General features: G+C 33.9%; 1 protein-coding gene and 1 non-coding gene across 2 annotated transcripts; one reads left to right on the forward strand and one right to left on the reverse strand.

The window, feature by feature from the left end:
* The first annotated feature begins 33,809 nt into the window (after positions 1-33,809).
* On the forward strand, positions 33,810-35,708 carry LOC120083400 (berberine bridge enzyme-like 18). The gene has a single exon (XM_039039154.1). It carries the CDS (start codon positions 33,843-33,845, stop codon positions 35,472-35,474), a length of 1,632 nt encoding a protein of 543 aa, XP_038895082.1. The 5' UTR covers positions 33,810-33,842; the 3' UTR covers positions 35,475-35,708.
* Positions 35,709-37,887: 2,179 nt separating this feature from the next.
* Positions 37,888-38,010, reverse strand: LOC120084306. The gene has a single exon (XR_005483669.1). It is a non-coding gene; the product is annotated as a small nucleolar RNA snoR77 (small nucleolar RNA).
* Between the last annotated feature and the right edge of the window lie 34,079 nt (positions 38,011-72,089).

The following is a 72,089-nucleotide window of genomic DNA, read 5'->3' on the forward strand; positions in this document are numbered from 1 at the left end:
AGTATGCTAGCGTCCATCCTATTTCTTTTATGTACTTTTTCAGGATGCTCAGCAGCCCATTTTCTTGATCTTCTTGAAGTGCAGAGGAAATTATTACTGGTAGCGTTTCATTTTGCCAAAGAAAAGCATACTTCAGGTGATTTAGTAAGGTTTTCTACTCTAAGGTTGGTGGTTGTTCCAAGGATAGTTTTTTTGTTTTTCTTTCTTCATTCATTGTAAGCTTTTCTTCTTTGGTTGTTGTTTCTTCGAACACATTGCAGGTTTCTATGCATGCGGTCGCATCCTCTCTTTCATCTTCATCTTCAGACTTTTCTTCTTCATATAAACTGGGTTCATCATTGGACTCAGTGAGGTCTTCTTCTTCCAGATACTTCATGGCTCTAATAATATCAAATCTGATCGTCTTTCCGTTCACGCTCAGTGTGATCTCTCCCTTGTACACATCAATCTGAGTGCGACCAGTGGATAAAAATGGTCGTCTCAGAATGATGGGTACATGATGTGTTATTTTATGTGATAAAATAATGGAATGAAATGCGGTGATGGAAATGCATTGAGTAACAAGTTTTCTAAGTGGAATCCAAGTATAAACCCCACTGAGTTTCCTGGTAAGTCTAGGGTCGAACTCAGGGACTACGGAAATTGGTATGCGGTGGTAATTTTCGAGAAGACTTTGTGGTAACCAATAAATCAAATAGTTGTTTTGGGTTATTGTTTGCGGTATAAAATAAATGTATACGGCGGATTCGAGAAAAGTTTGATTATGCGGTAGATACACTGAGTATAAGAAGGAATGGGTTGAGAAAGTCTTTAGCCAGTGTTGCCCGGAAATGCGTCAAACTATGCGATCATGCTACACTCATGCCACAGCAAATCATTTTCCAATGCAAATGTGGTGCTCCTAGTTCTAGGACGCATGTGTTGAATGGAATAATGTCCATAGAGCTTATTCCTAAGTCTCTACTCTTTTTCTATGCGATGATGCAAGATGCACTCAAAGACAAGGTGACCCACACAATCATATCCTATCTCTAGGATGCATGCGACGCATTAATAGCAAACAGTGCTTATTCCTATGCTCCTATCTCTTGATTATGCATTTTAATCTGACTCTCTCGAGCCTAGATTCTAACCTGACTTTTTCAAGCCTAGATTCTGTCCTTAGACTACCCTCTCGAGTATCTCTAATGGATGAATGATGCATATATAATACAAGATAATCGCATAGAGTGAAGATCCCCAGTTATGCTAGCTAAGTGCTTCTCAACCCATTTGACAGATTTAGCTACTTATGCGTAATCAACATAGAGTGAAAAGATATAAAGAAGTAAATTTCATTTCTATAGATAAGTTTAAGTACAAAATGACAATGGAAGATAAGGATAGAGAGCCTGGTAGCAATCCTTTGCTTCCCAAGGCTTTTACACTGTCAACTTTATTCTGTTCAAAAGATATTCCTGCTTCCGCAGGAGCTAGCCCTCTCTCTGGTCTCGACGCTTCCGGCACTCTTTCAAGTTTACCAGAACGATCTCTTGGCACGAGCTCACTTCTCTCGCTTCCGCCTTAAAATAAAAGAAAAACTAAGAACAAGACTATTCTAACTATGGAGAAAATTATCCAACTATCCGAACTCCTTTACTGAAGGTTGCCTTCAGTCTTTATAGAGCTTTGGGGTGAAAAACGTCTTCTCTCTTATGATTGCACCGATGGAATGACATTAATTCTCTGTCTGATGCGGCAAATATTTGTCATCGAAAAGCTGAGTGTACTTGCTATAGTAGACCGTTAGCGGCTTGTCAACTTAATTCGGACTCGACCATCATCAGCTTTTTGTCTCATCGTGATTACTTATGCTTTTCACCTAGATGCTTTTCATCAGCTTTCTGCCATTTCTGAATTTCAAGATTGCGGATACACGTCGCTTGATTTTGGAGTACTATTTCATTCTTTTCAATATACTACTTCAGTAAGATCTCCAGAGATGAAGATTGCGGCACCTGCGAACTACTAGCTTGATTTTGTGTTTGATCGTTTGTTCGTGGGAAAAATCCTAGTGGCCCTTCTTTTTGCGCCATCGTTTGAAAATTTTGTTGTTGATTTTTCCACGCGAAGTTAGGGTGGTTTCTCTACCTAGGGTCGTAAGTATTGGAAAAATGATTATTCTTCACGAAATAAATAGATTGTGGGGTCCTCAGACAGTCTTCCATTGGATGGCCTTCTCCATAAGTGGCACAACTTGCACTCGTTTGGTCGATTGCGTTGACCTACCCCATATGCATTCCTGGGCTGCTAATTGTGATTCTTTTTATTAAATTTATCATCGCATTCATTTGGTTTTGTATGGATGCGATGGCCCCATTACTTGCGTCACTGTCCTTAATTCTCAGTCCTTGATCGCTTTCTCTCTAGTCTTCATGATTTTTCAAAATGCGATCAAGTATGTTCTTAGCCTCGTCATATGTCTTGTAAGGCAGACCTTCAGCTGCTGTCGCATTGGCAACCGTCTACGATGGAGAGTTCAAGCCGTGGTAAAAAATTTCCATTTTTTAAACAATCTGGTAAGCCATTGTGCATACAATCTTGCACCAGTTACTTAAACCTCGCCCAGGCGTCACTGAGCTATTTGTCGATATCTTGTTCAAAATTAGTAATCAACTTCCTCCTTCTGCCGTTCTCTGTCGGAGGGGAGTACTTCTTCATGAACTTTTCCACTACCTGTTCCCATGATGTAATCTCCCCTAGTTCGAGAGAATAAGCCCATTTTCGTGCTTGTTACACAATGAAAATGGGAACAACGTTAGTCGAACCTCCTCAGCGGAGATGTTTGGTAACACAAACATATTACAGATGTCAATAAACTCCGAAGGTTAGCATGCGGATCCTCGCCACGCCTACTGCCAAACTGTCTGACAGTTTCAATCAGGTGCAACATCACCGACTTCATCTCGAACCTCGATCCGTCCAAGGTTAGCCTCATGATTCCTGGTGAGAAATCATAAAGGTTGGGCAAGGCATAGTCCCGGATGGGCCTATCGCGGTTGTTTGCTAAGAGGATGGGTTTAGACATGACATTATTTGCATTCGGTGCTCTGTCTTCCGATTGCTCCGCCATGTTGGGATTTTTCGCTTATTGTTATTGACAGTTATTTCTTCTTCTTCCTCGGAAAGTTCTCTCAATCTCTAGGTCATAATTTGGCTCAGGAATTTGTCCTTCGGTCATACGACACCTGTTTTTTCCCATACCAAAGGAGAGGCAGTGCACAGAGATGGAAAGTCTGCAAAGAAAATAAAAAAGTTACCGTCAACATAATATGTACTATCGTAGCCCTTGGCAACGGTGCCAAAAACTTGATGCATTGTGGATATGATGAAATAATGGTGTATATTGTGATGGTGGTGTATGCGTTGTGCATGCAAGTTTTCCTAGCAAAATTCAAGTATAAATCCTACTAGATTGCCTAGTAAGCCTAGGATCGAACACAAGGACTATGGATACATTATGTGACGGTGATTTTAGATTTCTTTGCGGTGACAAATAAAGCAATGAGTTGGTAAGTATGTTTGGTTAAAATATAAATCCTATGCGGCGGAATTGAGAAAAGAGTTAATATAGCGAAAGTTACAATCAGTATACGGGGAATAAAAAGGGATTTAACTAGCGCTTCCTGAGATTGCGTTCAAGCTATGTGATCATGCTACACACACACAACAGAAATTCATCTTCCAATGCAAATCCCATAGCTCCTATTTCTACGATATATACGATGATGTCGATAGGACTTATTCCTAAGTATCTATTCTTTTCTATGCGATGATAAATGATGCACACATATACAAGGTGACCGTATACTATCATATCTTATCTCTACGGTGCATGCGATATGTTAATAGCAAACAGAACTTATTCCTAAGTTTCTATCTCTTGCTTATACGGTTCTAATCTGACTCTCCCAAGCCTAGATTCTAATCTGACTTTTCCAAACCTAGATTCTATCCTTAGACCACCCTCCTGAGCATCTCTAAAGGACGAATGACGCATACATAATACAAGATGATCGCATAAAATGAAGATCTCAGGTTATGCTAGCTAAGTTTTTCTCAACCCATTCAACAGTTTAGTTACTCATGCGTAATGTAAAGAGAGTGAATATATGTAGAGATGCAAATTCTATTTTATAAATAAGATCATAATACAAAATGACAATGGAAAATAGGGATAGAGAGCCTGGTAGCAATGTCTTTCTTCCCACGGCTTTTTACTGAGTTTTTGTCTACTCTGCCCAAAAGAATGTTCTTCCTTCCACAAGAGTCGGCCCTCTCTCTGTTCTCAACGCTTCCCAGCACTCTTCCGAGCTAACCAAGATGATCTTTCAGCATCTTCTCTCTTCACTTGCCTCCGCCTTCTAAGTATATAAAATTATAGACTACGGCTATCTATGTATATTGCGAAGAAGAACTCCAAAATTCTGAACACCTGAACCCCTTTAACGAAGGTTAACTTTGGTATTTATAGAGCTTCATGGTGAAGAGCTTTTCTCTCAAATGATTGCACTGATGGGATGTCATTAATTCTCTGTCTGATGCGCTGATTAATTGTCAACGAAAAGTTGAGGTACTTGCTACAGTGTTGTCGTTAATGGCTTATCAACCTAATTCAGAATCGACCGTCATCAACTTTCTGTCGCATCGTGATTTATTAAGCTTCCACCTTGATGCGCCATCTCTTTGTGACCACCTTCTTGGCCTTGCGGTCGCAATCTTTTAATGCGTTCGGACGTTGAATTCCTTTTATCACAATTCTGCCTTGTGCCAATGCATTTTCCTTCACAAAATACGTAAATTAGCTGCTTTAATGCAATGGACGCATGCGATCACAATGTTCTCAACTTAATGCTTTTATACACGATTTTATAAGATAAGCACGCCGCCCGCCTGCTGGCCGGGCGAATCGAAGCCGACTTTCGTCCCTGCTCAACGGCATATTTTTACCATCGCAATCCTACATTGTTTTATATCTTTCTGTTGTAATAACATGCATTTCTGCCCATTATCAAAGCACAAAAGCTTCATTGCTGGCCCAATGTTTTAATTTTGTGTTTTGAAATCTGCAGTAATCTTTTAAACTCATCAAGATTTTCTGTCAAGGTTTTGGAAGAACTCATTTTAAATGTAAAAAACCTTTCTCTCAAGAAAAGTTTATTAGGCGAATCTTTCATTTCAAAAAGTTCATTTAACTTTGTCCAAAACTTATATGTTGTATCTTGATCAATAAGTTTTCTAAGCACATTGTCAGAGAGGTTTAGGACAAACGTTCCATGAGCAATTAGCTCCATATTTTCCCTTTCTTCTTCTATTGCAGTAGGAGGGAGTCTGGATGGGTCTTCAAGAGCATTGTGAGCTTTCTGTTGCCCCACAATAGCTCTGATTTCAGCCTTTCATAAACTGAAGTTTCCTTTCCCATCAAATTTCTCTATGTCATATCTTGCAACAGCCATCTTTAACCTTCTTGTAATGTTCACTATGCTTCATGATTATCTTTCTTGGTTCTTGACTGATCTTTCTCTCATCCTTGCAGACTCTGATACCACTTTGTTAGACTTGTCAATATCCCATCGAGGACCAAACCATAAACTAAAACAACTCTGGAAAGCTAAGAAAACCACTGGCTTAGAAATCTACTAGCTAAAATCACAATCCACGTGATACTCAGATCTGGCCTTACACGTCAATGGTTGTGATCCCCTTTCCTCTATCAGAATAGTTTCTGAATGACTAACTCTATTTTTCCATTTGCAGATTAGAGAGAGAATGAGAGAGAAAGAAAGAAAGAAAGAAAGAAGAGGAAATGTTGTGCAATTTTATGGAGAAATTCAATGAAGAAGATGAAGTTGGCTCTATGTAAGAAGAGTAAAGAGAAGAAGAGGAGGAAGAACAACCGGATTTTACGTGGTTTGGCAACAGTGGCCTACATCCATGGAGGAGCTGAAAATTCTTTTATTTCTTGTAGAGATTGAAGATTACAACAAATAAATAGCTAGAGATCTCTTTTCTTTTTTAGTGTATTGAGGATTCTAGCTAGGATTCTTTACATAGGACTTTTTACAAAGTAGTTTTAACTGAATGTAAAGTTTATTTCACACATGTTCCTTAACATCTTTTTGCATTCTCTAGTTTGAGAGTTAGAAAAATGATATGAGCAATCTAAAGCTTTGAAAGAGTGATTTTGTCATTGGAGTTGGGAAAATTTTATGTGATTGTAATAATTTTTCACATAGTAGATTTTTTTCTGCTCCGTGATTTTCTTTTCTCTGGTTTGGAGTTTTTTCACGTTAATTTTCTTTTAATTTATTTGTTATTTTTTTGCATACTCCTGTAGTAGTAGGAGGTTTTTCCCAACACTCATTTCCTCATCACAAATGAGAAAGGAAATACAAGCAGAAAATACATCTTTCAAGAACAAATAACAACATTGAGAGGATGTCAAAATTGTAGTAACATGATTAGTATTCTTCTCCTCTCTAAGGATATGACAAGAAAAAGAGATATTTGCAGAGTTTACAACAAAAATCATGTCCTCGATGAGGACTTTGATATTAGCTAAAGAGCTCTTCTTTCTATTGAAAAGATTGATAACTTTTAAAGCATCAAAATTCACCTCTAATGGCAGATTGGTCCCGAACCACTTACACTCGACCACACTTAGAGTTTCTAAAATAGTTTCGATGTCTAGCATATTGACACTTCAATCCTACGTAAAACTCTTGCAATCCCGTAGATTGGCCGATTAACATGATCACAAATAATCTGCCCAAGTTTTCTCGAACCTACCTCTTTAGAAAATATTACATCAGCATTCAACTTCCAATAACCCACCTCCGACAGTGACCGACAAGGACAAAAGTATTTGGAAGGGGAAAAGACTGACCCAACCCTCACTCATAAAATCCTGATTAAGGACTTCAATAGAGCTCTTCAAAACAATAAGATCAGGCATCCCATTTCCAAAGGATATATCATAAAATCCCATTTTGTTCATATTTAGTGAGTTTTGAAGGGTTTTTACTTTTCTTTTTTCTTCAAATCATTTAGTTTCTCATAGTACTTTTGTTTTTGTTCAGTGAATTAGCAAAATTTCAGCAAGTGGTATAAATTGCAACACTTGTCAACTTGTAGGTTGGGAAATTTTTATATAAAAATGTATACTACTCACATTAATTAACTGTGATATCAACATTTTTTTAATAATCACGTGGGTTCAACAACATTAAATAATTGTTTATGAAAAAAAATCTAGTGTGAACAAGTGAGTAGCTACTACGAGATTCCTATAAAATTTTATGTTTTTGATCTATTGGCTTGTTTGGATTGATGTTGAATAATTACTTAAGAAACTATTTTAAGGGCAAAATAGGAACTTTTTATAAACAATTTAAAAGTCAATTCGAACGAATCATGATTTGATGTAAATATTGACAAAGATTTAACGAGTCTATGATTAAAAATTAAAAATATTGACCTAATTTCTATTTTGGGTTTAGCTATCATTTAGATCCCTTTAGTAATTATATTGTTTTGGCTTTTAATATTTAAAAATTAAATATATTTCTTCTCAATTTTTTACAATGTTTTAAAATATTTCTTAAGGAAAGGAGTTAAATTCTTGACCAAATTCCAAAACAAAAATTAATCTTTTACTTTCCAGAACTTCGCTCCGTTTTTGAGACATTGGTAAAAAGTAATAAAAAATGAGGAAATTTAGAGGTGAAAATGTGTTTATAGGTTTATTTTTTGTAAATCAAAAATTAAAAACTAAATGATTACCAAAGGGTACATACTAATTTTTGAATTTTTTGTTTAGATTTTAAAAATACACTTTCAAAATCCATAGATGGAAGTGGTGTTTATAGGCTTAACTTTCAAAATCCAAAAAATAAAAATAACATGTTTATCAAATGGAACCGAAATAATTTAAAGGAACAACTGCAAGAATAGAAAAAGCAAAAAAAGAATATAAAAATTGTAGAATTGCTTTTCGTTTTTAATTATTCTAATTTTACCAGACTCGTTTTCATGCATCAACATGTATATTAGTAGTATATTTGATATATTTTATCTTTGATGTATCTGATATACTTTATATTTAGCAGATTGGTCAGTTATACAATTGATAGACCAAATTTACCATACATTATAACAAATTTACAAGCAATAAATGCTCATGCACTTGTTATTATTCATGGAGTAAATTTGAATCTTTATTCATTTATTTTATAATTTACAATGGTTCAACTCTTCATGTTGTTAACCATTATGAATCTATGTTGATAATCTATTGATACACCAATGTTAAAGTTGAGTTGTATTTTGAACAAGTGATTATCTACTATTGGTATACTATAACAAATATGTTTTTATAAAGTACTAGTTTACTAATGATATGCTGAAACTATAATTGAAATGAATTTTGAATTGAAATTCACATACTATTAATACACCAATGTTCTACATAAAATTTAAGGTAAAATGAAATGTAATTGCCATTTTGTTGATAACCAATGTTTAGACTTCATATGAATTTTTAATGAGTTATGATAAATTACTGATGCACCAATAACATACTTGAAGTGAATTTTTATATAATGACTATTAATAACTTATTGATACACCATTATTAAATGTTTAAATGAATTTTAAATGAGTATTAACAAACTAATGATACACCAATTTAATACTTAGTATTATATTTTGATCGAATTGTAATATACCATTGATACACCAGTAATATACTTGAAATGCATTTTAAATTAATATTGGTATAAAATTAAAATACCTGATATTATACTTGAAAGAGTTAAATAACATGCATCGGAAGTATTAAGGATCCATAAGTATTAAAATTCACTAATTTTGGCAGAAACTAAAGCATGTTTTTCTAAAAAGAAGGTTTTAAGATCATACCTTCGATGAACTCTCCAAAAAACCGAGTGTATAGCAGAAGTCTTCACTTGATATCACCGTGAACTACCTCAAAGCCTTCCCTACTATCCTCCTAGAGCTTTAAACAAAGTCGTGAGACTCAAGAACAGCTTGAAAAAGTGAAGAACACTCATAGCCGGACAAGAAGAACAGTTTTTCTCACATTAATTTTTCTCTAAAAAATTATGCATTCATTCATCTCAAATGACTCCAATCTTTTTATATATTGTAGATGAACCTCCAAAGAAGTGAAGTGCATGGTTTGCAACTCATGCTTGAAGAATCAATGAAGAGAAGATAATGACCTTTCTGTGAGTATGAAGATGAAGGTTAACGGAAAAAATTCAATCTCCATTTTGTGCAACATGCATAAACTGGTTTTTACTTTTCTTTTTAAAACATAAAATGATTTCAAAACCATTTTAATTGAAAAATTATTTTCTTAAATTAATTTAAAGTATTAATTAATTCAATATCAAATATTAAATTAATTTTTGCACAATAATAATCTTCATATACTTAAATCATATTTAAATATATCTATTCTCTTGTTCCCTTTAATTTGAACGTTTCAAATTAATTTCTCAAGCTATCCTAAAGCTTATCCATTTACGAGCTAGTAGGGGAACCTCACGGACCTACAAACCATGGGCTCCAACGATTCAAGATTAATCAGCTAAACTTATTAGTCTGATCTAACCCCCGTTCGTTAACTAATGGGACACTCCACTATAGCCCATAGTTGAAATCCCCTCACTGTAGATATATTATGTCCACTTAATAATCATAATCAATAACTCAGTCCTTCAGAGGTTGTTCGTAATCACAACTAGCTCAAAACTACCGTTTTACCCCTGTGACTACATCTTGTTCCTTAAATTCCCACTGATCCTCTAATGAACAAGTTTGATTCATAATCTTTATGAATTAAATCCTTTCTCTATCATGAGAAGTCGAGGCCCCGATTGTTTAAGATCTGGAGTCAGTACTTAAGAAAACAACCTATCTGCTAACCCTAAATAGGGTAGGAGTGATTTTCATCTTGCAAGGCTATGTCCTCATCTATTCATCCGGTCTTATCCCCAAAATGGTAAGCTTCTTGAGCAGTGCTGTTAGGCTACTCTCACCATTTGCAGATCAAAGGATAATCCCAAACAAACAGGAGTCCATAGCTGGCTCAAGATTAAGATCAAGTTAACCTAGGTTACATATTAAATGAAATAATCAGTTTTAACAGTAAATGGTCGTTATAAAGAAAGTGCCTATTTTCGTGGTCCAGTCTATATGCAAACTCATTGTATAAGATGCCTCCACTCTCATGTCTCAACATGAATGATTTATGGATCACATCGCTTGTAGTAGCTTACAACTTCTTGTAACAACTACAGAGTGGGCCGCATCCAATTTTGTTACCAAGTTGAGATACCCAATATCATCCATATACTTATTAAACCATTTAGGCTATATATACTGTCAACTTGATCCTATTTATGTCATTTCATAAAGTTACAGCATTCAGATTATAGCCAAGGTTTATTAGATTTTCATAATAAGATACAAAATCAACAAGTCATTGTTATTGATAAAATAGAATGTTTAACACGAACTACAAGTTCTAGGACATTCCCAACAATCTCCAACTTGGACTAAAACTTCAATGAGAACAAATATATACAATATAATGTTGAGATACATAATGGGAAAAATACAATAAACTAGGGCATCTATAATACCATAGACATTTTCCCACTTGCCCTAGATTACACTACTCGGAGTTCTAGTCCAACTAGGTGGCCCTCGAAAACTTTAGCTGAGAGGGCCTTGGTAAATGGATCAGCAAGGTTTTCTTCAGAGGCTATCTTTATGACGAGCACATCTCCTCTGTGTACGATCTCCCAGATGAGATGGTACTTTCTTTCAATGTGTTTTCCACGCTTGTGACTCTTGGGTTCCTTTAAGTTAGCAACTGCACCACTGTTGTCACAATACAGTGTGATAGGCAAGTGCATATTTGGAATGACTTCCAAATCAGCTAAGAATTTGTGTAGCCATACTGCTTCCTTAGCAGCTTCGCATGTAGCCATGTATTTTGCTTCCATGTTGGAGTCAGCGATACAACTTTTCTTGATGCTTCTCTAAACTATAGCTCATCCGTTAAGAGTGAAAATTGATCATGAGGTAGATTTTCTAGAATCTACATCAGTCTAAAAATCAGAATCAGTGTATCTCATAAGGATCAAATCCTTAGGTCCATACACAAGCATATAGTCCCTCGTTCTCCTTAGATACTTGAGGATATTTTTTACAGCGGTCCAATGACCGTGTCCAGGATTAGATTAGAACCTGCAGACGATTCTAACTACAAAACATATTTCAGGACGTGTACACAACATAACATACATCAAACTCCCAACTACAGAATCATATGGAATTTTGTTCATCTTCTCAACCTCTTGAGGTGTCTTAGTACATTGTTCCTTTGAAAAATGAATTCCATGCCTGAAAGGTAATAAACCTTTCTTGGAATTTTGTATATTATACCTTGAAAACATCTTGTCAATATAAGATGCCTGAGATAGTGCCAATGTTCTATTCTTTCGGTCTCGAAAGATTTGTATTCCTAGAACATATTGAGCATCACCCAAATTTTTCATTTGGAACTGTGATGATAATCATGTCTTTACGTCAGCAAGAAAACTTGTCTCATTCCTAAGGAGCAAGATATCATCAATGTATAGAACTAAGAATGCAATAGTTTTGTTGACTATCTTCTTGTATACACAAAGTTCGTCAACCTTCTGTTCAAAGCCATAAGATTTTATCGCAGTGTCAAATCTTATATTCCAAGATTTGGACGCTTGTTTCAATCGAAAAATAGATCGATTAAGCTTACAGACTTTCTGTTCCTGTCTTTTTCAAAAAACCCCTTTGGTTGAGACATAAAAATACTTTCATCAAGATAGTCATTCCGAAAAGTTGTTTTGACATCCATTTGCCATATTTCATAGTCATAATATGTGGCAATGGCAAGAAGTATTCTTATTGATTTAATCATGGCAACAAGAGAAAAAGTTTATTCATAATCAACTCTTTCTCTTTAAGTAAAACCCTTTGCCACAAGCCTGGCTTTATAGATCTGTACTTAGCCAGTTTGGTCTCGTTTTATGTTGTAGATCTACTTACAACCTATAGATGTAATACCTTGTGGTTGATCTACAAGTTACTAGACTGAGTTGAAGAACATAGACTCCATTTAATTGTCCATGGCTTTTATCCATTGTTCCTTGTCAACATCTTCCATTGCCTTCTTAAAGGTTAATGGATCCTCTAAACCATCATCTTGTATGATGTTTTGAGTTTCTGTTAAACCCATGTAGCGTTCAGATTGTTGAATAACCCTCTTACTACGACGAGGCATTCCCAACTCTTGGGATAGACGTGATGGGACAACAACCGTTGTTGATGGACCAGCTTGATCAACAACTCTTGTTGATCTTTCTGTAGTATCTTTGGACAGTTACTATAAGGTAGATGATTTTTAATATGATCCTCTTCCAAGAATGTTGCATTTGTCGATACAAACACTTTATCTTCTTGAGGATCATAAAAGTATCCTTCTTTTATTTCCATGGGATATCCTACAAATAGGCATAATTTTGAACTTGTTTCCAATTTCTAGGGATTCTGTACCAAGACGTGTGCTAGATAACCCCAGATACGAAAATGACGTAAACTCGCTTTGCATCCTTACTGTTGGGATTGGTGTCCTAATTCTCTCGGAGTCTCGTTGTTTTGTAAAGATACACATTGTTTAATAAATAAAATAAGTGTTATTTAATTCTGGCATTTACTCAAATCCAATAAACAAAGCTCCTTAATTATCTTATGTGAACTTAAGCATATATATGTGATATACAAGTTCTTGACCAAATACTATTATCTAGAATAACTCATATTCCAATAATTCTTTTGGTTATTGTTTTCGGTCAAGATCTTTACTAACACTTAGTAATTCTTGTAAGTGTGACCCACCATTTTCAGATATTATAGGATGGTATGAATATGCCTCCAAGATAGATGAAAATATCCAAGATGGAACTATAAGACCCTATTCATTTTATTGAAGTCTGGGTTGTTCCGAATCCTATGTTACAACCCCCCGTAGGGATCGCCGCGGTTAACGACTAGCTAGTGCCGCATAAAAACGACAGCAGGCACAACATAGGAATCTCACAGTTCAAACTAATGGAGGAGACATGTTGACACATTTCCTTCACCCACTTACTATGAACCACTTCCCTCATTCACCTTGTTATTGACCCATGCAAACACTTTCTGTATGGAGCAGTCGAGGTAAAATCGACAAGAAGTCGAGCATGAATCTCACAGTGTGAACTCTGGAGGACGTGAGAGCTAATAACTATATATCAAATATATTTGTTAATCTTCCACTTAAGTGTTCTAAATGTTTGGGTAATTTACTTAGGCATGACGGCTAATTTCATACAACCTAAGTCTAAGTAGTTTACCGAAATATGTCTTTATAAATTGATTTAACCTAAAATGTCTAGATGATAAACCATTTTATTACCTCACATCGCTCACGTAAGCTCATAAAATAAGTTAAAAACTCTCAATAGTTTGGTCATAATCCCTATGTAGGAGGTGTTCTGTAAACCAACAACTTAAGTATCCCCAGCCTTAGACAGGTTTATGAACCGATATGAGTTTGTAATCGTATTTTATAAGGTAACAATCTATCTGAGCGTTTAAAATTAGTTGTTAATCTAAGTGAGCATGAAGCATTGTTCTTTGTTATGGATTTTAAACGTCTAACCAATTTTATAACAACTTACTAAATTTAGACATGTTTAACATCCACAACATTCAACAAAGGTATCTAATATAACTATTATATTAAACACAACCCTAACATGCATACTGTATATTATAACAATTATAACATACTTTCAATGCATGTAACGTGCTTCCTACGGTAGGGTTTTAAATCTACATGGCATAGTGTATGCATATACATGAATTATTTAATTATCAAATACATCCCATGCATAAACAATTAAATACTAACTATTATGGTTTTCGTTTTGGCATAAACAAGCAAACAGATGGCTAACTATTAAAACAGTTTCATAAACATCTTTGAATTGCTCGAACCGCTCCAAACGGAACAAAAAAAAATTGAATCCGGGCTGGATGAGTCTGAACCGAACCAACCAAAACCATTTGAGGCTGAATCGGATTAAACCTTGAGAAAACCGGTCGAACTGGCTGCTCTCGATCCAACCTCAAAATGCTGCTAAGGTCAATCGTGTAGCACTGAAGGTAATCGTCTAGTGTGATCGCCTTAGGTTGAGAGGAAGTTCACGATCGCTTAGTGTTTGTTGAAAGCTAAACGATCGTTTAACTCTATCGCATAGAACTAGACGATCGCTTAGTTCCATCACCGTGTAATCGCTTAGCTCCATTGCATAGTACTATGTGATCGCTTAACACCATCACCGAGCACATTCATGTCATCATTTAGTATCCACCGCAGCTAAACAATCGCTTAGCTCCATTGTATAGAACATCATCGCATCGCTTAGCATTTATCTACACAATCGCTTAGCTCCACGATCAAACGATCTCTTAGTGCTATCGCGTAGCACTTCATCGCATCGCTTAATGTGCATCGTAGCTAAACAATCGTATCGTAGCAAATTCAACGTATCGTTTAGTTCCCACGACAAAGATAAACAATCACGTAATGCTATCGGATAGCAAATAAATGCATCGCTTAGCTCCCGTAGGTACACAATCGTTTAGCGTTCAACATCACAACGACCAGCGCATATTGCTAAACGATCATCTAGCTTTTCTTCTCATCGTGTAATGTCTGGAGCTAAACGATCGCTTAGCAACTGGACCTCAGCAACAAATTTGAGTAGAAGCGGAAAATACTGGAACAGTAGCTCGGCCTCCTTCGTTTGTTTCTTCGATTACATCTTAATTTCAACTCTAATTATTCCAAATAAATAACAGACTCTTGCTAACACTCAAAAGCTCATCAAACAAGTGCCAATTACAAATTTTTGAGAAAATAAAGAGAATTAAGATGCCAAAACCCAGAAAAGAATAACAGTGCATCAATTTCGTATATCTCATGAAAAACACCCACCTTGCCAAAATTAGATCGAACTGAAAGCTTAAAAGATGCTCTGATATCAATTGAAAGAGTTAAATAATATGTTGCAGAAGTTTCAAAGATCCATAAGCATTCAAATTCCCTAATTTTGGCAGAAACTAAAGCATACTTTTCTAAAAAGAAGGTTTTAAGATCATACCTTTGATGAACTCTCCAAGAAATCGAGTGTACAACAGCAGTCTGCACTTGATATCACCGTGAACTACCTCAAAGTCTTCCCTACTATCCTCTTAGAGCTTTGTGCAGAGTTGTGGGACTCAAGAACTGAAAAAGTGAAGAACAATGAAGAACATTCACAGCCAGATAAGAAGAACAGTTTCTTCTCACAGAAATTTTTCTCTAAAAAATTCTGCATTCATTCATCTCAAATGACTCTAATTTTCATTATATATTGCAAATGAACATACAAAGAAGTGAAGTGCATGGCTTGCAGCTCATGCTTGGAGAATCAATAAAGAGAAGATAATGACCTTTATGTGAGCATGAAGATGAAAGTTAATGGAATAAATTCAATCTCCATTTTGTGCAACATGCATAAACCGATTTTTACTTTTCTTTTTAAAACATAAAATGATTTCAAAACCATTTTAATTGAAAATTTATTTTCTTAAATTAATTTCATAAATTAATTTAATATCAAATATTAAATTAATTTTTGCACAATAATCATCTTCATATATTTAAAGCTTTGAGTTTGATCCCCCATGGACTTTCCTCCAAAGTTCTCAATTTCTTTTTGGTTTCTTGTATCTCAGAAACCATACTCTTTATATACCTCATAAATTTTAATAAGAAAATACATACATCTATTCTATGTTATTATTATTTTTTTGCATTTCATCTAATTATCTATTTATAATTTGCCATGCGGTAAATTCTTCTTATATTTCCTTATATATATAGATATATATGCATGATTAGAATAGGATAGACAAAAGATAAGTGCATTTTTTATGTATCTCTAAGGATGACTCTTTTAATAATTTAAGCTTAAATACTACTTTGGTCTCATATATTTGGCGTCTTTTGATTATGGTTCTACTTTCTACGTTTATTTATCTTTGTCAATACTTTCAACATGTGTACTTTGGTTTCTATATATATTTTTAAAAATTAACCATTTTCATGGTCCCTTTGCTTTTTATCTTTATCTTATTTTTTTCGATTGAAAATTTTGCATGACATTTTATTTAGAAATTAATTTATTTAAAATATAGAAGCAAGTTCTTCGTATTACATGAATTCCATTGTGGTTAAATGATGTTTTGAAACTATATAAATAAAAATAAATAGAAATAAAAATATATGGATCAAAACGAATAAATTGAAAGTATAAAAATGAAAATAAATCATAAAATATAAAATACATGAACTAAGGTAATATTTAATTTTAGTTTCTTTGAACTTGTATATTTCATTGTCATATATTCATTTTCGATTTTCTATTAATTTACCTCCTGTATTTTTAATTTTGGTCTTTGCAATAATTATATTTAATCTATGAAATTTCAATTAAGTATAAGTCATTTAAATGTATATGAACTATATTAGAATGAATTTCAAAATACATATACTAAAATGATAATTTAAACTGTCTTTTATGTGTTTGGTTAATTTTTAAACTATATATATAATCAGTTTTAAAAATATGATTAATATATTAATGGGTCCATTATTTAATGCTTATTTTATATAGGCATTAAAAAAAAGTATTCATATAGGCATTGGATTTCTATGGAATTATTTATTTAATAGTTGAGGTGTAATTATAAGTTGAAATACCTAAAATAAACTAAGGTAAGGATTGACAAAAAATGAGTTTATGAAAGTGAGGCTGCGAATTAATCTCTCAAGTGGCTTCATCAAAACTAATAAAAAATTATATTTTGGAAAAAAAATATAAATACCTATTATAATTTTTTGACTTTGATGGATTACGTTAAAGGACATTTATCTTCGTCAGAATAAACACTTTGACCTTGTTATAATATTACGCTGACATTGAAATCTCATTAAAAAAATTATACATCATCCAATATTATTTTTATTATGTTTGAAAAATAAACCTAAGCTTTCATTCAAGTAATGATTTAATTCCTATACATCTAAATTTGTAATAATTTAATCTATATATTAGATAAATATGAGTTTTATCTCAAAATCAATTTACAATGAAAAGATGTAAACTTATCTATCTTTAAAAAAATATAGGATCTTCCCATCATTTCATTCTGAGATCCTCAACATAATCGCTCAAGATAATGTCTATCTAGGTTCACCATTCTCTATAATAGTCCCATTTTTTAGAGTGAATCCTTATTTGGACTTTTCATTACCTCCAATACCATATTAGAGAACCATGAGGTTTCGGTTAAGAAATCGACAAAGAAAAGAACAAAAAAAAAGTACAGAATCGAAAAAAGATTTACGTGGTTTATTAATAATGGGTTAGCGTGTGTGGGTGCATGTGCGTGTGCGTGTGCGTGCGTGTGCGTGTGCATGTGCACATGCGTGTGTAAGTGTGCGTGTGCGTGTGCGTGTGCGCGTGTGTGTGTGTGCACGCGTGTGCGTGCGCGGTGTGTCCGTGTGCGTGCGCCGTGCGCGTGCGTGGCGTGTGCGTGTGCGTGTGTGTATGCGTGTATGTGTGTGGGTGTGTGTGTGTCTGCGCATGTGCGTGTGTGTGTGCATGTGCGTGTGCCTGCGCGTCCGTGTGGACCTGCGCGTGCGTGTGTGTATGTATGCGTGCATGTGATTATGCATGTGTGTGTGGGTCTACGTGTGCGTGTGCCATGCGTGTGTGTGTGCGTGTGCGTGTGCGCATGCACCTGCGTGTGCATCTGCATGTGTGCGTGCGTACGTGTGTGCGTGTGCGTTGTGTGTCATGTGTGTGTGTGTGTTTGTGCACATATGCATGTGCGTGCATGTGCGTGTGTGTTGCGTGTGCATGTATGTGCGTGTGCGTGTGCATGTGCGCGTGTGCGTTGTGCCATGTACGGTGCGTGGGTGTTCATACTGCGTGTGCATGTGCATGTTTGTGTTTACATGCTTCGTTTGTATGTGTGTGCGTGTGCAAATGCGCGTGTGCGTGTGTGTGTTATGCATGTGCGTGTGCAGGTGTGTGTTTGTGTGTGTGCGTGCACACGTGTGCGTAGTTCGTGTGTGTGTGCGCGTGTGCGTATGGATACGTGTGTGCGTGTGCGTGTGCGTGTGCGTGTGCTTGCATGTGTGTGTGCGCGTATGTGTGCACGCGCGTTCGTGGGCTTGTGTGTGTGCACGCGCACGTGCGTGTGTGTCCTAATAAACATTAATTGTGCTAATTTCCCAATAAAATAATCCCTAAATTAATTCTCTTTCAATTTATGTTGATTTCTCTCATTTCCCCCTCAATCCACCGTCAACTTGAAATTGAAGGTAATACCTGATAGCCTTTTCATATACTTGAAACTTTAGTATCTTCTTTTTTAATAGCTTGATATAGTCTCTTGATGTACTCAAAATTTTAATAAATTTGTTGATTGATGCATGATAGCCTTTGATGTATTCAAAATCTTAGTATGTTTTCCAATTAATGCTTCATAGTCCTCGTTTTACTTGAAATTTTAACATGCTTGTTAATTGATGTTTGATAGTTTAATGATTTATTTGAAATTTTAATATGTTAGTTGATTGATGCCATGTAGTCAGTTGATGTGTTAAAAATTTTAATATATTTTCCATATACTCATATTTTAATATGCTTGTTGATTGATGTCTAGTAGCTTAGCCTGTTGATATACTCAAAAGTTAATATGGATGCTTATTGATATCATATAATTTGTTGATGAACTCGAAATTTAATATGATTTACTAATTGACATTTGATAGACTATTGATTTTATTTGAAAATTTAATTTGACTGATACACTTGAAATGTTGAATAGTGTTATGTAAGACCTGCACCTTACTTTTCCCTTTTTAACTATGTGTACTATTAAGTTAAGCAAAATGTTGGGTTAAGTATCTAAGTTAGATTGTATTTGTATATCCCGAAAAAAAAAAAAAAAAAGATGAGTTTGAAGCTAGAGAAAACGGTTAAATAAGGAAGCTTAGCTCTCGGTCACATCATCCTGGCTTGACAAGGGAAATTTTTCCTAAGTGTTAATCATACTGAAGGATACTTGAACATCGAATAAGCGCCAGGCAAGCATCAAGTATAAGTAAGTGAGGAAGGAGGCGAGCATCGAGTATAAGTGATGGAGAAGGGTCGAGCATCGAGTAGATGCTGTCGAGTGTTGAGTATATGTGAGCGAGGAAGGAGGCGAGTGTCAAGGGTGAGCGGGGAAGGCTCGCATGTCGAGTTCAAGCGTCGAGTAAGGGTGCATATCGAGCGAGCTCCCATCATCGAGTTTCCCATCGAGTATTTAGCAAAGAGTCCTAGAAATATCTGTCGAGTAAGGACCTATCCCATTGAGTTCCTCAGCGAGAAACGAGTTGCTCGAAACACTCAAAATCAAATGCTCAGTTTTAGACTCTTCTTATAGTTATTTGTACAGATGACTTAATCTCAACCCTTGATCTATGGCTTAAGGAGATTTCAGGTGAAGGGCTGGACAGTAGTATAAAAAGGAAGATAACTTCAAGGGCTCGATTTGGACATTTTGCTCGAGAGAACTTGGTACCATTGGATAGCTATTCGAGTCTAGTTGCTGAAATCGAGCCTTTGGAAGGGAGATCTAACTAGAAATAAAGTCGGAGAAGAAAGGAAGAGTCGGAGGTTCATTTTTAGACATTTTCGGGCACCCGACAAAGAAACATAGATCTAGACCAAACCACTTGGATTTTCGAGCCGAAATGTTAAGATATTCTCGTACACACCATTCCAAGTAAGTTTGTAGAAGGAACCTTGGAAAGAAAAGGTCTATGGTTCGAGTTATATATTTTGGGAATTAACCCTTGAATCTTTACTCAAGTAGGAAGTTGCAGTTAGGGTTGTCGAGAAAGATTCGAGGGCCCAGGTTAAACCACTAAGAGTTTCACACTGAAACTTTGAGGTAAATTTGGTAACGAAATTCCGGACATGTTTAAAGAAGGAACTTTCATGAAATAGGTTCCAGTTTTCATGTTATTTACTTTAGAAATTGAATCTGAAATATGTTGGATGATTGGGCAATCCATTGCCAAGTATGAGCTTAGTTAAAAGAGTAGTCTCAAAAGGGAGGCTAAGTAGCAACTAAACTCTTATTCTTTTATGTGTAGGAACTACGTCCATTGGAGAGGCTTACAAAGCGTAGGAAGAACCAAGCCCACGGATATATTTTTTGCAATCCAAGTCTGATGCCTTTACTGCCTTTTTAAAGTCAAACAACTTGCTGAGAAAACTTTGCAACATTCAATCCTTAGATTGCAAACTGATAGAGGAGGGGAGTTTAAGACCTTTAAACCTTTGTTAAACAATCATGGCATTGAACATAGACTTACGTGCTCTCATACATCACAATAAAATAGGATTATGGAAAGAAAAAATAGACATATTGTAGATATAGATCTAACTCTTTTTTCTCAAGCATCTATTCCACTAAAATTTTTGGATGAAGCATTTACCACTGTTATCTATTTGATAAATAGGTTTCCTACTCCGGTTCATAGGAATCTAAGTCCCTTCAAGAAACTATATGGCCTTAAACCAAATCATTCTTCATTAAAAATCTTTGGTGTAGGTGCTTTCCTTGTTTAAGACTTTATAATACACAAACTTTCTATTCGATCAAAGATGCGTACATTCTCACAAAGGTTATAAATGCCTTGCTCTTGATGGTCACTTTTTATCGCAAGAGATGTTTTATTTGATGAATCACGTTTTCCTTTTGCCTCTTCTATTTTTTCCGTTAAAACTCCATCATCTACCAATACTTTACTTTCACCTATTCCAAATCTTATCTCATCTGATAACCATAATGAAGATATATCTACTACTATTCTATTTACTAATAATCTTGAAATTTTAACTTCTACTAATGTGTATCCTTTAGAAACAGATTCATATAAAGTGTCTTCACAGGGAAACACATAGAATATAGGTGTTACACATGATGATCAGTCACTTGCTCAGGTTGCTACCTGTTCAGACATTATCTCCATCTATTTCTACTCAAGTATCAGCTCCTCTTGCATGTACTCATCCTATGGTAACAAGAGGTAAGAATGGTATTTTCTAACCTAAGTTTTATCTTGTTGACTACACACAAACTGAACATTGTGATGTTAAAGAAGTTTTAAAACATCCTTAGTGGAAAAGAGCTACTGAAGAAGAGTATAATGCTCTTATTAAAAATAATACATGGAAATTGGTGAATAAACCAAATGATAAAAAGATTATTGGATGTAAATGGGTGTTTAAAATAAAATAGAACTCTAAAACTTTTAGTCCTACTGTTAAACCTGTTACAATTCGTGTTTTATTAACTCTTTCTTTAATGAAAGATTGGTGTGTTCGTCAATTGGATGTAAACAATACCTTTCTTCATAGTTTACTTATTGAAAATGTATTGATAGAACAACCTTCGGGGTTCAGACAGACAGGGCCTATTGCTTTAGTGTGCAAATTTGAAGAAAGCACTATAAGGCCTTAAACAGGCTCCTCGAGTTTGTTATGAAAGGCTAAGTTATTGTCTTCATACTCTTGGGTTTCATACTTCCAAAGATGATGCTTCATTAATGATATATATGACTGTTGTTTTCTGTTGTTACATGCTTATATATGTTGATGATATTTTTATTATTGGAAGTTCTCCTAGTGACATTAATCAGCTTATACATACTCTTAATAGTTACTTTGCTCTAAAAGATTTGGGTCCTCCTAGCTATTTTTTGGGAATTGAAGTTTCCTATCCAAAGGCTGGAGGTATGTTTTTATCTCAATCAAAGTATATTGTGGATATTTTGCATCGAACAAAAATGAGTGAAGCTAAACCAATTACTACTCCAATGGTTAGTGGTCCCATACTGTCAGCTCCACAAGGGGAAATTTTTCATGATGCTTTTATCTATCGTTGTACTGTTGGTGCACTTTGGTATGTTAGTATTACACATCCTGTGATTTCTTATTGTGTGAACAAGTCATATCAATTCGTGCATGCTCCTACTATATTGCAATGGCGGTTGGGTAAAAGGATATTACGATATCTTATGTTATTGATCATGATTTACTTCTTAAATGTCCTACTAATTTGTCTTTGAGTGGCTGTGCTAATGTGAGACCTCTGATCTGTATGATCAAAAATCAACCTTTGAATTCTGTGTTTTTCTTAGAGGAAATCTTATTGCTTGGGGATAAAAAAAAGCAATATATTATTTCACCATCGAGCACGGAAGCAGAGTATCAATGTATTACTCTTGTTGCAGCATAATTAGTATGGATTCATTCTATGCTTAATGATCTAAAAATTTACTTTACTGATGTTCCTATAATATGGTGTGATAATCTTAGCTCTATTCATCTTAGTTCAAATCCTATATTACAATAAAAAAAATAAAACATGTTGAGCTTGACTTTTATTATTTTCGACATCATGTTCTTAAGAAACAGGTCAATGTTCCTCATCTTCCTGCTACATAATAAGTTGTTGATGCTCTTACCAAACCTTTATTGGCTTCAAGTTTCATATGATTTAGAAATAAACTTAATATTGTTTGCAGAGGGTGTTAAGGCAATCCATTGAAAAGTATTTTCATTATAAATTTTCAAGCCCAAAAGCCCTTTGTTAGAGAGGCTTATTTACTATATATTATGTTTTAAGATTCTATTTCTAGAAGACATATTAAGGTATTATTCAGTATGTGTGAGTGTAGTGAAACTCTTTTTGCAAGAGTTTTTTTATTCCTAGATTTTGTTATTTAAACATGTGGAAACTCTCTCATTGAATAACAAAATATAAGGTTTTTCTCTTGTAATTATGGTGTCTCTTCATCTTCAATCTCTTTTAATATTCTGATCTTGAAATAACTAACTCCTTCGGTCAAACAATAAGTAGAGTTCACAACTCCTACTTCACAACTTATAATTTGTAATTTCATGGTTCATGCCATTACTTCTATCTTTACCATCTGTTTATCATCTTGTTATTGAGATCGTTATGACACTACATGTGAATTTTGCATGGTGGTGTTGGGTTTTTCTTTTGATTTCAGGCCAAGACCAGTCCAAGAAGAGAGGTTTGGTAGAACGAAAGGCTCTCAGAGAGCCACGCCTCTTAGCTACCTCAACAACACGTGGATAACACCACTATCAACAATCAATGGGAATTCTTTGAGCCTGACCAAAATTCATTTGGTGAACAAAATTTCCTCTCTCTCTCTCTTCAACTGAGTTTCAGAAAATCTCTCTAACACTCTCAACCTTTCCTTGTGTTCTTGCGTGAATTCATAGAGAATGAATAATCAAATCACGCATACAAATTGAAGAAGAGAACGAGAAAGAGAACAACAACAAAAGCATGTACGTGGTTCGACTTAATTTGAAGACTACATCCACAAGAAGGGAAGATGATTCTATTGAAGTTATTTTTCAGAGATAAGTTTTCTTTCTTACAGAATTTGTAGAAGACTGAATGTAAAAACAAGAAATAAAATGAATGTAACAACTATATATATGTGTTTACAAGTCTGTTATGAAGTCTGTTGAAATGAAAACTAGCCGTTGAGCTTTATTGGAGATTAATATGATTCAAATATCCACCTTAATCTCAACTCTGAATAGCCTTACCCTTCCAAATCTGACCACTGTTTATCCTTTTTTCAGGTAAAACGAAGTCGATCAGATCAAGGCACTTGCTGAGCTTGAGCTTCGACAATAGCTTGGTAAGCATATCCACTGCGTTTTCTGAGGTATGAACTTTCAGGACTTCGACTTGACCTTTTTCTATTTTGTCTCTTAAAAAGTGATATTTAATGTCAATATGTTTTGTTCTAGACTGATATTGTGGGTTTTTGGAAAGATGGAAAGCACTTTGGTTATCACAGTATATCTTAACTACTGTTTGTTTGATACCAAAGTCTTCCATCAAGCCCTTTAACCACAATGCCTCTTTTATTGCTTATAAAAGTGCCATGTATTCAGCTTCAGTAGTAGATAGGACTGTTATTGACTGTAGATTCGCCTTCCAGCTTAATAGATTAGGACCATATAGGAAGAGATACCCTGTTAGGGACCTTCTCTTATCTTGATCCCTTGCGAAATCTGAGTCTACATATCCATAGAGTTCAAGATCTGTTTCCTTAACACTCTAATAGATTAGTTTAGATTGCTTAGACCAAATTAGATATCTAAGAATCCATTTAATAGCTTCCTAATGCCTTCTTCCTAGGTTTGACATGAAACTACTCATTAGACTTGCACAATAGGATAAATCAGGCCTAGTGGAGATCATGAGGTATATCAAACTTCCTACTGCCTGACTATAAAGAACCATTTACATCTGATTTAGATGTTCCAAGTAGGTTTCCTTAGGTGAATTAGCTGAGGACAGCTTAAAGTGTTGAGCAATATGCATGGTTATAGGTTTAGCATTAGACATATTGAACCTTTTGATAACATTCTCACAGTAATTGGTTTGACTGATGCTTAGGGTAGAGAAACCCCTGTCTCTGTTAATTTCAATTCTTAGGATCTTCTTAGACTGACCCATATTTTTCTGAGAATTTTTACAAGATTTAAATCTTCTTTAGTGGTCCCAACTAGCAACATATAATCTACATAGAGTAGTAGGTACACCTTGTTCTTATAGGAGGTTGAATCTACATACGTGCAAATATCATATGTGATTTTCTAAAACCAAATACTTTCAATATAGTCATTGAATCTTCTATACCAGCATCTAGGAGACTGTTTAAGACCATAAATGGACTTATTTAGAAGATAGTAAAGGTTCTCTTTACACTTTTACACAAAACCTTTAGGCTAAACCATATTGATGACCTCATCTAAGTAGCCATGTAAGAAGGTTGTTTTAACATCTAGCTGATCTAGTTCAAGATTGTATTGAGTAACCAGGGATAGTTAGAGTCTGATAAATGTTTACTTAACTACTGGTGAAAAAATTTCAGAGTAGTCAATACCTTCCCTTTGAGTAAAAACTTTGGCCACTAATCTTGCCTCGTAAAACCTTTGGCCACTAATCTTGCCTTGTACCTTGACTTTTCATCCTTAGAAGAACCCTCCTTTAGTTTGTAGATCCACTTAGATTCTATTGCCTTGCATCCTTTAGGAAGAGAAGCTAGAGTCCAAGTGTCATTAACACTTAGTGATTGCATTTCTTCACACATGGCTTCAATCCAGTTCCTAGCATCAGGGAAGCTTACTGCCTCCTCAAAATTAGCTGGTTCCTGATCACTTAGAGTTATGGTTGTATTTAAAACTAGGTTCATATAGTTTGTTTTAGTATACCTAGCTGGTGGAACAATTACTCTCTACCTATCCCTTGCTAGAGAATATTGACTCAAGTCAGGTTGTGTTTCAGTGGTTTCTACCTGTTGTTCTGTAATATCCTCTTCTTCTTCTGAGTCATTAGGAGAGCCATGATCTGCAAATTTGTCTTTTGATGCCTCCATCTCTATCCTAGTTGTAGGGATTTTAGGTATTTCAATTGTAGTATTTTCTTTTTGCATGAACATTTCCCTTTCTCTGAATGTAACATCCCTACTAACTACAAATCTTTTCTCAGTAGAGTTCCACATTTTAAAGCTCTTTAAACCTTCAGTGAACCCAACAAACATACATTTCACAGCCCTAGACTTTAGTTTTCCCTGATTTTGATGTATATAACCAACACATCCAAATACTCTTAGGCTATCTAATTTAGGAGGATATTTTGTCCATTTGTCTTCAAGGGTTATAAAGTTTAGGGATGTATGAGGGCACCTATTTAAGGTGTATATAGCATAGCTTGCAACTTCAGCCCAATATTTTTCACTGAGTATAGCATCTAAGAGTAAACATCTGACCCTTTCCATAATGGTCCTATTGAGTCTCTCAGCTACCCCATTCTGTTGGGGTGTATGCCTGACTGTCCTATGCCTAGTTATGTCTGATTTATTACAAAATTTATTAAACTCTTCACTACAAAACTCTAACCCATTATTTGTTCTTAGGTATTTAATTTTATTAGAGGTTTGCTTCTCAATCACGAGTTTCCATTCTTTAAATTTATTAAACACTTGGTCTTTAGATTTAAGAAATATAACCCAGCTTTTCCTTGAGAAGTCATCTATAAAGAAAAGTAAATACCTTGAACCATTTAGGCTTGGAGTTTAAGCTGGACCCCAAAAGTCTTGGTGAATGTAGTCTAGAATTGCCTTAGTTGAATGGTGTGCTTTGGTAAAGTTGTATCTAGTTGCTTTCCCCAAAACACAGTATTCACAGAAGGTCAACTTGTCTAAAATTCCTTTGGGTAGAATTCTCTGTTTAGACAAAGCTTCCAGTCCCTTAGCGCTTATATGAGATAGTCTTTTATGTCATACATTGCTTCTGTCATCTCATTTGGTATAGCAACATATGCCCCTGTCATCATTTCAACACCTCTGACTACAAACAAGTCATTGATTTTCTCCCCAACAAGAATTACCTTAGAATCTTTTAGGACCTCAAGAGTTCCACCCTTGCCCCTGTAATCAAACCCTACTCCATCTAGCATTCCAAGGAAGATTAGGTTTCTCTTAAGAAGTGGGACATGTCTTACATTCCTTAGAAGTTTGATAGTCCCATCTTTAAGCTTTATGGAGACCGACCCAATGCCTTCAATTTTACAGCCTTGGTTGTTCCCCATGTAAACCATTTCTCCATCTATCTCTTTGTAAGGGTTAAACCAGGGACTCATAGGTGTCATATGGTAGGTGCATTCAAAGTCCAAAACCCAATCATGTTTCCCAAGGGGGTTAACATAAGTGACCTTGTCAAGAGTTGAAACTAAACAATCAGAGTAGATGTAAAAGCTTTTTACTATAAAGACTTCAATCTGCTTGCCTTTGGACTCTTTTTCCTTCTCTTGATTTTTCTTTTTGAGGATGAAGCAATCTTTAATTAAATGCCCCTTCTTTTGCAATATTTACACTTAATTTTCTATTTTGGCTTGTTTTCCTCAGTATGCTGCTGCTTTCTATCCTTAGATTAATTTGGTTTGAAGTTTTCTTTTACAAACCGTCCTTCTTCATTCGGTTGTTCCTTCTTAACTACTTGCAACTCAAGTACCCTAGTTCTTAGGGCAGATATTATTGCATCAGTAGATATACTATCCCTTCCATACTTCAAAGAATTTTTAATTTCCCTATAGGATTTAGGTATGGAATTTAGAAGTACATATGCTTCGTTCTCATCTCCTATTTTCTCCCCAAGATTCTTAAATTCAACAACAATCTTTTGAACTCATCTAGATTATCAGAAAGTGTCTTTGATGAATGCATTTTAAAGGTGAAAAATTTCTCCCTAAATTATATTTTATTAGGAAGATCTCTAGTAGCATATAAGTCTTCTAACTTTGTCCAAATCCTATAGGCAGTCTCCTAGTCAATAACTTGCCTCAAAACATTATCACTAAGATTTAGAACTAACGTACCATAGGCTGTCAGCTCCCAATCTTCCTTTTCTTAAGATGTCACAGTGTTTGGGAGAGGATGGATCCATTAGGGCCTTGTGAGTCTTTTGTTGACCGAGAATGACTATGATTTTTTCCTTCCAAAGACCAAAATCCCCTTTACCATCAAGCTTCTCCATCTCATACCTTGGTACGGCCATTTTGTGCGAATCTTGTGATCTAAATAGTTCGAGAATTGAATCTTTAAACGTCTTTTTGCTCTGATACCAAATTATTGGGTTTTTCTTTTGATTTCAAGCCCATGAAGAGAGGAGAGCAGCCCAAGAAGAGAGGTTTGGTAGAACAAAAGGCTCTTAGAGAGCCACACCTCTCAGCTGCCTCGACAACACGTGGATAACACCACTATCAACGATAAGTGGGAATTCTTTGAGGCCGACCAAAATTCATTTGGTAAACAAAGTTTCCTCTCTCTCTCTCTTCAATCGAGTTTCAGAAAATCTCTCTAACACTCTCAACCGTTTTTTGTGTTATTGCGTGAATTCATAGAGAATGAAGAATCAAATCATGCATGCAAATTGAAGAAGAGAAAATGGAAGAGAACAACAACAAAAGCATGTACGTGATTCGGTTTAATTTGAAGCCAACGTCCACAGGAAGGGAAGATGATTTTATTGAAGTTGTTTTTCAGAGATAAGTCAATTTATTTACATTTTGTTATATTTATAACTAGATAGTGATATTTTTTTATTTTACCATTAAAAATAATTATCTTTTTTAAAATCTAATTTTAGTCTTTAGTGTAAACTATATGGCTCAAATTAAAACTTTGCCTATTTTACCATTTTCGATATAAATTTAATCTTAACAATATTTATGTTATTGTATTTTCTTTCGATATCCAAATTTCACTATTTTGTCTTTTTAGTATACAATTTTACCGATACCCACAAGAAAATAAACTACTCCTAACTATTCGACATGGATCGATTCAAGCATCAAACGTACGTCGTACATTCTTTATGTCAGTTGAGTTATAACAATAATTAAAAAAAAAAATCGTGAAAACTGTAAGCTGAATAATATTTCATTTTGAATATTTAATAACTTTGATTTTTTTTTCCTGGTAAGGACTTGGTTGGCAAATAAGGATAAGGTTGGATTTCGAATGTAGAAAGCATTTTTCTATATATGAAGCATCTTGGAAATTAATATATAATAAGCGGGAAAAAAGAAATGAAAAAGAAAAGTAGTTTTTTCACATCTTAAATTCTTATCCTCAAGATACAGAGTTCAACCCATTTAACTCCATTTTTTTTTTTTTTTTTTGAGATGTTCTAACATAATCATCTAAACACGAGACTTTTTTCATAACTATCACTATGAAAAGAGAAAATTGAACCTCTAACATCAAAATTAATACATTTTATGCTAGTCTATCAATATTATTTTAATATTTTTGCATTAATTATCAATACAATACTTTTGAAGAGTTTTTTAATGGGTATGCTTTATTACTGTTATTATTATTTTGGTTCAACAACATGGTGAATGTAAAATTTGATCATCTAATTTTTTCGTAAAAAGTACGTATTTTATGTAAGTTGAATTAAGCTTATATTATTGATTTGCTCAATTGTCAACGTGTTTTATGTAAGTTGAATTAAGCTTATATTATTAGATTTGATTTGCTCAATTGTGAATATGGTCAATACTTCTCATTTGAACGGTTGAAATCATTTTTGGCTTCCAAGTTTTCATTACGTGTGAAATCATAATTCATAACCCTACAACGTTTTAGGGCAACTACTTGTCAAGTTGAAATTGCAATATATTTATACATGTAGAATCATTGCCACAAATTTGAATATTTCAAAATGTTGTTTTCATAGCCATAATTTTCTTTTTATTAAAAATATGTATTTCCCCCTATTTTCCCACTATATTAAAATTCTAATATCATCGCTTTTGACTCATAAATTGCCTTTTCGTCCAACAATTGTGGGTTCAAACATAAAAAATAATCGACCTTTAGAAATGGGTTTTATCTATTTATATTTGCCATAAATTGTTGGCTAAATATTTAAAGAAATAACAATATATGTAATAATAAATTTATTAGATTTTATAAACTTAGAAAGAGATAGAGAAAAAGAAAAGAAAAAGAAATGATCCAATCGTATTGCTTAGTTTCAAAAAGATTAAATTATAATTTAGTTACTATGCATTTAAGTTTGTTTTCCATTGGTTTCTAAACTTTCAAAAGTGTTAATATATTATTCCTCAATTATCAATTTGGATTGATATGGTTCTTGAATTTTAAATCGTATTTAAGAGGTCTTTAAACTTTTAATTTTATGTCTAGACCTAGATCTTTAAATTTCTAACTTGTGTGTAATAGACGTTTAAAAAATTATGGAATTAAAAAAACATGAAAATAATAATAATAATAATAATAATAATAATAATAATAATAATAATAAGAAGAAGAAGAAGAAGAAGAAGAAGGGAGATTTTCAAAAATAGAAAATCAGGAAAACTATTTACACAAAATAGAAAAAAATTAATCTTCTTTGGTAGAGGTTAATAGAGGCTAATTGAAGTCTATCAATATCTATCAGTGATAGTAAATGATAGAAGTCTATCACTGATAGACGTTGTTAGAATTCTATCAGTGTCTATTAATATTTTGTTTTGTTATTTCTGTAAATAGTACAACATTTTTCTATCTTTGAAAATTTCTCTAATAATAATAATAACCAAAATTAAATTTATTACTTGTTGTGAATTTGAGGAGCATAACGGCGTACAATGANAAAAATGATGGATTTCTCCACTTTCTCCAATCTTTTTGAATTGATCACTAATATGTGTGTATCTTTCAAAACCCACCAAATGTCACAACTTATAGGCAATTTGGCAAGTAGAAGGATTATAATACTCTCTCTTAGATGTCCATTATATATGAAATATGTCCCACTAAATCTTAATAGGAAAAACCCACTAGGAAAACTATCTCAGTAAAGGAAAAAGAGTACTACGTATTTCATGTAATCTGATACTCTTAAAAAGTATATTTACTATCCCTCGTGAAAATATCATTTGAGATCTCTATGAGTTGTCGCACTCCAATGTTGTGCACCAGTTTTCAAAGATTGCGGTAGGTAAAGCCTTTGTAAATAAGTCTGTCATGTTATCTTTCAAAAAGATTTGTTGTACAGTGATGTCATCATTTCCTTCAAGATCATGAGTGTAAAAAAGTTTCAGTGAAATATGTTTTGTTCAATCTCCTTTAATATGCATGCTATGTTGTTTTAATATAATATCATTGGAAGATTTTTACTAGAAAACAAACAACATGTTCCATGAATTTGCTGAGTCATTAATCTTAGTCATACACATTCTTGACTAGCCTCATGAATTGTAAGAATTTTAGCATGATTTGAGGAAGTGGCTGTTGTGGTCTATTTCACTGATCGTCATGATATAACAGATTTTTTACATGTGAACAAATAACCTATTTGAAATCTAGCTTTGTGTGAATCAGATAAATATCCATAATTTACATAACCAACTAGATCAAAATTTGATTCATTTGAATAAAACAAACCCATGTCTATCGTACCTCGAAGATAACGAAGTATATGCTTAATTCCGTTCCAATGTCTTTTTGTTGGAAAAAAACTATATCTTGTTAATAGTGTTACTGAAAATACAATATCTTTTCTTGTATTATTAGCAAGATACATAAGTGCACCAATTGCACTAAGATATGGTACTTCAGGACCAAAAAGTTCTTCATTTTACCTCAAGGTCAAAATATATCTTTTTTCACATCTAGTGAACAAACTTCCATTGGAATGTTCAATTGATGTGCTTTGTCCATATAAAATCTTTTCAAAACTTTTTTTGTATAAGTTGACTAATAAACAAATATCCCATTTCCTAAATGCTCAATTTGTAAGCCAAGGCAAAATTTTGTTTTTCCAAGATCTTTAATCTCAAATTCTTTCTTAAAATATTTTATTGCTTTTGAAAGCTCTTCAGAAGTCCCAATTATATTTAAGTTATCAACATATACAATTATAATTGCAAATCTTGACTATGATTTCTTTATAAAAACATACGGATATATTGGATTATTTTGATATACTTTTTTCAATAAATATCCACTCAAACGATTGTACCATATTCATCTTGATTGTTTCAATCCATATAGTGATCTCTATAACTTTATTGAATTCAATTCTCGTGAATTTGATTTATATGCTTCAAGTACCTTAAGTCCTTCTAGATTATCACATAAATATCATTATCAAGAGATCCATATAAATATATTCTAACTACATCCATAAGATACATATCTAGACTTTCATACATAGTCAGACAAATTAATTAATATATTTGTATGTAATTACATCTACCATCAGAGAATACGTCTCCTCATAATCAATACCCGATGTTTATGAAAAACCTTGTGTAACTAGTCTTGCTTTATATCTTGTGACCTCATATGTTCATTTCTTTTTCTCACAAACACCTATTTGTATCCTACAAGTTTGACACATTCTAGTGTTTGGATGACTAGTCCAAAAACTTGGCGTTTTAAAAGTGAATTTAATACTTCCTCAATACCTTCTTTCCACTGAAACCAATCTTTTCTATGTAGACATTATTCAATAGATTCTGATTATGAATCCTCATTTTTAGATATAATATCAAGAGCAACATTATATGAAAAAATGTTGTTAATAACTACATGAGTTCAGTTCCATCTTTTTCCTGTCATGACATAGTTTATTGAAATTTCATTAGTATCTTTATATATTTTACCTTCTTCATTAGTCATGTCATGAATTTCTTCATAGGTATTTACATCCTCAACCAAGTCTTCTTGACTATTAATTATGTTTCTTTTTCGAGGTTTTTTATTTTTGGAACCCACTAGTCTACCACGCTTCTAGAGTGTTCCAAACAGGTTCCAAATTCATTAGTGACAACATGTTGTGTTGGGATATCAATTTTCAATGGAACATTTATAGCATGTATATGTGACTTAGTTACTTTTTTCGCATCTGGTAACTGATTTTCTATATTTTGCAAATGAATTATCTTCTGAATTTCAAGTTCACATTGATCTGTACGAAGATCTAAATGAGATAATAACAATGCATTTCATATAATTATTTTTTTCAAATGTTGAAAATTTTGTCTTATTAAAATGACAATCAATAAATGGTACAGTAAATACATCACCCATCAGGGGTTCAAGATATTTGATAATTGATAGGAAATGATTGGAACATATAATGCACATGTTCCTAACCTCGTTTCAATTTTATCGGATGTCTCCAAAGAGACATAAGTGCTTAATTTCCATATGGGTAGAAAACTTATTTAAATGCATGCAAGGATAACATAATATTAAAAAGAAATGTTATACGCAACTATTAATTTTCATTAGTATGAGTGATTTTACATTTCTCATATTTGCCTATTTTTCTCTACTAAAATAGGAACGAATTATGTAATAATATTTTTTTTTGCTATTCGATAAGATTTTAGGAGAAGATAAAATAATTTGATTTAGGTGATTTTTAATTTATTTTAAATAATAATCTAGTGAAAACACACCGCTATAAATTAGCGGTGGAGAGTATAAATTGATTCATTTATAAAAATTTAGAGATTAAATTATAATCTAAAGTACGATTATAATTTGATATTTTTCATTATAGAATATATAAATTGATATTTTCCCTTCAACCACGTTACAATGGATACAAAATATCATAAAACCATATTTTAAGATCATCTAGTTCAAAACAGAAATACTTTTATTTTCTTTATTTTATCTATTCTTTTTTTTCTTTTAAAAATTTCTCCATAGACTTTGACAAATTAATTTTTTCCAATAACTATATGAAGAAGAAAATGAACTTTCTCAATCAATTACATAAATAATTGCCGTGCATGGAATTTTCTTTGTTCAACATTTTAAAGCTTTGACATTTGTTGTTTCTTGAGCTCAAAACAAAGCTGCCTCTTTAACAATATAAATAATCAAGTTCTCTCATTTATTCCCAAACACAAAACCAAACATGAAGTCTCAAATTACCTCGTTTGCTTGTATTTTTATTGTCTTGTCTTTTGCATGGGCAGCTTCAGCTGACAACCATGAAGCTTTTCTCCATTGTCTGTCTCTTCATTACCCCAACACCTCTTCCATTTCAAAGATCATTTACACTCCAACAAACCCTTCATACTCTTCAGTTTTGAACTTCTCAATTCACAACCTCAGATTCACATCTCCTAAAACTCCAAAGCCTCAAGTCATTATCACACCGTTCCAAGTTTTTCAAGTTCAAGCATCCATCATATGTGCCAAAAACACTGGCTTTCAAATTCGAACAAGAAGCGGCGGCCACGACTATGAGGGACTTTCTTATGTCTCTGACGTCCCATTTGTCGTTGTTGATCTTATAAACCTCCGGTCGATTAGTGTCGACGTGGAAAACAACGTTGCATGGGTGCAATCTGGAGCCACCATTGGCGAACTCTACTACAGAATCGCCGAGAAAAGCAAAACCCTAGGGTTCCCAGCTGGGGTTTGTCCGACCGTTGGTGTCGGTGGACACTTCAGTGGTGGTGGCTATGGGTTGATGCTACGTAAATTCGGCCTCGCCGCAGATAACGTGATCGACGCTTACTTCATTGACGTGGATGGTAAGCTCCACGACCGAAAATCAATGGGGGAGGATGTGTTTTGGGCCATTAGAGGAGGTGGAGGAGCAAGCTTTGGAATTGTTCTTGCATGGAAAATAAAGCTTCTCCCAGTTCCACCAACTGTGACTGTTTTCACAGTCACAAGAAATTTGGAACAAAACGCCACAAACCTCATTAACCAATGGCAATATATCTCTAGCAAACAAGATGAAAACCTTTTCATCAGAATCATATTAAGAGGCATAAACACAACAAATTCTCAAGATGGAAACAAAAGAACAATAGAAGCTGCTTTCAACTCCTTGTTCCTAGGAAAAATCGAACAACTTCTTCAAATAATGCAAGAAACTTTCCCAGAACTAGGATTAACAAAGGAAGATTGCATTGAAATGAGTTGGATTGAATCCATTCTCTATTTTGCTGGCTTCTCAAGAGGGCAACCATTAAATGTTCTTCTAGATAGAAGACCATTATTCCCCAAAAGATTTTTCAAAGCCAAATCAGACTATGTAAATGAGCCAATCCCAAAAGCTGGCCTTGAGGGCATATGGGAACTGTTCAATGAAGAAGAGGCAGAAGCTGCAGAGATGATTTTGAGCCCTTATGGTGGAATAATGGACAAGATTTCGGAGTCGGAGATTCCATTCCCACATCGAGAAGGAAATCTTTACAAGATTCAGCATTTGGTGTATTGGGAAGAAGAAGGTGAAGATATTGCTCAAAGACATATAAATTGGATTAGGAAGCTTTACAGCTACATGGCTCCTTTCGTTTCCAAGAATCCGAGATTAGCATATATCAATTATAGAGACCTGGATATTGGAATGAATGAGAAAAATGGTAGAAACACGAGCTACAGTGAAGCAAGCGTATGGGGAGTTAAATATTTCAAGGGTAATTTTAAGAGGTTGGTGAGTGTAAAAACTAAGATTGATCCTTCTAATTTCTTCAAGAATGAGCAGAGCATTCCTTCTCTTTTGCCATGGTGGAAGAAGAGGGGTTATTAGATGTTTGGAAATATGATTGTGTGTTGAAGAAAGCCCCAACGAATGGATGTGGTTACAAAGAAAGTAAAGGGGGCTTTCTACTTTGGTTTATATACTTCATGCCTTAATAAAATTGTTGCCTTTATATTCTTCACATTCATGTATCAATTTGTTTATGGGAAAAAAAAGCTTATGTAAGTCATCTTCTATTTTGTGATAAATAAATCAATCCTAGTTCAAATAACTTTTGCCATATATACTTTCTTTGAACTTTTAGGCTTTCCATAGTTTTTTGTTAAATTATTTTTTAACTCCCCATATTTTCAAGGTAAGTTAAGGTTAATTGTCATTGGAAGACTAATTTAGGATGATTGGTTTAAATAACACTACAAGAAAAATAGCTTTCAGTGACAAGTAAAACGCGTTGCTAAAAATAAAAAAAACGTCATTAAAAAGTATTAAAATGCATAGAATAGTGTTGCTATGAATGTTGCGGTAGCCATGTAGTTGAAACTTTTAATGACATATTGTACACCAATAAAACGTGACTTTTATTGATGCTAACGCGTTACTAAAAGTGTATTTTAGCAACATATATTTTGTCTCTATTTGTTTTATAGAATGACGGTAAAAATTCGACTCTAAAAGTTAAGTTTTAGCAACATATAAGATTGTTACTAAATGTGGATCAATGATCATTATAAGTATCTTTTGCAACATATGTAAGCGTCGGTAAAAATATTTCATTAATTAAAAAATAATACTCAATTTAATATATAAACCTGTTATCATTAGTACAAAACTATGCTAGAATGTCAGTCGAAAACTGACATTATAAGGGTATTGATCGTCATCGAAGAAAGTTGACTAACAAATATTTATATGGATATATTAAAAGTAATAAGATATTTGTATACACAAACTTCAACAAACATAACAATAAGTAATTCAATTCAACAAAATTAATATAATTATTCGTTTCTCCACAAGCTATATTCAACTTACAAAGATAAATAAATTTGGTAACTATAATAAGTACAAGACTCTAAAACCTTAAAATTACTTGTTGACCCTAAATAATTATTGTCTTTTTTAGCTTAAATACTTCATAAAGTCCCATCATCAGTTACAAAACACCTAATTTTTTTCTAATGAAGTCGTCGACATCACTACACCCAACTTGAACTCAAGCAAGCAACCCCAACCTTTGATTCTTTAGCCTTTTGGTAACTTGCTTCCTACCTAGAATATTTTTGTTCTTGGTCCCTAAAAGAAGAAAAACACAATTTAAACTTAGTCACATATTTTTCAACACTTAATATAATCCAATACTTGAACTCGAATTTTTTTTATAAAAAAAAAACAAACTAGGATTTTGATGTATATCATTGTACTGGCTCATGAAACTAAATTCAAAGAAATCTGTTTTTTAGTATGCTATGCATGTAATAAAGAGTAAAAAGTCATATACACTATTAAGTTATTGCAGAGATATAAAAATAGTAAAATGCAAGAAAAATAAAGATTAAACAGCTTAAAAAAAAAAAAAGAACTTACATTGAAAATTTGTCGATAGATTGGCACCAATCATTTTGAATGCCACCAATGAAATATGTAAACAAAAACAACTAAGAAATACCCGTGAAAGTTAGAACCCAAATATCAAAATAAAAAATACATTCATGAAATAACAAACAATGGAAGTTGGCCGCAAAATGGTATAGGAATGAAAACAACGCACCATACTTTCAAACATTTCTATTAAAAACTCAAACAAAACAAAACCCCCAAATGAGACTTACACAACTTCCGATGGCAAAAGAATCTACAAAACTAGGGACGAACATCCGATGGCAAATGAATCTAGGAACGATTATCAAAATCAAAATGAACAAACACTTGAAATCCAACTCCTTACGAAGTATATAAAAATCATGTTCGACATAGCATACTAAACAAAACTCATTAAGATAGAAACAAATCTCAATAAAAGTCATGAACACCTTATCAACAAAATTATAGGACAATAACATAGCAAAAGATATTGGAGAGAGGGAGGTCAAAAGCACAGCCGTCTTCTATCAACATCATAACACACTTCCAAATTCTTAATTTCAAGAGATAGAGATAGAGAGTTATTTTCCAACATAAGAAAATGTTAAAGAAAAATATAATACCATGGATTGAAGACGATATTCCTTTCAGCGGTTGTCTGAGAAGGTGGATGAGAAGGGCAAAATCAGAAAAAGTGTGAGAAACGCTCTAGTCCATGTTCAATCTTCCTACCACTTCTAAAAAGTTAATGAATAATTTCTGCATAATCTTGTTTACGGATTATTAATCAGCTAGATGATCTAAGTTTATAAATACAAGAAAAATATTAAAATAGAAACCAAGTAAGAACACAACTCAAAATCGGTAAAACTGAGAAGCAAATGTACTTGGGCTTACTAGACCATCTTCAAAGGAAATCTCAGCAAATCTGAAGAGCATAGCATTTAATGTACAAGAAATTTGACGCTTCCTTTTCCATGGCAATTGCAAATCTGAAGAGCATAAGCATTCAAAAGGAAATGATATCGAGATAGATGCCGGAGGGATCGATTTCGGGAGTGAGGGAACAAAGAGGGGAAGGAGATTGGGGAAATAAAAAAAAATGGGGTTTAGGGAGATCAAAGATAGAAAAGAAAGAGGGAAAGGGGAGAGCGAAAACGAAAAGATGGGCTTAAAATTTGGAAGGATGGGAGTTAAAACTGAACCGACATTCCTGAGATATAACATAGACACTTAGGTCACATAGACAATAGTGTACATAACACTTAGATTATTAATTCTTGAGATATGACATTCGTGTCACACAACATTATTACACAAGTATATATACCGTATGTATCTCATAAATAGGGATGATAAAATTCCCCACGGGTCAAGTCACTACCCTATCGAGATGCAAAATCTCCGATTTGATTGATTACAGAGATCAAATTGGGAATTTAAATCGGATCCCCGATCGGAGACAAGGAGGAGATGGAGATCCCCGCCTTGTCTCCGACCCAAACTCACCCTTAATTTTTTAATGTTATTATATTATATAAAAAAGTAAAAAAAAATACTAAAATATTTTAACTATTTATATAATATAATATAGGAAATTTGCATTGAATAATACAAAGGGGAAAAAAAAGTGATTATATATACCACATTTTTAATATTTGCTATTATAGCAAACATTGACCTGTCAACCTTTCCATTTTTTCAAAAATTTCCAAATTTACCCTCTTTTTCCCTTTATTAACTTTCCTTTTTCACGTTCGTCACCTGCCATTCTTTCCTTTTCTTTCACGGTGAAATATCGATGAATCAGTCTCCATGAAATCCCATTTGTAAAGCTGCGTAATACTTTGATCAATTCCAATTCATGAAGCTCTGTGATACTTTGATCAATTCCGATTCATGAGTTCGTTTTTCTTTTTTCGATTTCATCTTTGATTGGGAGTTTGTTTTTTTTTTCTTTTAGCGTTCGTTCTTTTTTTTTTCTTGTTCGTTCTTGTTTTTCTTTTTTTCGATTTCAATGATATTGATAGATTTATATTTGCTTTTGATAGCTATTAGAACCTATTGATATTGTTATTCAATAGTTTTTGTTTTACTTTTGCAGAAATTTTAAAACATGGTTATTCCAATAGTTGTTTTTCATAGTGGAATATGGAATGAAAAACACTATTATGTGAATTACAAAACTACTGGAGTTTTAGTAGATGATATAATGATTTTTGAAGATTTTATGGGTTTAATAGTTAAGGAGATTTGTTTGGATGTGTCTACTTCTTCTATAGAACTTTCAGTTTTATTAGATTTTGTTATGAATGAGGTTCAAAATGTAGTTCAAATTCGTGAAGATAAGGATATAGCTTGGTTTTTGGATTTAGTTAAGGAACACAATACACGACATCCTTTGGTTGCTCATGCCAGTAGTTCATGTTTAGAAGTGTCTTCTAATGTTGTTTCTAGTCGAGCTGAGAATTATTTGTCTACTATTCCTTCGTCTAAACCTATGATTGATGATGGTGATTTCAAGGTGATTATGATATACATATTGCTCGTGATTTGAAAGAAAAAGATGTGTTTGTTGGTAAAGAGATTTTATCAAATTGTTTTTACTTGATAGCGGTTAAGAAGAATTTTGAATTTAAGACTATAACGTCAAATTCAAGAGCAATTGTGTTTCGATGTGTTCAAGATGGTTCTCAGTGATATGTGAGGGCATCCCGTTACAAGCGGGGTGTTTTGTGGATACTTAGGAAGTTTATTGATATTCATGATTGTTCTATAAAAAGTATTCAAACTTGTCATAGACAAGCTTCTTCGTCCTTAATAGCTAAATGTTTGAGAAATGATTTTAGATTTAGTTCTTCTCATACCTCAACTCCTAGTGATATTGTGAATAAAGTCCGTAAGGAATTTGGAGTAACTATTAGCTATTATAAAGCATGAAGGGCAAAAGAGCAAATAATGAAGTCTTTGAAAGGCGATGCACGTGAATCATATGCTTTGAGTCCAAAGTTTTTGATGAAGTTAAAAGAAAAGAATCCAGGTTTCTTGTTTCTGACTTATTATATGATCTATCAATGATAGTTTCTATCACTGATTGGAGTCTATCACTGATAACATGAAAATAATGGAAGCTATTGGTGATGGACTGCAATCAGTGATAGAAGCTATTGGTGGCAGGCATCAATCAATTATATACCTTTTGTAATCTGGCTTAACTGTTTATTTTCTTCTTTTAGATACATTTACTGCCTATGAACCTGATATAAATGGGCATTTTAAGTATTGTTATATGGCTATTGGAGTATCAATTGAGGGTTGGAAGCATTGTAGGCCTAATATATCAGTTGATGGGACGTTCTTGAAATGTAAATATGTCGGGACTCTTTTGACGGCTTCAACAATTGACGGTAACAATCATATTTTTCCTCTTGCTTTTAGTATTGTTGACTCTGAAAATGATGCATCCTGGAGATGGTTTTTTGAGAATTTAAAGAAAAGTTTTGGTGAACGAGAAGGATTAGTCATTATTTCTGATCAACATTTTAGCATTCCGAAAGGTGTTATGAATGTTTTTTCAAATGTTAAGTATTGTGTTTGTCTACGACACCTTTTGCAAAATATGAAGTTGATTTATAAGGATTCTTTAAATGATGACATATATTATAGTTGTGCAAAAGCTTATACAATTGATAAGTTCGAGTTTTATATGAAATAGATGGAATCAATATATCCTACAATTCGGGAATATCTTCAGTAAAGTTGTATTTGGAGTGGGCACGTGCCACATTCTAGGAGAAGAAGGTAATATGATGATACTGAATATTTTCAGAGGTGCTTGAAAATATTTTGAAAGATGCCATAGGAGTTCCCCGTTGTGCATCATTACTTGATGTATTTAGAGAAAGTTACTTCAAAATTGTTTTATGGAAAAAGGTCAATCAGGCATTATCCATGAAACAAAGTTTTGACTAGTTGGGCAGAGTCTGAGTGCAAAGCACAAAATCGTCAAGAAGTTTCAAGGTACAGATACCTTAACTATTTAGAAATATCATTAATAACATGTTATTCAGTGATTATAGATAGCTATATCTTGATATGTTTTTTATTGATTCCGTGATTAGCTTGAAAATATTTAATCCGTATGGGTTAAGTATCACTTTACAATATCGTTATTATTTTAGTTTCATTGACATTACCAATATAGTTCACACTTAGTTGATAAGCATTTCGTTCGACTGTTTCTTTATTTTTTCGTAGATTGATTTCCTATTTACAATGAAGAGAATATTAAGTAGTGTGATGGATTGACAATCACTATTTTGGTAATATTTTGGCCTATAAATCACGCAGTTGTCGTGTATGAGGATTTGGTGGAGTTATCATGATGCTCATTTTTGTGTATGTTATTCGTGCGTGTCTACTTGAATTTAGATATAGTATACTTTTGTGTCATACTACTATTTTTTTTTGCAAGTACTCATGTTTATTCACTATGTAAAGAGATAGCGATTACATCTTTTGAGGAGAATAATTCCATTTCTGATATTGGAGATTCTGTCGAATGTGGTTATGGTGAATAGTATTACCATCTCAATATAGTTTATAATCGTATCACCTGAGGACAGGGACCTGATCGTCTTCCACTAAACATTAACCTTTATTATCCAATATCGCATGACAGTACCATTTATAGGACTCGAAACAGTCGACAGAGCCTCAGACAGTGCATGTCCACTCTAGCGTCGGTGGCCTCACTGATAATTTGTAAAGGCATGCAATTTCCTACGTAATGTCTTAATGTCGAAGTTGTATAGTAATCGTCTGATTTTATTCGAATAAGTAAGATTTTCTAATTTGTAAGAAGTTAGAGTGATTTGTATCTGATGCATTTGTCACTCAAATTTAGTAGAGATAGTATCAAGTATGGAGACCACATCGCCCGATGTTATCTTTAGCACAACTTATAGAGTCCATTAGATTGTAGTTGTTTATTTGTTGTCATCAATTTAACCATTAGATAGTGAGACAATTTGTTATTGATATTTGTCATAAATATATTAGAGACCTTGTTACTAATGTTTTGTTAGTGGAATAGACTTTGTTGTTGATATATCCATTCTTTAGTCAATATGATGCTTCATAATATGATGCTTTTATTTATGAAGCTTTCGTTTTCCTTTAGCCACAACAATTGAAAGAAATGATATCAAGCTATCTATAATAGCTTCGGTTAGCAATTAATACAATGAAATGATAGATTCTATCATTGAACAGTAGATAAGCATTTTTGTAAGAAGATCCATCAATGATAGATTCTATCACTGATAGAATCGCCAACCAAATGCTACACGATCGTATAGCATTACTGATATCATATTATCAATGATAGAAGCTGTGTGGCTGTGTTTAGAGGATTTTTGTAAGGAGGATATCGCTCTCGAGGAAATCTCATTAGGAATTGAGGTGGGTATCACTAAGAATTTCACAGGAAAAGCTTGGTATCGCTCTAGAGGATATCACTGGTGTCCACTCTAGAGGGTATCGCTGGTGTCGCTCTAGAGGGTATCACTGGTGTGCTTGATATCGCTCTAGAGGTATCGGTGGTGTCGTTCTAAAGGGATATCGATGGTGTCGCTCTAGAGGGTATCGCTGGTGTCACTCTATAGGGTATCACTAGTGTCGCTCTAGAGGGTATCGCTAGTGTCGCTCTAGAGGATCTCGCCAATGTCGCTCTAGAGGATCTCGCCAGTGTCCGCTCTAGAGGATCTCGCTAGTAAAACAAAATACTATATGAAGTTGCAACTATATCAATCACATTTATAAATCAGTGTCACTCTAGTGCAGTAACTATTAGCTATTATAAAGCATGAAGGGCAAAAGAGAAATAATGAAGTCTTTGAAAGGCAATGCACGTGAATCATATGCTTTGATTCCAAAGTTTTTTATGAAGTTAGAAGAAAAGAATCCAAGTTTCTTGTTTCTGACTTATTATATGATCTATCAATGATAGCTTCTATCACTGATTGGAGTCTATCACTGATATCTTCCATCACTGATAACATGAAAATAATGGAACTAATATCTTCCATCGCTGGTGTCGCTCTAGAGGGTATCGCTGGTGTCGCTCTAGAGGATCTCGCTAGTAACAAAATACTATACGAAAGTTGCAACTATATCAATCACATTTATGAATCAGTCACATTATACTATACGATCGCCCTCTTTTCCCTCCAACCAAACAACCTCTAAAATAAATTGAAAGTTGCAACTATATCAATCACATTTATGAAGGATTCATATTGATTCAATATAACTATCATTGATCTTGTAAAATAAAAATGCAATTTCCAAATCAATACAATCATTGTATATTGTCAAAATAATTTTCAACTATTGTCAAACAGAAGTCTATTGTCAATAAACAAGTCTATCTATTGTCAATCAAAGTTGTGATATTTTGAGATCAAAGCTTGGAGCGTCGTCATTCCACCTTGGAGACTGCCTTGTAGCTTTGCTTGGAGACACCTTGGTAGACACATTTGGAGAGACCTTCTTTTTGTCTTTTTTTTGTTTCTTTGCGTTCCCAAAATTTTCTTTGTTGGTTTTGCTTGTCTTTTTGGTTTCTTGTTGTCCTTTATATTTTCGATGACAATCTTTGGTCGATATTTTTTTGGACTCTTTTCAAGAGTCTTTTCAATCACCTGAAATCATGGAATCAAATATAACATGACATCAATATGCTATCAGTATCAGTCAAGTAAATAAAGCTTCCTATTATTTATACTATCACTGATAACGAACTATCAATGATAGCGTGTTATCACTGATAGTTGGTTATCAATGATTTTAGATATCAGTGATAGCATGCTATCACTGATAACAAACTATCAATAATGCTATCAGTGATAGCGTGTTATCACTGATAGTTTGTTATCAACAAACTGATTTCAAATATCACTGATAGCATGCTAATGTTATAATTAAGATCATCAATCAATCAATACTTACATTCTTTTTCGTCATATCTTTTTTATCTTTTTCTTCTTGATCTTCCTCTTCATCTTTAGGATCATCATGCAATTGTCCTTGCTGGTCATTCTCTTGATCATCTTGAGCCTCCTTGTCCTTAGCAGTGTCAACTTCAGCCTGCATGCATATATCATTTTTGTTATTGTACTTCTTTACAGAAAAAGAAAATCACAAGTTTTACCTCTAGAACTTCCAAACTTGCATCTAAAAACTCCAAACTAGATGATGCCGCTTTATTCTTCTCAAGAGATTCTTGAGATTTCTTTTCACCACCTTCATCTTTTTGTGGAAGTTTATCACTGACTTCTTTTATGTGGCCCAATATATCAAGAATTTCCTTGTGCTTTTCATTGATGTCCTTCTTAATATCTTCTTGTTCTCTTTTTAATTCTTCAATTGCCTCTTGTAATGATGCAATTCTTCTCCCGGTTGACATTTGTTTTCCTTCTTTTTCTTTTTCAATATCCATCTCCCTAGTTTCCACCTCCGCAAAATAGGCATAATAGTTGGATTGCAATTCTTGTTCAGTTGGAACAAATGAAGCAACAGTAAACTGAAAGTTTAATAAAGATGTTAGTGATACAACTAATTTATAGAAACAATCACTGATTTTAAGCTATCACTGATTGCTACTATCTACAATAACATGTTATCAATGATAGAAGATATCACAATAGTTCCAAATGACTGATAGAAGATATCGCTGATAGTGGTATCTTCTATGTCATAAAAGCTTAAACATCAGTTATAGTTTCTATCATTTGATAGCATGCTAATAATATATATAAATAAAGGAAATAAAAGTGATAAAAGACTTACACCAGTGGCTTTGAAAATATTGTTGTTGATGTGTTGCCAATTATTAGGTTCTTGAGACTCCCACTGAGTAAGTCTAGGCCCATCGCTTTTTATTCTTCGTGCAAATCCAATAGTGGGGTAGGATAATCTTGGTATAATTTCAAAAGCCCAATATACCAAAGCTAGTGGAAATCCTTGGAGGAAAATGGAAGATGCCTTATTGATGACAGCCTTCTTAAAAAACTCTATAGTTAGTTCAAAGGAAACCCTACCCCATGGATAAGATCTAAACCTTTCTTCGTCATCCAACATTTTTAAATGCTTCTAACTTACTTTGTGATATACTTGTGTAGGAATTAGGAAGCTTTCTAGAAAATACAAGTGTGCAAGTTTGACCTTTATATCAATGGGTATGTTGGCATCAGAACCTAACAAATTAAAAGTAGGTTGGAGCTCTCTTCTTATAATTTTTTTATTTTTCTTGAAAAAAAAGTTTCTAATTGTGTTGTCCATTGATTCTTGTTCACTATAGATACCATCTATAGGATAATCATCACAATTTAAACCTGTTACTAAACAAAAATCCTTGAGGCCAAATTCTGAAATATGTCCTTCTAAATTAAAGGTCAATATATTTTGCTTGGTAGTTGTACATTGCCTTCTAATAAGGTGTGATATCAGTTGGTTAGATATCCTTTTCATTTTCATATCTAAGAAGTGCCCAAAACGACCTTCTCTAAATAGTTGGAGTGATGGCTCATCTAATTTTTCTATGTTAGATAGGACATCTAAACTTATGAAGGAGCTAACTTTTAATAGATTTGTCCATTTCTGAAACAATTAATACATTTTCCTCTATATATAACAATAACATAAATGTAAGAAAAAGCAACTACAAATCTATATAAATTTATAAAATATCATTAGATTGTGACCATGATATTCTTGTGTTTTTTCCCAGATGTTGATCCTTCCAATGTTTTTCTATTTTCTTTCTCCATTTATCCTAAAAACAAACATGTAGAACCATTACATTCATATCATTGATAGCAATAATAGTGATAGATACTTTTCCTATGAATAAACAATCATCAAATCACAGTACAGGGAATTAAATTAGCATCAATGATAGCATCCATCAGTGATAGTTTGTTGATAGACAAATCCATCAAAAAACTATCAATGAACTGTCAACATATTACCTAACGAAAAAACTTCAGTTAAACAACAATAAATTACTTCAGTGATAACTTCAGTTAAAGCATCAGTGATAACTTCAATAATAAATAACTTCAGTCAAAGCATCAGTGATAACTTCAGTTAAACAACAATAAATAACTAAATTAGCATAATATTACTGAAACATCAGCAAATCACAACGAAACACAGTACTAATTTTCACATAATTAGCAATCAAACACAATCAACAATAAACTATCTACATATTCCTTGAAAAACTAGCAAATTACAATCAACATTACAAATAATCTTCACATAATCAACATTTTGATGACTACACCGTGATGACTACACCGTGATGACTACACTATGACCAAAATGCATAATAAAATGAAACACCTAAAACTATCAATGGAGAATGCATGTAGCCCTAATTTTAAATAACTATTTATCTTCTTATATAAACTGTCAATGGAAGAAGAACGAAGCCATACGTTTTCGAATTCTTGCTATCAGTGATGAAGAGATGAACAAAGGAAAAAGAAGAAACGATGAAACGATGAAACGAAGAAGAACAATGTACCTTTTGAAGTTTGGAGCGAAATCGATGGGGAAGAAGGCAGCACTGTCAGAGCAGTAGAAGATGGCACTGTCGAAATCGAGAGGTTTAAATCGGAAAGAGACGGCACTGTCAGAGCTCGAAAGGGTTGGAAGTGTTTTTCGTGTTTTCCAGGAGAAGATGAAGGGTCGAAATGAGGTGGCCAAACGGTTTTATATGGGCCCATGTCCATTTTAGTCTTTTCTTTTTTCTCGGCTTAATCTTTAATATAAAAAATCTATATTTGCAAATACTTTTATCTTGCTACATAAACTCTAATATTTATTGTAAAATAAATATTCATGCAACTTCCCCTATAATATAAAGTAGATACTATACATATAAATTACTAAAATAGTAGCTTATATATTTTAGTTAACTTTCTTTTTTCTAATTTTAATTTTTTAATATAATAAATTTAAGTTTTTTTATTAAATTTATAATAAAAAACACTAAAATATTTTTTTAGTTATTCATTTAAGCATATATATATATATATATAGAATGATGATTAATAATACTAACTTCTTATCTAAAATATTTACAATTTCAATATAAATACTAATTTTAAATAATTTTAAATAATAAAATAATAAAATAAAAATCGTAGATTTTTTGTCTTGAAGTCTTCGAATGGGAATTCCCCTACCGCAATCCAGACTCCCTAAAATGGGGAATGAGACGTGGATAGGGGTTAAAAATCCTCACAACGACTGCGATTGGGAGAGCATCCCCAACCATGCCCCACCCTGTTACCATTATTGGATTTTATGCCCTAAACTCGTGGTTTGTAAATAAATAAATAAATTTCGAATAATTAATTATTGTTTTATATTATGTCTTCAATTTACATAACTATATCCAATAAAGCAAAATCCAAAGTTATTTGCATGAAACTTGAACTGTATGTACTTGACATATAGTGGATTTTGTTCAAGTAATAACCTAAAGAATCTATAGTAGATAGATATGTTTGAGTATCTTATCCTGGTTATACTATTGATAATGCCCACTTTGTAAATGTTACAAATAATGTAATCGAAATCGTTCATGTGGAGACATGCGAGTGGAGGTATCCTATACAATGAGTTTCTATAAGACTGGACCACGAAATAATTAATCTTTCACTATAACTCCATTAATTGAAGACATTGATATTTCACAAGATGATCGTATATAATTCGATCTTAATCTTGGGTGAATTATGGACTCCCATCCATGATGGCTCATCCTTTGATTTGCACAGGGATGAGAGTGGCTTGAGCGTCAACTCAATATGCCTAACATTTTAGGGACTTGACCAAATAAGGAGCTAAGAACGTAATTTCACAAGACGAAATTTATTCATTCCCATATAGTGTAAGTAGGTGAGTGGTTTCATTAAGTGCTGACTTCGGGACTTGAACATGGGCACCACCCTCTCATTAGCCCAAGAGCGACTTGGTTTATGGTAGGACCATAAACAAATTGTTCATCAGATGATCAATAGTACTTAAGGACATTACAAGGGTAAAATGAACATTTGACCCAACTATAATTATGAACAACTCGTGAAGGATCTACTTATATGTAATGTTTATATCCATAGACAAAACATGTCCTAAAGTGCATAAGAATGCAACTATGGGTCTATAGTGGTTTACCACATAGTTAATGAATATGATTAATAATTAAAAGAGTTTAATTAATTAAACTTAAATCATTTGATTTTATAATCTGTAAGTCCATTAGGTCCCGTTGCAAGCTCACAACGAATTAACAAAGACCAAAGTTTTGAAAGAATAATTTGATTTGTTTAAGTTAGCTTAGGAAACACATATTAATTATATATGATGTGATTAATACAAAATATAATGTATATAGATACATTATAGTATATGGTTAATTATTTCAAATAGTAAAACTATTGAAAATATTTACAAGATATAGCAAAATTTTAGAACTATCATTGATAGACACTGATAGAATTCTATCATTGTCTATCTATGTTACTGGTAGATACTGATATAAGTCTATCAGTGTCTATCAACGTCTATCATTGATAGTTCTAAAATTTTGCTAAATTTTGTAAATATTTTTTTATTTATTTTTCTATATTTGAAAACAACCCTAGTTAATTATGAATATAATTCAAATATAAAGTATACAATACAGGAGAATAAATATATTTGAATGTGATTTAAATAGTAAATTGATATAAATGAGATTCGTATTAAAACTATAGGTAACAAACTAATATGAATAAACTTTATATGAAAACTATAGGTCATGAGAGATTTATACATTTGAATATGATTCAAATATTCATTTAATTTAATATAAAATAGTTAATTAAAATTATTAATTAACTATTAAATAATTAATTGATATTTTATTTAATTATATTAATGAAATAATGATAAGTTATTTTAAGGGTTGTTTTCAAATAAAGGAAAATATACCAACTTATTTACAAATATATAAAAAATTCACTATCTATCAGTGATAGATCTCAATAGATTGGAATAATCATCTATCATTGTCTGATAGATGTCTATAACGATCTATCGCCCAGTGATAGATGTCTATCACGGTCTATCACTGATAGATTGTGAAATTTTGCTATACTGGAAAATATTTTAATCAGTTTTACCATTTAAAAAAATTATCCTTATTTAATTAAAATCACTCCCATTGATGAAGTGGAGTGGGAGAGTGTAAAGAAGTGGAAAGTTATTCCACATCACGTTAAAAACACAAAGAAGGTCTCTATGTGGTTGGTTGATCTATGCACAAGGTTATTCTCTCACTCTCGAGCTCTCATTATACAAAGTTTGTGCATGGACATTTGCATCATACAGACTAAATGATTGAAGGATATTGAGGCCTTCAATCGATCAAATATATTTTATAATGTTGATTAAGGACTTCCACTACTAGATAGATTGTTGGAGTTTATGCCCTAAATCTCGTGATTTATAATAAATAAACAGATTATTTATTTAATGAAATAAGAAGTTATTTTGTTTGACATTTAGAATATGTAACTCAATCCAATAAACTAAGATCCAGTGTTATTTAATTTAACTTGAACAGTATGTGGTTGATATACAGGTGGATCATATTCAAGTAATAGTCTAAATTGTCTGTGGTATATGGATAAAATTGAGTGACTTATCCTAGTGACATTATGGATACAACCCACTTTGTAATCGTTAGAAACGATGTGATCCAAATCATTCATGTAGAGACATGCGTGTAGGGGTATCCTACTCATTGGGACCCTCCATCTCATTAGCTCGAGAGGAATTTTGTTTATGGTAGGACCATAAACAGGTTGTTCATTAGAGGATCAGTTGGACTTAAGATATAAGAGATAATTACAGTGCTATAACCGCAATTTGACCCAATTGTAATTATGAGCAATTTCTGAAGGAACAAATTACTTGTAATGATTATATCCATAGACACAAAAATATTCTACAGTGCGGAGAGTGCATGTGTGGGTCTTTATTGGAATGACCCACAATTAGCAAATGTTGATTAATATAAATAAAGATGTTAATTAATTAATCTCGATCGAGCTATGTAGATCCATTAAGTCCCCCTACTATCTCACTAAGGGTAAAACAATGATCAAATTATTTTGGAAGAATTTTAATTATCCAAATTAAATTAGGGAAAATAAGTAAATTGTATAATATAAAGTTAATTTTGAATGAGATTCAAAATTTAACTATATAATATGAGAGAGTAATATATTTGAGTAAGATTAAAATATTAAATAAATATGAATTGCATTCGTATAAAAACTATAAGTTAAAATTAAATATGAATTGAATTCATATTAAAACTACAGATTATGAGAGAGATATACATCTGAATATGATTCAAATGCATATTCATTTAAATATATGGTATTTAGTAATAATTATAATTATATTAATCAATTGTTATTTATTATTTACATATGATTAAATTAATTTATTTTTTATTAAATAAAAAATAAAACTCCCCTACAATTGCAGTGGAATGGTGAACGTGAGTGGGAGTTATTCTCCCTCTCACCTCTCTTTATTTTCTATAAAAATGCAGATGGTCTGTAATGAAAGGAATTATTTATTTTTTCTTTACGTACAGATCTCACACAAAAACTCTCTCTCAATCTCTCTCAAAAAAAAAAACAAAAATTACAGAGAATCCTTTCCCTTCCAAAAAGAAGGTTTCCACAAGTCCTATCCTCATGGAGAATAGTAAGGAAGTCTGTTGTTCATTTTGTTCGAAGTTGAAGAGTTTGTTTTTTCAATAATTGAGAAGATATTGGATAGGAAAATATTCTTCTACCTTTGTTGAAATTCTAGCATGCTTAATATAGTGTATTTTTCATTTTTTTGTGTCAGTTCTTGAATTAAATTGAGGCAAAAGCATTCATATGCTTCCCATGGGATTCAATCCCTTTAGTTTTAGTAGAAAGATCCATTCAAACCATATGAAGTCTAAAGATAAAATCTCTCTAAAGTAATTTTTTCTACGAAAAGCAGTAAAGGGAGGGTTTGACAAGATAAACTAAATGCATAAAACTAAAGTGCAGAAAGTAAGATAAAAAACACGACGAACCAGACTGTTAAACCGGTGGTTTCACACAGTTCGATTTCAACCAGCTGGGGGTCGCGAATGGGTTGCGAGCGGGTCGGTTTACTCTCCCAACTGCCCACACGTGTTCGATTTTCCTTCATTTTTTCGTTTTTCTCAACTCTATCTCTCCAGTTTACAAACAATTGGCAGCTTTTACTTATTCTTCTGAGTTCTGTAGCTTTTACTTATTCTTCTGAGTTCTGTATACTATATTTGTTGATGAATGGTAAATTAAATGCTTATACATATATTTGTGTTTTCTTTGTTTTTTTTTTTTTCTAAAAAAAAGAATTTAGAATTTTTGAAAGCTACACAAAACTCCACCAAGTCTAAATCTTCAACTTCACATGACTTGACTCCATGCTGACATGACTCCACTAAGTACAGAAGACAACAGACTAGACTAGGGCAAATTTGGCAGACGGAAGAGGGCAGTGGCAGTGGCAGCGCACGGTTGGTTGGGTAAAATTAGAGTAATATTATTGTTTTAAAAAGTATTTATAAAAATATTGTTGTTTTCAAATTATTTATAAAAATATTATATAATTTTTTTAAGTTGTCGAATATTCAAAAATTGATCAACCTAGGTCGAATTATGAAGATTCGACATTCATTCTATTTTTTTTTTAATTTCCATTAATTTGACCTCCATTTTTTCTATTTTTTTAATTTAATATATTCCACTTGGAAAATTTGGCTAAGTACAACCCATGCGTTAGAAGCTAGAAAATTTACTAAGTGTTGTCCATGCGTTGGTCTTGCTCATTTAGACATTATTTGGGGTGTTGAAGAAGACAAAGTGTGGCCAAGATAAACGCATGCGGCAGCCAATGTTTTAAGAGGTTAGAACAACGCATGCGGCAACCTGAAGTTGCTCGGACAAGGGCGCTGAGCGTTGGAGTTGCGCGCACTGGTTGATCAAGGAGTAGTGTTACACGATGGATGCGATGGATGCAGTGATAGAGGCATGCGGCGATGGAGGCATGCGGCGGTGCATGTGACAGTGCTACGCGATGGATGTGGCGATGCTATGCGATGGATGCGGTAGTGCTACGCGATGGCATGCGGTGATGCTACACGATGGATGCGATGGATGCGGCAGTGCTACGCGATGGTATGCGGCAACACTATGCGTTGGTGATGTGCTATGCATTGGACATGTGCTATGCGTTGGATATCCAAAGGCATGTGGGCGCATAGGACAAGCTAATAGTATGCGTTGAAAGAGTGTTGGTCATTATCCTAGTTGAGCGCATAGGGCAAAGGTAAGCCATGCGAAAGGAAAGGATATGCTGGCAAAGATGAGCTTTGCGAGCATCTAGCATATGTGACTAAGTTGTGTCAATTAAATGCACAAGAAATGATTGAATGGGTGCATGCACCGATTGATGGTGTTCGGACATAGGAAGGTTGCGGCATTTTGATGGACACATTTGTGGTTAGATGACCACATATAAGATTGGATAGACGCATGCAAGGACGTCATCCGAACATCTGGCTTGTTGGGAAGAAATCTTCAGCCTTAAGCAAATGAGGTGGATGCACAAGAAGACATGCAAATTTAAGCATTTTGTGTTCGCTAAGGAAGAGGAAGACACCTTAGTATGCAGTGATTAGAGGGTTGCGTTGGTGGTGTGGGGAAAAGACACTTGGACATGCGGCCAAGTAGGAGGTGTCGACCTTGGAGATTTTGGATGCCTATATATAGGGCCAAGGACTTCTTTTCAAATCATAATTCAAAGATCATTAAGAAGAACGTGAAAGCTAATTAAACTTTGCGTTGATAGCAAATCTATACGTCGGTCATAAAACTTCAAGAGGAGACGCAGTTAGACAGTGAAGTTTGGAAATATCATCAACTTGGGACGAGAAGTTCTCCTAGTATACACGTGCGTTTGGAGTGATTTCAAAGCCACCTGAAAGCTCTTTTCAGGATAGGGCTGCCGAAGAAGAAGCTTGAAGGAATCGGGGTGGAAACTGAGAAAAAGATAGAAGGGTCAAGCTGTTGGGTACGCTTGACCCAGTCTTGAAGATTTAAAGATGCTGGCCAAACCACGAGAATTTATGAGCTAAAATTTTAAGGTAAGCTTCCTGAGATATTTTAAAGCATGTTTGTAGAAGGAAGTATCTTAAGATAAGGCTTAGAACTATGAGTAATCTGAGTTTTAAATTGAAACGGGATTTTAGGGGGTTCAAAAAGGAGCCCGAGGTAAACAAAGAACTTCTAGAGAGAAAAGTTCCTAGACAATCAAGGTGAGTGACTAAAATATTTGACTAAATATTTACAATGTTTCAAAGAAACCATGTTTTAAAGAAAGATTATTCTCATGCCAGCTAGTTTTATAAAGTAATTTCCAAGCAAACCATGAGTTATGTTTCAAACACATGCATGTATGAAAAGTTTATTGAAAACTATTTATGTGTGTTTAAATATACCCAGCATGCGTTAGTATCTTTAAAGACATTTTTTCTATGCATTATGCTTTATATGCTTTAAAAAGAAAGTCATTCATGACTAGTTCTACTTGAAATGCGATACCTTGGGACAGTTGAGAAGGTATCCGTGCAGCTCGATACTGAAGGACAAGTTTAGAGAAGGTATCTGAGCAGAAGTACCTAAAATATGATGGTACTTAGTATGACCCCATGCATGCAGGTAGTTAAAGTCAGAGATTGAGCAAAAGGGTTCTTTCTTGACTAGCAGTTGATGTTGGGATTTAACCGCAGCAGGGTTATTCTCAACTAAGAAATAGTTTTAATGTTTTCTGATAAAAACAGTTTTATATGTTTTATGCTTGGAAAATGTTTATATTGTAGTATAAGGTTACTGTAGAAGTTTATATTTCAGTTTAATTTCTTTATTGAGACTTTTGCATGAGAATCAGTTTTCTTTCTTAAGTCACTCACTGGGCTAGCAAGCTCACTTCGTTTTCAAATGTTTTCCTTTCTCCCAGGTAATGGTCAAATCCTCAGAAGATAGCTTTACATCTGCTCTGCCACTACAGGACAAAGATATTGTAACTCGTCTGTTAGGTGGTTACTGTAAATATTGTACACATGTTACAGTTGTTCATATAGGGACTAGGGTTTTGGACATCGGAACTTGTGAAACTAGTAATGTAATCACTTTAAATATGTTGTGTTTTTTAATTAATAAATTTTTCCTGAGAGGCATCCGCTGTGTGCGAGTTATATGCTGATATCAGAGTTATTTTCGCAAGAGTTATTAGGCAGTAAATGTCAATAAAAGAGTTGATAACTGCTGCAGTCATGTCCTTTCCTAAGCTCGGAGAGTAGTTTGGGATGGGGTGTGACAAACTGTTCAATAGAAACCTCACTGCAATAAACCTTGCCCAATAGTACTATTGTACTACCAAATGTGAAACTTTTTTGGACCAATCTCCAGTCCTTCAATCAATATCATGCAGTAGGGATTCAGTATTACAAGGCGATAGACATCCTAAAAATCGAATTGTGTCATCACCCTGTCAAGAAGATGCCATTTACCAATGTGAAAACATATGAGAGGACTCATCGTCCACCATATGTTTTGATCATTTGTACAGAAATTGGGCAAAGTGTGCATAATAATTTTGTAGGGCTCACAAATAACCTGAAACACAAAATATTATATTGGAAAACATTAAAGACAAATACAATAAAAATATGTATAAAATAATCAATCTGGTTCAGTGTTAATGTACTTGATCAAGTTGAAGAAGATCAAACATGTATCTATACTGGCTGACTACATGTGTGGTTGTCCTAGTCACACAAAATTTGTCTCTCCACCTAAATTTTTAAATTGATAATTTAGATTCTAAATTAACTAGATCAGTCATATAAAAATTAAATTGAATTAAAATAACATACCAAGAACCGTAGGCTCATCCAGCTAACTAAGCGTCATTTATATGTTGTAGTTGTGGAGCCATTGTTGGAAATCGCTCCCAAGCCCATAGTTGCAAAAGTATGAGAGACCCAGCTATCTCACGAACTTTAAGTCTTGTTGCTTTGCATAGTTGTCTATATAACCATGCCAAACATGCTCCAACCCACGAATATCGCCCCACATCATAGATGTTAGCTAATAGTGGCAGGAACATCAAGTGAACAAAATGACTTGATTTGTCGAAAAACAGACTTCCATCCATCATTTGTAGTATATCTTATGAGGTTTCCTCATCTGCATCAATTGCGAGCTCACGAAATTGTGTCCTTAACTATATAAAACTTAACCTCGATCCTTTAATTTTGTCGGCAGGTGGGGTCACACCGAGGTACAGTTGACAAACTTGTGACCAGCCATCATACATCATTCCGGTGACTGGTTCACCGTCAACAGGTAACTCTAACAACACTTCTATGTCTTGTAGAGTGATAGTGCACTCTCCAACAGACATATGAAATGTATGCGTCTCAGGCCTCCATCTCTCGACCAAGGCTATGATCACATGCTAGTCCAACTGAAAAAATCCCAATCTGGCAACCCCATAGAATCCAGATATACGGAGTAGCGGTAGTATTCGAGGGTGGAGTGGGATAGTGCGTTGGACAACTGCCTCTCGATGCCTGCAAGATATTTCTCTAGTAGTACGATATCGCCATACAACAGATGATCGATGAATGGACTGGTCGTACAAAACATTGGGATCAATAGGTCCTCGGTTTAAAGCCATGATCTGAAAGAAAAAAATATTTATTTCTCAATTAGAAGAATAATGTACAACTTTTTAAATTGTAATAAAAAATTGAATATACAATAAAAGTATCATCTACACTTAATTAAATATACATGATAAAAAAAATTATTTATTTCTCAATTAAATAATGTACAACTTAATTAAAAGAATAATCGATATGCTCCAATGCATCCCTTATTTCTTCTCTTCTTTTCTCGAAATAATTCACACACTTGAAGAATGTTATTTAAGCAAGAGCATTTATCGATAACATTCGAGCTCCTTTGAGGATGCCATTTATGCACTCTGATACATTTTTCGTCATCCACCCAAATCTGAATAGTCCATCATGTACTTGAATCCATAGCTATATACCAATATTGTAAAAAAAAAACTCAGACAGCTCCGATTTATTCTTTTGATATCTTCAATTACTTTATTGAACTTCCGAATTTGAAACTGACACCTGGCACGATAAACATAATGTTTCAATGAATTAAATTTGTACTTTTTATTAAAGTTGCTGACGATATGTCGTAAGCAGAAACGATGGTGACATTTTGGTCTCGTCCAACCATTTGTTAGATTATTCACTGCTACAATTATGACAGCATGTTGATCTGAAATTAAACACGCCTCTTCATATGTTACAATTTCTCTCGAGTATTTCAGGAACCATCCCCATGAGTCTACATTCTATTTATCTGCAACGGAAAATGCAAGTGGAAGAAGATGCCCGTTCGAGTCAACTGATGTAGCAATCAACAATGTTCCTCGATATTTGCCATACAAGTGGGTATCATCTATCTGAATTTTCGGCCAACATTTATTAAAAGCTTCTATACAGGGACGAAATGCCCAAAATACAGAAGTTAGGATAACATGGCCTTTAGTAAGCGTTTCTTTCACTCTCCACTCTACACGTGTTCTAGGATTGGTCTGCTTAACCATATACAACCACCTGGGTAACAATTTGTAAGACTCATCCCAATCACCGACACTTTAGCCAATGCTTTTCTTTTGCCCTCCCATACCCTATAGTAAGGAACATGATATCATGATATCCAAACTTTGATTTGATGTCGGACTGTAATTGTATCACGCCAATAGATGGTTTTTGTCTTACGACATCACAAAACTCTAGTGCAATCATTGATGAATCAAATTGCACATGACTTTGACTCGGTTCTAAATAAAAACATGTATGTTGCTCAGCATACTTAGTGATCTCGAACAAGCCATGTGATTTTTTCTTTATTGCACGAAGTCTCTATTTGCAACCTTCTTCCCACTTCTTACATCGAATTGTTCAACTTGTCGGTATCGATTCCACAATCTCATATGGTGTGTGATATTTAATAGAAAAATATTTGACCGCGTGTTGTAACATTTCCTTGTCTTGACAAATCATCCCTTTATACAACTAGTATTGTCAATGTCTAAAGGGGCTACAACTGGATCATGTTCTCGAATGTTATCTAGTACATTCATATCCAAATCGTTGAATGTATCTAAAGGTAACTCATGTTCACGACCATCGAAATCCAACTCTTCAAATTCATCATCCATTTCTGTTCTGAAATCTCTATACTAATTGTTAGCCGCCATATCTTCATTATCACATGGCAATGCAACTGACTCCAGATCAAGATCAATACATTGAGTTAGATCTTCAAACTGACTAAATGGTGCATTCAAGTTTATATCCAACTCTATCCTATTTACATTTACATACAAATGTACTAAATTCGGCAGTGGCATCACGATTAATAACATCAAGTTCATAGCTTGTGCATTCGGAATAGGGAATGACATAAACCTTACTAATCCGGATGGTTCTAGGTTAGGATGTCTATATATTATTTCTAACTGATTTGTTCTCATATCTACACTAAGTGACATCCCAACCATTTCAATGAATTGTTCAAATACAATTCCACAGTTCACATTTATGCTAAAACCCCCACCATCAATACCATCAATCATATTACCATTTGTAAACAACATAAATCCCAAACATTTATCCTCTATTTTCTAAAAAGAAAAAAAATGAAAAACAATCACTAATTGTTCTACTAATTATCAAACTTAAGCAAAAACAAATCACAATAAAAATCACAAGAAGAAATATATATAAGAAATATAAGAAATATATTTAAAAAATTATAATAAAACATAACAATAAATTAAACTTTTTAAAACATAACCAGAAATTAAACTTTTCAAAACTATTGTTAAGCACAACAATAAATTAAATTTTTTAGAACTATTTTTAAACATAACAATAAATTAAATCTTTCATAACTATTTTTAGACATAACAATAAATTAAACTTTTTAAAACTATAGCCAAATTATTTTTTCAAAGTTCATACTAAAAACTATTTTTAAACATAACAATAAATTAAATTTTTTAAAACTATTTTTAAACATAACGACAAATTAAACTTTTTATAACTATTTTTAGATATAACAATAATTTTGTATTAAACTAAAAATATTAAGGTTTATGAAAAGCAACTTTTTAAACATAACAATAAATTAAACATTTTAAAACTATTTTTTCAAAGTTAATACTAAAAAAATCAAATATCATAAGAAATATATTAAAAAATCACAATAATTTTGTATTAAACTAAAAATACTAAGCCTTTTAAACTATAAACATCAACTTTTTAAACCTAACAATAAAATAAAATTTTTAACACTATAAACATCAAAGTTAATACTAAAGAAATCAAATATCATAAGAAATTTATTAAAAAAATCATAATAATTTTGTACTAAACTATAAATATAATCTTTTTAAATAACAGTAAACTAAACTTTTTAAACTATACTAAACTTGTTAATTAAAAAACAATACTAAAATATAGAATATCATTAAAAAAAGGACAAATAAATAAAATTACTTCTTGATCTTCAATTAAAAAATAATATTAAAAAATTAACATTATCATGGTAGACATCAATATAAAGAATAAAAATGATATATTTAGCATAACAAATATTAAAAACAGAAACCTACTAATAAATAAAAGTTAAAGTTCAACTCACAAATTCGACGGTAGTTCTTTTTTTCCTTCAAAGTGACAATGTTCACTCTTTTTTCTTGTTATTTGTTATCCGACAACAACTACAAAAAAAAAAAAAAAAAAAAAATTAAAAAAAAAAAAAAAAAAAAAAAAAAAAAAAAAAAAAAAAAAAAGATAATAATATAAGAACAAAAACAAAATTTATAATTATTCTTAAAAAATAAAAATTTAGTAGAGTAACGAACCAGTATAGTTTGTGATCAAGGAAGAAATGTGGGAACAATTTGTATCAAACCAAATAGAAGAAGAGAAATGGAAATGAAAAGCAGTGAGGTAAAAAATGGGAGGAGAGGGATTTAATATCCACGAGGAGGAAGAAGGCAGAGGATTTCGAAAGCAAAGACAAAGACGAAAATGTGATTTGAGATTGGGAGGGGAGGGGTTTAAAACTACATAGGTCGAGTGTTGAACACTCGACCCATGGGAGTTGAAATTAAAAGCGGTAGTTGGGGGGCACGACAGCACGACAGAAGTCTTAAAGTTACCCAGATACGATCAACAGCGGCAGCGACAGGTTGGCAGTGGCAGGTTGGCAGCGGTGATGGGATGAGATCTCAGCTTCTCGAGGGTTGAACTTTCAACTTATGTAGGTCGAATGTTCAACACTCGACCAGTCTCCAAGCAGAAGAAACCATCATCGAATTCTCAACCCTTGACATCTATCCATGTCGAATTCTCAACCCTCAACAAACGCCTCGAACACACAAAACTACCACAAATCTCTAATTAGTTTTAAAACAACCATATTTGCCTAAAAAGTTTTCAAATCTACAAAATTCAAATAAAATATCCCTATTGGTTGTATATTAATTTAAAATTGTTAAAAATTATAAATTATTTTACATTTACCCCTTGAACTTGAAAAACTAAGCAACAGAAGAACGAAGATAGATGGAAGTAGAAGAGGAATAGAATGACTGAAGTAATGGAAGAACTGGCACAATCAAAGTCAATCAGTGCATGAGATGGCCGGCTCGGGTTAGTTAGCGATGCTCAATCAGTGCACGAGATCGAACCGACACCGTTCGAGTTCCAGTCAAGTTAAACCATCATTGACACGACACTGAACCGTCGTCAATTTCCGCTTGTTTGGGCGGTCCCGTCAGCTTCGTCGGCTCCTGCTTGCATGCCTACTAATAATGCTGGTCAAATTCTTTTAATAGAATATTCACTCGTATCGCAGTGATAATTTCCAAGTTAACTAATTAGTTGTACGTATTGCTTACTGTAAGTTAATCCCATTAAGTTTTTGAATTGATTAGAACATTAATTTAAACCTGCCAAGGTTAACCAACTATTTTTTCTTTTTCTATTCCTTAGATGTTATCTTTGTTATTAGGGATCGTTGATAACACTAGATGTGGAACCATAAATATAACTCTACCTATTTATTACTCAAATTAAACATGCTTTCATTACGAAAGCCATCATACATAGCATGCATGTACAATTTATGCTTTGAAATGACTAATCTTTCACATTAGTCCAAAATTTATTCAAGGAGTAGAAAACAAGAAATCACTAAAATCCATAAAATATTAAATCAAAATCTCATTAAAAACATAAACGAATTGCCCAACAAACCTCTAAATCGACAATTGGGGCATAATCAGTCATCGAACCTCAAATTTCGATGCCAAAATCTTTATTACAAAACAAAAATTAAAGAAATCTCATAGGTTTTGGCCAAAAATGACTAAAACGGAGTTTAGAGCTCATTACATTCTCTCCACTTTAAGAATTTTCATCTGCGAAAGTTGATAATCTTGAAACATCTTGGACACCTAATCCTCATCTTATCCTTACATTCTTAAGTCACTTCTTTGATCTGATGATCTTGCCAAAGGATCTTAACCATTACTATTCTCGATGTCTAAGGTCTTCAGCTTTTTTGCCTAAATTTTCTTTGCCTTCTCTTTGTAACTCAGTTCTCATTCAAATCCAAGGGTTAAAAATCCAGCATATGAGTATAATCCTCTATGTAAGTTCATAGCATAGAAACATGAAACAAATTATGCACTTTTGAAAGAAATGGTGGCAAGGCTAGGTGATAAGCTACAAGCTAGGCCTATCTGCCTCAATATCTTAAACGGTCCTATAAATCATGGGCTTAACTTCTCCTTCTTTGTGAAGCTCAAAGACATCCTTGATAGGAGCCACTTTCCAAAAAAATTTGTTGCCTACTGCAGACTTTAGGTCCCTTTTCCTGACATCAATATAACTCTTTTCTGCGTTCTTCGCAAAACTTTGCATTCACATTCTAATTCTCTAGATTACTTCATTCATCACTTGGGATCAACTTAGGGCTGAACAACTTGAGCTCTCCTATCTTATCCCATAAGGGGTCATGCCAATAGAAGCTAGATAGTTATTGTTATATGTATATTCCATGAGGTGTAAATGAGAGTCCCAACGACCAGCGAAATCTAACTCACAAGTTCGTAACATGTCCTCTAGCATCAAATTCAAACGCTCTCTTTGGCCATGTATCTAAGGGTGAAATGTTTTACTGAGCTCCATTCATATACTCAATGCCTTATTGAAACTCTGCTAAAAGTTGAACATGAATCGACAACAAATGACAATAATTGAGAGTGATAAATTAGAAAGATTTCACTTATAGAGTAACCAAGTATCCACTATAATTGACTATAGACATTTCTAAAAGTAAATTTTCACTGTCCTGATTGAAGAACTGTGTCAAAAACGCTACCAAAATTTCAACTTAATCAGAGCACAAGTCACTTCTGTATAGAATCACTTTTTTTTTTCTTTCTATCTCTCTCTCGTCACTTTCTTTTTCTTAGTTTTTATGTATGCCAATTGATCTGCTGCTTTTGTTTTTAAATTAAAAACCTATTAACATTTTTTTGGCCTTTGTGGGCTTTCCACAAAAGTTTAAATAAGGGGAATCAAAGTAAATAGCAGAATTTTAGGTTTCAATTGGAAAAATGATCAAATCAAAATTTTAGAATTTTAGTAAATTTGTAGTGGAGCATGTGATCTGACTTTTTCTAATTTCTTATTTGTCCTCAATTTAATCTGTAGCACATACAATGTAATTATTAAAGACTAAGTTATTAACATTTATATATACAGTATATTATTAATTATTGAGTTATTAGTTCTCATCAGAATTTGATTAAATAAAAACCAAAAAATAAATATATTTTTATATTTAGATGAATAATCATTCCTAGTTTTTCTCCCTAAATATCTCTATTCGAATAAATCTCTAATTTTTATTAATATATTTTTACATTTAAACAAATAATCTCTTCTTTTTCAGATTTAGTTTTTATCTAACTAGTTTTTTATTAGTTTTTTTTATTACAAGATTCAATATTTATCTAAATCTTTTTCATTTATTTATACATATTGTTATTTATTTGTTTTCATCTTTTTCCAACATATTTGTTTGTATCTTTATCATGTACCATTTCATATTATTTTAATACAAAGTTATAAGATCAAACTGATATATATTTATAGATATAGTGTAATTGTAGTATGAAGTTATAAGGATTTTAACCATCATTTTTCACAATTCCTAATTATAATGTTATAGTGCATCTTCCTACAATTCTACTAATATCAATATAATTTGGTAATTAGTTGATATACATTTACAAGTACAGTGTAATAGTAATATAAGGTTAGTTTCAATCAATTCAAATTTAATTATGGATTTTTTTCTTTCTTATTTCTTTTTGGAATAAGGGTGGGTTCGATAAAATCAAAATTGGGCTTAATTTGATTTTAATAGATGTCCATGATCTAATAAATTAAATTTATAATAGATTAAATTAAATTATTTTAATTTTCAAAATTTTGAATTAGAGATTTTGAATGTATATTTCATAATTTTGGAAGTTTATAATATTTATTTTAATTTGAGTTTATTGGGAAAGATTATCTTATGAAAGATACAAGAAGATATCAATATTGGAATTTAAGATGGAAAGGAGAAACTATTATTGTTATTATTATTATTATTATTATTATTATTATTATTATTATTATATAAACATATTTAAATATGTTTTTTTAGGTTAAAATGACATATAAAAAATAAAAGAAACTTTACAAATTTGGAGGAAAAAAACCCTAGTTATCTAACAGCCGCCCAAAGTCCTCGCCTCTCTCCCCTCACTTTTCTTCCTTCGCATGAAGAGTAACTCTCTCTACTTCACATCATCATCCTTGCCATTCTATTCGACTACAGCCCACCACACGCCATCGACCGCCTCACACCGTTGTTTTTGCTGAAACCATCGTCGCGTCTCACACTGTTATTTTTGCTGAAACCATCGTCGTCACGGAAGTTAGCTTTGATAAGTTTCATAGATCTTCCTATCTCATTCCCTCTATTTTCCTCAGTTTCTCTCTCACTCTTCACGCTTTATATTTCTTTTCCACGACTATTTACAAGACACCATCGCTACTACCCTATGTGGTCGTAAGAGGAATCAACTAGCAATGTTTAGGTGATACGTCCAATTTAAATGTAATGCAGTTAGTGTGCAGGGTAATTTGGATATTTACTAATACGTATTTTTTTTATTTTAAAAAATCATTTTGCTATTTTTTTAATTCTAAAAACTTTTTGCTATTTTTTCAAATGAAACTTTAAATATTGCTATTTATCTTGTCAACCTTTTAAATAACCAATCAAGAAATCGTTGGCCACCATCTGTACATCTTAAGAAAAACTTTGGAAAATTGTGTAGAATGGCTAAAAGAAAAAATGAGTGAAAAATGGCCAATATATTTGGCTATTTAGATTTATAGTGGCCACATTTTTAGGAGATGAGAATGGATATTTCTATTCTCAATTTTTCCCTTGATATATCTCAACACATTTTAAAAGTTGGTTTCAAAATAAAATAAACAAATCCCCCAACGAAAAATGTATATCTCCTCCTTGATTTAGGTATGGAAGGGAAGATACATTTTCAAATGATGATTTTTTGAACATCAAATTAGGATTTTATTAATTGAGATTACTATTGTTTTGGTCTCCACTAGTTAGTTTCAACTTTCAAACATCTTTGCCCCCAACCCTAGTTTCTACTTTCAGACGGTTGTTCAACATCATACAAAGGGTCTCCAACCCTTATGAATATGTGTATATAATCAAATATACAATAGCACAAGTGCCAACATGTGAGCATATGTAATATCCACTATACATCTATACAAACCAATATACAAACCAATTTACAGAAAGAGACTCATACCCCATGAATGTATGTGTATATAATGAAACCTACAACATCTAATATACAAAATTATACGAGAAATCCCATAACCAGTGAATGTATGTGTATACTCAAACATACGATAGCACGACCGCAAACTATGAGGAATATCCAGTATATAGGTGTATATACCAGGGTTTACAAAAAAAAAACCTACACCCCATAAATATGTGTCTTTGTTGGTTATGACAATACTCTCAGACTGTGAAAAGGATAGCAGCAAATGGTCAGGACATAACAAACAAGAGAACGAGCACAAACATATGCGCTATATCCCATATAGATGGTGTATCTATACCATATACTTATAAAATGCAAAAGAGTATAAAAGTTATGGATAAATACAAAGAATAACCACACACACATTAATCACATATTTACCATCACCATCTTGTTCCCTTAATCCTCTGCAGCATTAGGATCCCTTTTGGACTTCCCCCTTCTCTCCAGCTGGGACTCATTATAGATAAGAGCATTGTGAGGCTTTTCCTCTATAGAAACATTTATGGCCCCCAACCTCACTATAGGAAAATTGTTTCTTAAATAAGTATATACCAGCAAAATTTTTATTCATATTCATGAATATAAAATAACTTACATAATAAGTAAAATCCTCAATATTGTACCTACATTGTTTTATAGGAAGACTTTGGTTGGTAGAAGTAAAGGAAAAAATGAAAAATGTCATAAACGGTTTAATATTATAGGCTACCAGATTTATAGGAGATGAGAGTGAAATTTGTTTTCTTCCCGTTTATACTTCTAGTATGTATAAATATTTATATTTAACATATTTAACTGCAAAATGAATAAGAAAATTCATACCATAATTTATATATAACAAAACAAACAAATTGACATACATCGGCAATGCTCAAATACATAATATGTATAAAATAATACATACATGTATACACGATACACATACCATGTTCCAGAAAACGTAAGATGTCTACTAGAGTAGTCACAAAAAATAACTATGTATAGTAACGTAACTTCTCACATATAAACAAAGGTATATACATATGATACCTATTTATGGGTGAAGAAGTTATTTTTGAAACTAACGACAGTGAATAAAATCCCTAAAAAATTTGAACCTCAACTTAAAGGTTGTCACACCCTTCTCAGATTACCCTCTTAATTTGGAAAGATGTAAAGACAACAAACATCAATCCTCTTATGAGATTTACTATCCACCGATTCTTGCATAACCTGATATTTAAGACATATATATTAGTATACTCATTGTTAAATTGTAAAAATACAAGTTATTATATCTCTTTCATTTAAAATAATAAGGCAAAGGTATGCAATTTAGATCATTTTTACCAATAAATCTATACAAAAAGCAAAGCACGCAATCACATACTTTTAACGCATAACATATTTAGATTCTTGACTAATTTCGCAACTTCTGTGCAATATATCCTTCAGCAGTCTGATGATCGCGTGATCGCACACCCACTAATGCATTCAAAGCAAGAAGTTGCCTGAGAAGAAAAGGAAAGACGATCGTATAAGCTACAAGCATTGAGGCATGACATGGCATGGGTGGTGGGTGTCATATCACAAGTTGTTTTGGTGGCCGACAGGAAAACTTTGTTGAAGATTCAATGAACTACTGACATATTGTAGACAGCGCGGCAGGATATGGAATGTAATGCACCCCATCAACGCAATCATGAGCTTGAGAAAAGAAGTGCTCACGAACGCCTATAAATTCCCATGCAAATTCCATACAAAAGTAAGTTAATATACATCGTGAGATATATCAAGGGAAACATTGTAGGAGATGAGAAAAACACCCTAAAAAGGAATTCTGCTAGAAACCCCTATCAATCTTCCATAGAAACTCCTTAGTGAGAGCTTAGGACTCTAGGGAAAGAAGAAGATAATATTGTTCAATTATCAAAGGAATCAGCTGTAAAATTAGCCGGAGGAAGCAAGACATTGCAAACCAGGGCTTGACTCTCTAACCCTTTCTATTTGTTTTTGTATTTATATTGTATTTCTTGTATTGACAAATTCCTAATTGCAATACGAATACATGTTTATTATATCTTGTCTATCTTTTTCACCAATATCATTCATAGCTAAATCGCTTCATGGGTTGAGAAGATTGTAGCTAACACGACTAAATAACTAGAGGAATCATGTGATCAACTTGTTTTATGCATGCTTATATTTGTTACTTGAATCAATTGAGAAATTGTTTTAAGTAAAGCTAATCTAAATTTGAAAGAATTTAGAATAACACCTCATAAAACAAGAGAAAATGTTCCTTAGAAATAAGTACATTCTCTGCATATTACACCTATCGCATGCATTTAGAGTTAAGATAATGTAGCAAAGAACATTGAGAAGTGTTGGTCGTAACATTGAGTATATAGCTTGATCACATATTTCATCTAGTTGTTTAGAAAATGTTAGTAAAAATTCTTCTCAACCCTCCTATCGCATAATTGTTATCCAACTCGCACTACTTCATTTTAAACACAATCCTCATCACATATTTAGGTTTAGGTTTGCTTATTCAATCACTCCTTTGAACATTTTAAACTCACGCTAAGATCATATTTTTAGTTTCATCGCATACTTACAAGCAATCCCTGTATTCGACCCTAGACTCACCAGGAACTTTGGTCAAATTTGCGCTTGGGTTTGACTAAATAAAATTGAGCGTTAAATCTCATAAGCATTATTATTTCATCGCATGTACAGAATGCATCACTCATTTACATGTATCATACTTAACAACCTAAAAACATTCGAGAAATCCTCACAGCCTGTAAACCAGTTCAGTCAACCTTGTAACCAAGTAACTCATCTCTTATATCAAAATGAACATGACGACAAGACATCCAACTCAAAACTATGAAGATACAAAAACTTAAGAATTGGAACTAAGTGACAATCTGATGCAGTGGCAAACTAGACTCGTGTAGGCTAGGCACCGGGAATTCTTTTGGTACCTGGGGGGAGAAAAACATAGAAAAAGGTGGTTAAGAAACCAAGTGAGTGATGAGTTTAAAACAGTAATGTTTGTAAACATTTATAAGCATTTCAAGTTAGAAACATCTTTCCATAGATTTGATGAACATTTCATAAACTCAGAGTTCACAAATCATGCTAAAAAGATCAATAAGATCGGCAAACCTTAAAAACATAGTAAAGTCATTCTCATACTTTCATCATCCATAACATCACATTAAACCTATATGCAAAACCTTAGCTGAAGTCGAGCAAGCTAAATACGCTCAACATGATTAACCTTAGCTGATGTAGAGTAAACTCGATACATTCAGCGTCGATATCTTTCAGTGCATGTAGAATGTCCCCAAAGGGATTAGCAACCCTTCACAGGCCCATAGCCTCTATATATGCTAGGGTGGGTCCCAAAGACCTATACTACTCTCAGATACTAGATTTCCCCGATACCTTATTCTATCCTTCAGTACTGAGAATCTTAATATCTAGGATACAAAGCCTAATGGTTTGAAACTATTCTTCAAAAGATTTAGCATTCATACACAACATTTATATAACAATTCCTTGCTTAACAAAAACAATCAACATCATTTTTCAGCAAAACCATAACAAAATATAGGCAAAAAATTATGAAAATCAAAATTTTTTTCCTTTATAAGCATATTATTTTAGAAACAAACCATAAGAATTCAAAATATGGAAATCATACTAAAAAACATAGCATACTCAGTTAACCAACTTATTTTCATAAGAAATCATAATCATAAGCTATAAAAGAGTTTACTGTAAAAACATGTGTCACTCACCGTCAATGGCTAGCTCCTAATGCTTTATAGGCCAATTAAATCTCTATTTGGCCTGAAAAATTAGATCATAAACCTTTCCTAAGCAATTCCTTAGCTCCAATAATTCCTAAATTATCTCCAAATACCCTTAAAATCATCTTAGAGTCCATAATTATTCATTTTATAGCCAACAACCCAAGAAAATCTTGAATGGACTCAAAATAACCCATCAAAATACCAAATGACCAAGACAAGTCAATGGGTAGATTGATGGGTAGCTCGACACATGGAAAAGGCATGCCATGGGCGTCGTGGCGTGCGCAAAGGGGTAGGCTGATGGGAGCTACTCACATACACAGACGTCAAGTGTGCACATAAATAGTGACATAGGAAATTGGACGCTTGATGCTAGGTGTCGAGCATTGGCTGGCAAGGCGTGCGTTGCTAGGTGTCACGGTCATGCTTGTCCAGGCCTGTTGCCCATGGCCACATGCCCGATCCAACCTCCTTCTAGCATACTTTCATATCTTGTATTGTATTAGCTAAGTTAGCTTGCTTTCTTTACATTTTCATTGTAAGTGACCACTCGCCCTTTTGCATATGCAAGGGCGCTAGTTGGCTTTTTGTTCAGAATGCACTATATGGGGATAAGACTAACCATCACTTCCTCACACCCGAAGTAGTACTCTATAAAGCTGTTGTTGTTGCTTATTACTTTCTAGTCTACTACAATCTTTCTTTCTTTATTCACACTCACCAAAACTTCTTACGAAAACCTTTTCTCCAAACCCGTTTTCTAAAACCGTTTTCCCTAAAAGGGGGTGAAGGTTGCGAGAGGCACTTGGTGTGCCACCGGCAGTCCGTATTCGAGTTGGCTGACTTGTTCGTGAGCGGGAACAAGTGTCGCACAATCGCTAAAGAAGCTTCCGAAAGAGTGATTGTGATAGTTGGTATCAGAGCCAAGTCGGCTCACAGAGGGAAGATCAGTGATCATGTCGGCGACGAAAAACCTGAACAAGTCCCATGTGGATAGGTTGGTAGAGATGGAAGAGCAAATGCTCTACATGAGAGAGGTCCCGGATATTTTCCGTTTCCTAGAGACTCGGCTACAAGAAGTTGCTGAGAAAACGATGGAATTGATGCGGTAGTGGGCCGCCTAGACGGATTACCTGTCAGAGAATTGATGATGTGGGTAGAGACCCTCGAGACTAAAACAGCACGGTCCGGCAGCTTTGAACGTGGCAATAGCTCATCGGGCTCTGTTGCCCACATAGAGGAGTGCGTCGAAGAGTTGGACGGCTCCCAAAAAGCAATACTTCAGATGGTAACCGATTTATCTGAAGACTTTCAGTCGGCCCTTGACGTCGTCAGAAGACAAGATAACAGATGTGAGTGCTAGGGTGAATCTCACCATCCGAGCGGTAGGGAACCAACCCCACCTGGGGGAGCAAGGCAGTAAGCCGAATAAAAATCCCAAAACCAAAACCCTTCTGTGGGGTGCGAGAAGCAAAAGCCCTGGAAAATTTTATCTTCGACCTTGAGCAATACTTCAAGGCGACGAACACAATGACTGAAGAGTCGAAAGTCACACTAGCAACGATGCGTCTGGCAAAAGATGCAAAACTGTGGTGGAGATCATGATTTATAGACATACAGGAAGGACGATGCACTATTGATACTTGGGACAGATTGGAACAAGAACTTCGCTCGTAGTTCTTCCCTGAAAATGTTGAGATCTTGGCTCGACGAAAACTCCGAGAGTTGAAGCAAACGGGTAACATCAGGGACTACATAAAATAGTTTGCAGGACTCATGTTGGACATACGAGATATGTCTGAAAAAGACAAGGTCTTTTGCTTTGTCGAAGGGCTGAAACCGTGGGCGAAATCAAAAACTATATGAACAGAGAGTACATGATCTCCCCTCTGCCTATGCAACAAGCTGAACGGCTATACGACCTTAGCACTGACTCGCAATATGTGAGGAAGCAGTCAACTTCCTCAAATGGGATAAACAGAGAACAGTCGTTCCAGTCCTCTCAGACCTGGGAGAGGAGACAAGAACACAGGGGGGACTGTAAATCATCACAACCAAGATAAGGAAACAACTAGCGGGGGCCGCTGCAACAGCATAACAATTACAATCGCCCCCATATTGTCTCATATTGTAGAGGGCCACACAAGACGGCGAATGTCCAAATCGAACTGCGTTCAATGCTTTTCAAGCCACGTTAGCTTACCTCCGAAGACAAGGCTGAATTGGAGGAGACGGTAATCGAGCCAGCTGCAGAAATTGAGAATCTCAGGATTGGGGCATTGAAATTCTTATCTATGCTCCAAAAGAATATGGGAAAGGCGACGGAGCCACTAGAGAAAGGACTCATTCAGATGTGACGCTCTGGGTCAACCAAAGATCGGCCAAGAACACTATGGTTGACTCCAGGGCCACCCATAACTTCATGGCTGAACGAAAGCTCGCCGCCTAAACTTGACTTGGGAAAGAGATGTAGAGAAGATGAAAGCTGTGAATTCTGCAACCCTACCGATTATGGGGATAGCGAAGAGAACTCCGGTGAAGTTAGGAGACTGGAAGGGCTTCGTTGACTTTGTGATTGTTAAAATGGATGATTTCGACGTGGTATTGGGGATGGAGTTCCTACTTGAACATAAAGTCATACCAATGCCCCTCACCAAATGTCTAGTCATCATCAGATCTACACCCACCGTAGTCCAAGCAGTATCAAGCAGCCAAATGGGTGAGAAATGATCTCAGCCCTCCAATTGATGAGAGGCCTGGCCCACGACGAACCCACGTTCATGGCCATCCCGATAGAATCAGTTGAATCCACTGAAGAGGAGATCCACAAAGACGTTCTATTTGTCTTCAAAGAGTATCGGGATGTCATGCCGAAAAGCTTGCCCAAGTCCTTACCCCCACGAAGGGGGATTGACTATGAGATTGAGTTGTTACCAGGGGCAAAGTCGCCTGCCAAGAATGCATATCGGATGGCCATGCTAGAATTGGCCGAACTCCGGAAATAGTTAGACAAATTGTTAGATGGAGGATTTATCAGACCGACGAAGGCCCCTTACGGAGCCTCAGTACTGTTCCAGAAGAAGAAGGATGGGAGCCTTCGATTGTGCATCGACTATCGGACATTGAATAAACTCACAGTCCGCAACAAATATCCCCTTTCTATCATTACTGACTTATTTGATCAGCTTCACGGCACTAAGTATTTCTCGAAGCTGGACCTACGGTCTGGATATTATCAGGTCCGAATTGCTGAAGGAGACGAATCTAAGACGACCTGTGTCACGAGATATAGAGCCTTCGAATTCCTCGTGATGCCCTTTGGCCTCACCAATGCTCCAGCAACTTTCTGTACCTTAATGTACCAAGTGTTTCACGAATACCTCGACAAATTCGTCATAGTGTATCTTGATGACATTGTGGTCTATAGTGCCTCGCTGGAGGACCATCGACATCACCTCCAACTAGTATTCGAAAAGCTGAGGAAAAATCAGTTGTATGTAAAGAGAGAGAAATGCTCCTTTGCCCAAGAGCGCATAAATTTCCTCGGCCACGTGATTGAGTGTGGTCGGATTGGTATGGAAAAGGACAAGGTGGCCGCGATTAGAGACTAGAGGGTACCATCATCCGTGACCGAACTACGATCCTTCCTCGGACTAGCCAACTACTATAGGCGGTTTGTAGAAGATTCTCGAGAAGAACAGGGCCATTAACCGAATTGTTGAAGAATAGCCAATGGAGCTGGACTTCTGAATGTCAAGCCGCCTTTGAGGGCTTAAAGAAAGTGATGATTGAGGGGTCGGTCCTCGGAATTGCCGACGTGACCAAGCTATTTGAAGTAGAGACTGATGCTTCTGACTTCGCGCATCCTTCAAGACGGATACCCCATCCGTATGAGAGTAGGAAACAAATTGATGCGACGGAGGTATGCCGCCTCGAGAAAGAGATGTTAAGTAGTTCACTGCTTAAGAGCTAGAGACAGTAATTCTCTTGGCTGACCAAGTTCGTGGTCAGACGA

The sequence above is a fragment of the Benincasa hispida genome, chromosome 8, assembly GCF_009727055.1.
Source record: "Benincasa hispida cultivar B227 chromosome 8, ASM972705v1, whole genome shotgun sequence".
Taxonomy (NCBI): domain Eukaryota; kingdom Viridiplantae; phylum Streptophyta; class Magnoliopsida; order Cucurbitales; family Cucurbitaceae; genus Benincasa; species Benincasa hispida.

Coding starts and splice junctions, on each gene's coding strand:
- LOC120083400 (XM_039039154.1), top strand. CDS start 33,843: ATGAAGTCTCAAATTACCTCGTTTGCTTGTATTTTTATTGTCTTGTCT.